Below are 72,089 nucleotides of genomic sequence, written 5' to 3' on the forward strand. Positions count from 1 at the left end.
ACCACACCCTAAAATGTGTATATGTAGTATGATAATAGAGGATCAATAAAGCACTGCTGGTATTAACCCCTAGCAAGATTAATATAGACTTAAAGACCACCCTTGTTTAGATAATTCCAATCTGAACAGTATTTTACTTTTAAGAATAGATTTTCACACCTCCCAGTGTATATTAGTACTGTATGGCAATATGTTTGTTTGTTTGTAAATAAAATGTGTTTAATTTGAATTTTTTTTCCAAATAAAGTATGTGTTAGATAGGGCAGGGATGGGAGGCTAGGATTTCCTCCCTGCTGAATTTAACTTCATGTGCAACATGTGGCCAGATGTTGATTGGCTAATTATCAATTAACCCTGGTCACATGCCTTTAAAGGGGGACTGAAAAGCCAGTTTCTGCTCTACAAGAATACAAATTGTCTAGGAAGATGAGCTTGGCACGACTGTGTGTGTTGGCCAGGGTGAGAGAAAAAAATGCAAAAGGAATGACTTTGTGTATACCGGTGTCGTAGGGAAAAAGTAGATCATGCAAGTGCAGTAAGGTAAAAGGAAGGCGCGGCAGCTATTTGATTAAAGGGGAAGTTAACTGCACTCAGCATTTTCTGTCTGATCATTTCATTTGCCAGATCTTATGGTAATGTGTTCACACACCACCTTCTTGGTTTTATTTATTTATTTCATGTCTGTAAAATATGTGTGATGCAAAGTTCTGTTATGTCTTTATACTTGGTCTAAAGTGTTAAACGTTTGTCAACTTTTTCTGCCGGTGTGTATTTAAAAATGTCGTTGTTAATCAGATGCAGGCTGTAGTTGATGTGTGATCACAAAGATTTACTTACTGACTTACTATATTAAAAGGCTTTACACGTCAATGTTGTCAATCTTTGTCAATCATGTTTTTGTAATATATTCTGTATATAATGAGAGAGAGAGAGAGAGAGAGAGAGAGAGAGAGAGAGAGAGAGAGAGAGAGAGAGAGAGATCATACTCTTTGTGCAGCTAAAGCTGCAGGTCTTTTATATTGTGGCCCAGGGATTAACTGGGTATTCATTATCTTATCAACCCCTTGGCCATAGTCTGCACAAGTTTAATAATTCTGCGTGACTGTCGGCTAATTCAATAATCAGTAACTGACAGTCACGCATTCTCACGTGAGTACTAAATACAGATAACAGTAATGGTGGACAGCTTTTTGTCCGCCCTGCATTTTAAATAATACAAATACAAAACTAGGTAACAGTACCAAAGACTTTAGGTAAAAATAGTATTCTGCATTATTTCAGAATAACCATGACACCACGTGCACTCTAAGAGGTCAAAGGTCATGGGCAATAGCATTTTTTGATAGAGCATACATGGGTTACTATATGTGTTCCATAGTAACCATGGCTCTATCTCTACTCTATAAGGTGTTAGCCAATTTTGTATGTTGATGATGTCATCCAAAGTGTCTGCCATATTTTTTATTGTAGCAACTTCCTTTTGAAGACAACCACACTATGATCATATATGCCTGTGGCGGAGTGTCCTGCGCCTTTGTTTATTATTGTTTTGTATCATAATTTATGAATTAATGTGACCGGCGAAATCAGTCCGATATTATTATTACAATTATTATGATGATGTATTGTTTGGCCATCCACCAGGATATTTTTATTTTTAAATACCTTGTGAGGATGTGTGACTTATCAGCTACTGATTATTTAACTAGCTGACAGTCACAGAATATGAAAGCTTGCAGCTGTCTGAGCTCAAGGAGTGTGTCAGAGGGGAGACGTAAGTCTGTAGAAGACAGTAGACAATTGCTATATGTGCTGGCTGAAAACCAGCATGATACTTGTTTATTATTTATTTGTTTGTCCAATGTGCCCTTTTGTTTTTGTCTTGTTTTGTTCAAACTGTTTGTTTTATTGTTTTTTTAATAAAACACAGAGTTTCATTGCGCTTCAGTTATGCCCTGCCATTCATTGTTTTGATATCTGTTTCTGGTCTGACGTCACCCCTGCAAAACCACCCTTTCATAGTGCCATTGGGTTTATTTCAGTTGGACTAGCGGTTTGAGAGAAGAGGATCTTTGTAGTTTGTGATTATGACGTCAGTACCGTGCGATTTTGATGTCCTGCAGCATGGCCACCATACCATACAACCAATCAGCTTCTTATAAACACCAGTTAATCTTGGACTATCCCTCAACAACTACACCAACTTTCAGCACTCTGCAATTCGAAAGACAAATTTTTACATTTTGGCAAAATGTTTTTTTTTTCAATCCAATATGGCGGTCAGACCATGTGACTTAAGACATATGTTCATTAGCAGTTTCCATCTTCCCATAAGCATCTACCAACCTATCGAATCTGGTGAGTTTTGGAGCAAGTTTTGCAGGAAGAAAAAAAAAATCCCTAATAATACAAAACATAATATGCACAGGGACAGGGGTGGGATATATTCAATTCCTGTTGTATATTGATATATAATGAAAGATGCAAAATGAGAGGGGAAGAACACATTATGAATGTTGGTAAAAGCCCTGAGGGACCTGTTGAAAGTGGTGTGACATATCAGTGACCTTTTTCATCTTAATATTACTTTGAAGATTCACAGTAGTGTCATGTGCACCAAGCTAGAGACATAACTTTAATCCTAACACTTCTATACCTGGTTTAATATGGTAATTGGAGAAAGGTATAGTAAAGTGTACAGTAATAACATGATATTGTATAGTGTAAAAAATTACCATGGAAAAACACACAAACTTATCAAAGCACATTATGGCAAGTATATCACTGTTAAAGGGATTTGCTGTGTGGTTTTGATAAACAAAAGGTACTCATTCACATCTAGACCACTTTCTCACTGTACTCCATTATCATAGCCATCAATTCCATAAATTTCTCCGTTGTTTGCACTAAAAAGCTGATTTCCACTAAAAAGCTGATTTCCCTCCAGCCATTATAGTTTTGGTATAAATCACACATGACTTAAAAGGAGAAAACAATTTACTCTTCTTGTCTGACTCTGTTTTTCTTCCCTGTATCAGTTTAGTAGAAACTTATTTAATTGCTTATACTATCAGTGTGAAATGTGTATGCCTATATGGTATCTGGTCTAATTTTGGTTTTGTTTTTCTCTTTCTGTAGTGTTTGACTTGCTGGTCTAGAGCTATATCAATGAGTAGTGTCTCGCATACATTCATAAATAATGGAATATTATGAAGTCACTTTTCTGGCTGATTACCTTAACTCAGTTGCCTAGTGTGCTATTCAATCATTCTGTTTCATCATCCAGAATGCTTAAAAAAGTATTCTCTGGGAGTGACTAGCAATTGTACCCCAGGCAGCCATCGTATACCCTTGTGGCAAAGTGGTTTGCAGTGCGCATGTGTAGAGGTGATGCAGTGCTCAGTAATAACAAACACAAGACAATTCCTTTATTTGGCTGAGTTGCATGCTCGCAACTCTTACATTATAATAACTGGTTCTACACACCAATGTGGATAATGTTGCTGTTTTCAGTTGGAAGAGAACAGAATAATGATTGGTAAGTAAATTTTAATGGTTGTTTGCTGATGTAACTACATCAGCTGGGTGAAGTAATTCATTTTCTATAGTGTTCAAAGCTGTAGTAGATTGAAATGAATTTAGATAGTGTGTAAACTGGACCAGATCTAGACCTGCAGGACAATATAAATTGGCAAATACCAGCCATTCTAAGCTCCAACCAGTCGAAGAGCCACACGTCCAAGGGCAGTCTGAGCTGTGGCAGTCTAAGAGCCACACGTCCAAGGGCAGTCTGAGCTATAGAGAGAGGACCTTTTCTAAATCTATCCCAATCACTACTAGAGGCTTCATACCCACTCTGACACCTAATGCCTGGATCCCCTGGACAAAGCGTGCTCACTCTTTCTTCTCTCCTAGAATGAACACTGGTAAGTACTTGCTTCAGATACCGTTACCACTCCCTTTCCACCTGTACTGCCTGCTACAAACTGTAAATTCTCCTTCCTAGATTGCCAGTGACTAACAAATCTGCTTCTCAGCAAACTTATAACTGATACAAATCTTGATCTACTCTGTCTAGCAGAAACCTGGCACTCTGTAAATGATAACACTCACTACAGCTATCCACCACAAATGGCTACTTCCCTGATATACCTTCAGTAATGCCCCCTTCGGTAGCGAGTGCAGCCACGTATCCTCCAATCCATGACTGATACATCGTCTACCACATTAAGACGATGACTTCTGATGTTGTGACTCCGCCCCCTTTCTGGATGGCCTACTTCTAACTGACCCTGGAATGAACTGCCAAACCATCCAGTTCGGGGCACACTGTTCTTGTTATACCGTGTCCTTACAAGGAGGGAGGGAGATTGTTGACTAGGATTCATTTGCTGTCTTTCACAATCCTTTTTTACCAAATGTTGTTTTCAAGTAAACAACATTTTTAAACTAACATGCCTTCTAAGTTGTCTGCTACAGCCCCAGGTCTTAAATTACAGTAAATGCCTTTGGTATTGCAAAAACTACTCTATACAGCATTTCCATAACTTGACAATTTGTGTCAGAAAACATTATCAGGTAATTTATCTGCTCCATTTCCACAAAGCAATTTTTAAGTTAAATTTATTTATGGAAGCTAAAATTGTTAAAATAGAGCACTGATCAGCAGAAATTTTGACATGCAACCAAAAAAAGTTATTAAAAATAACAAGATGCGACTGTTAGTGTGACAGGTAAAGCGTCAACTAAAATGAGATCAAGCAGTCACGAAGCTGTAGAGAAATGCAAATTGGGAGGCTGAAGAGAAATTAGCAATCAGATCAGACAGAAATGTTTAATAAAACCTATTTCTAAAAGAAAATGATCTGCTTCTGCATTCTTTGCTGATTAAAGTGTCTGTGAAGCACAATTAATATACGTAGCTTACTATAAGAATAACAAATGAGTGAAAAATATTTAAATTTGGTACATGTTTTTTATTACTGTACCACAACCGCAAGCCCATCAATTGTTTGTTGGAAACTCTACAAATACAATGGAATATGATTTATATAGAAGTCAAATATGAAATCCAGTAGGACTGGTAAGCTCTTCTCAGAGGTTTCACCAGGTAACATAATAACACTTGTGACATTATTTCACAGCCAATACCCTCGTCATAATTATGTAAATATTGTGGAAAGAGGTCTGTAAGTTTGAGAGATAAATGGTTTCATGGTCTTAGCCCTTCTCTGAGACAGCCAAGAGTTAATGGCAGAAACGATGTACATGTTAGGGAAGAAAAGTAAAATTATATATATATATATATATATGATGACAAAGCCTCATTTTATCATTTAGCATTGTCATATTGAGAGCCATTCTATCTGATAAAGATGCTGAGATATTGGTTCATGCTTATGTTATTTATCTGCAGCCAGAGTGCTTACAACTTCCTTATTTTCATGATCCTGCCTTAGAAAAGCTGTCAAGGTATTTAATACATGTATTTAGGAAAAGTCAAAACAGACAACCGCAGATCTTTCAGACACGTAGAGTAATTTAAATTTGAAAACCTCAAACTGTCAAAATGACTGCCGTGGAGATTCTAGTGTTAACACCGAAAACCTTAACTTTGAATTATTTTTTCATTTTTTATTTAACGTACAAAGCGTATGCCAAACTACACGCACCACAAAGTCTGTGTGTGTGTGTGTGTGTGTGTGTGTGTTTGTGTGTGTACATATATTATATAACTTGTTAGTCTATTAGTGTAGTTCGGGGGGTGTGAGCTGGGCTCCACCCTATCCTTTCATCTCCTATCATGAGTCAAATCTACTTCCTATTTTAATCATTAGTCACACCCTAATCAGTTGTCTTGTGTTTTTTTATTTCTTTCAACCTAAGTGACTGCAAGACCCCCAGCTATAAAACTTCTCGTGTAAAGAGCAAGAAATAATATCCTGGAATACACCAACTCTCTTCCTCAGATTCTGAGGGTTTCGAGGATAACTTCATGTCCGTATCAGAACATTCTCTGACACCGTTAATCCAAGAGCCAATCATCCCACCACTCTTCCCTCTATCAGGCGCCTCCGCAACACCTGAACAAGTGCCTCCCAAGCAGGATACCTGCCATTCAAGGAGTTAATCCTCGCCGATCCAAGCGGCACGAACTCATTATACCTCTCCTGAGAGAATGTACTGTAAGGACTTGACTTTCAACAAGCTGATAAAGACCTTCCTTAAAAACGGAATTCATCTCAGCAGAACCTATTTTTCCACCCAAGAAAACACCCTAGCCACCTTCAGCTGTTCAGCAGCCCAGGTCAGACAGCAGGCAGACCGTCTCAGAGCAAGCTACTCTCGCAGACAGCATGTTATCATGCCAGCAGGCAGTCGCTCCAGCCAGCGAAACTCAATAGGAACATTCTCGGATTTTGAAAAGCACTCCTGCAACCATTTGCGCCCACCTTAATCTCAGTCAGTACCAATATCAGCAATTTGGATAAATGGGTGTTCACTATCATGCAAAAGAAGCAAGGCTCCGCAGTATTTTCCTCCATTCCTGCAATAAACTCAGCCACAGCTGCAGGTGCTACTGCCAATTCAGGGTTAATAGCAACCCCGGTCCCTACAGTAGAGCAATAGAGCATCCGCTCTACAACCTTGCATCTGCTACAGTATAGGGTTCTGCCACCTCAACCACTGCCTGCCGTCATTCAATATACCTGCAAATTCGGCACAGCATAATTGAAGGTAAGGACGTTAATCTGGTTTCTCCATTGATGGCTACATCCGAGTTTCTGGAACATAGAGTGGTGGATTGCGGAGATTTTTCTATCAAGCTGAAATCCAGAAACCCCAGATTAGTGAAAAATCTAACTCTTGGAGAATTCGTCATTGCCTTCAGTATATACAGAGATGTGCTATATTTAGTATACCCACACTGCAGACAAGAACTGGATTCTTACAAATTCTAAATAGTGGAGCTATCTGTCAGATACGGAGGGACCATGTTTTTTGATTACCACAAATCATTTTCAGCAAAAGCAGCTGCTATTTTGGCAACAGATAGCCACATCATTGACTGGGCACAACCTGATTTAGATCTATTCAACAGGATTTTCAGTGGTCTCAGAGCCAATGCTTGCGGCATCTATGGTTCTACCAGCCACTCACCATCTCAGCCCGAAAGCTGCCATAGCGTCAACCTCCTGTAGATCAGCAACCTGCATCACTCATCCCTGTTTTTCTAACAGAACCTCAATCTCTCACTCCACAAAATCTTTGTCAACTATTTAAATGACAGACTAAAAAACAGGTTTTCAACGGGACTCAGTCAAATCTCTCCCTCCTCCTTTCAAAGAAAAAAACTACCGTTTTGCTATTCAAGAGCCCAAGACAGCTCAGTCTCGTTTTCTAAAAAGAGGTTAAAAAAGGATTTATGGTTGGTCCATTTGCATATCTTCTGCACAATAGTCTATTGCTAGTATGTCTGGAGTGGGGCGACCCTTCCGCCAGGACCATCTAAGGTTTCCCCCTAAAAAAAGGGGGAGTTTTCCTTTTCACTGAGCGGAGGGTCTTCACATCGTTAGTAGGGAGCCAGTCACTAACCACCTTTGTGTTAAATGTTTCTTAGCATTTTAGCATCTCATGATCTATCACTACCCTTACAATCTGAGGAGCTAAGCTTATTCTTGCTAAACCTCGTAACAAGCTCTCTTCCAGTTTTAGGTTCTTTGGGAGTGCATCTCCATCCCAGCTTTGTAAGTCTATAATTCACCTCATCGAGAGCAGCTCTCTGAGCTAGAGACTCCTTTTCTTCCTTGCAATCCCCTTGCTGGAGTCCAAAAAAACATGGACAAATTCCTGTGCACCCTCATTCTCATTTCTCCACATCTCAGCTCCTCTCTGTAGTTTTGGTTCCAGTTTTATAGCAGTCTGTCCACTAAAGCAGAATGGCATGCACCTGCAGCAATTTAAGTCCGGATCCTAGGAAAGGTACGTGACTGATTGTGTTCAATTATTAATTATGGAAACATACAAAAAAATAAACAACATGTACGCATATTCAAAACAATACATTAATGAAAATAAATCGGATGGCAAAATTAAAAGAAATCTCTTAAATAACAATTTATACAAAAGAACACATAACCACACACAATAATTGCAAATTATATACCATGCCACACTCTAAATTAGTCACTTGTGATAAAACTTTAACACCAGTTTAAGAGTACCTTGTTCTGTCGTCTACTTAATGTTTAGGAGTAATAATCTCTTGTCCTGCTACAGTGGCCTCTGTAGGCCATTCACATGATGAGAATGTACACCTGCAGAGTTGACCTTTATCCTCCAGGACCTGGCATCTGCTGTCATGCTTCTGGCTGTTAAGGGATGATTGGCTTGCCGTTGGGATAGGAGAATACCCACTGACCTATAATTCATCTTCTGTTGTGGGGAGTTGCTGTGTTGTGGGAATAATCATGTATTCTGCTTTTTCCACTGTGTTGTACTATTTCAAGTATTATGCACTTTTCACTGTATTTGGTGTACTATTTCATGTATTATGGTACTATCATGTATTATGTACTTTCCACTGCATATCATGTATTATGCATTTCTCTATTTGAATTTGGATTTTCTTGTATGTATTGTATCTTGTAAAGCACTTTGTGATGGTGTTCCACTATGAAAGGTGCTATATAAAATAAAGATTGATTGATTGAACATAGTTGGACATTCTAAACTGTGGAGAAAACCAGGAGTAAAATAATTGGATACTAAGATAAGTTCCCTGTTAGCCTACAGCTTTTAGAAAAGGAAGAGACTTTGCAGATCAAATCATATTGTCATCTTCCTACAAGTCAGGTGTCAATAAAATACATGAGCATTACATGTATGACATTGTTTCTGTTGTATAAATTGGACAGTGGCAATTATAGGACTATTATTTCATCATCATTCAGGCAGATAAAGAACCTTGTAGAACACACAATGCAGTATTTGTATTAATGCTTTTGAATTTATACACAGGAAAAAGGGGACACCAAACAAAGTTTGGTGCAGAATGTGCAGAGTATATATTTAGAATTAGTAGGTTCCATTCATATCTGAGAACAAGTACTTCACATATCCCAATGGGATGGGGTGCCATCCCCTTGGGGATATTTATATATGTGTTCATTTATATTATTATTATTATTGTATGTATTTATGTGCGGGCAGACGAAACTGTCTGTCATTGTTGTTTGAGGCGTAAAATGTGGTTGGCACATGGATAGGGTTGAATCCCCATCCCGAGTAGTGGGAATGTGGCTGAAGTCTTAATAAGGTAGTTGTTTAATGGGTAATTAAGGCTCCAGCCACAGTGTAAAAGACCCACTCCGGACTGAGAGTTTGGAAGAGTTTAGAGGAGTTATAAGCAAAAGTGAATGCAACCAGCTAGCAAACAAAGGTATTTGTTTTTGAGAAAGTATTATTATTGTGTGTGTTATTTTACTTTGGCCAGTGTGCCCTTTATTATGTGTTTTCTTTAAACTGTTTGTTTTTTGTTGTTTAATTAATAAACACACTGAGTGCAGCCATAGTGCTTCAGTTTCACCCCACAGTTACTTGTTTGTTTCATTTCCCTGGTCTGACGTCAACCCTGCAGTCCTCACTGCCACATCCAGTCACAGTGAATTATGCATTTGTGTAGTTTTTCAATGCAGAGGCCAAGCTTTCTCTTTAAAGAAACAGCCAACAGCATGTTGTACCGTGTGACGGTTTCCGAACAGCACATTTTCTGTACTGCTTTTAAATTAAGTAAAAGCGTTGACATTTTTTTTTTTTTTTTTAGTATTTTAAAAAAAAATTATGATTTCCTAATGCTATTTGAAGAGAAATAAATAGGTGAATATGTGGTTGCGACAGAGAGTGAATGAATCCTAGTCAACAATCTCCCTCCCGAACTGTGTGGGTGCTGTTTAACAGGAACAGTGTGCCTCATATTGGTTGTTCTGGCAATTCATTCCAGGTTCAGTCGGAAGCCAGCCAGCCAGGAAGGGGGCGGAGTCACAATGCCCAAAGTAATCTCCCTAAAACGGTATGCAATGTGTGAGACATGGATTGGAGAAGATGTGACTGGACTAGCTATCGCAGGGGGTGTGACTAAGGGTATAATTGGGGATGTGATGATGTAATCTGTTCTTTTTGGTGTGGTTACAACCTATTAGTACTCGTGAGTGAAGTGTTTTGTTTGTTTTGGAACTGTATTTGTCTTTTGGCAGATGACTAATATGAACCTGGGAGATGCCGATTCAAGCCAGCGCTAACCTGGACTGCACTGCACCTATACTTAATACCACTACTGTTAAATCACCGCACCTGCACCTAGAGCACTCACTGTTCAGAGGCGTGTCTGTATCTGTGTTGTGTATTATTATTTCAAGATTGAAACCCCTTGGTTTATACACTGGCAAGGCCCACAGTTGGGCAGAACCAGCATTATTTTTTCAACAGTCAAGCTGACCAAAAGGAAAATAAAAGAATTGTTTGAACCATGAAATTTGTGTCTGTTGTTGTCGTCTGGAGCACTAAATTTGTGCACTGCAATCCATTCATTCACAGTGGTGTTGTTTTGGAAAACTAGACTGGCATTGTTATTTATTTATTTATTTATTTATTTTAACAACAGGTATCAAATGGGTTGTGGCAGGCTGGCGAGTGGATAGAGGCTCAGAGACAGACTGCAGTTCAAAAAATATATACTTTTATTATAAATAGATACAAAAATAAAACAGCACAAGGGCCAAAACAAAGGAATTGAAACAAAAAGAAAGACAAAAAGCAAAATGTACGTGTGATGAGTCAAAGGGGTTTCGGTCTGCAATTCAGCCTCCCAACAGTAGAAGGCATCAAACCAACTCAGGACTTCCCTTACCAAGGTCTTGTGACCATGACAAAAGTCATCTTTTTGAGGGGTGGCACCTTGGTGAGGGGCAGAAGTACGAGTATGTAAATTCCAGCCACTGGAGTCAAGTGAAATTAAGGATACCTGTCAGTTTGGGATTGGTGATCCACTGACTAGCGGGGCGGGGTTTGCATACTAAAGGGAACGTGCTACTGTGTTCGGGGTTGGTCCTAAGGAATAGAGGCGGGGGAAAAAAGGCTGGAGGGAAGTATCTGGGAGTTTGGACTGTGTCACGAACGGAGGCCTTACTAACTTGGCTCTTTTCTGTTTTTATTCCTTTTTGTTTTATTTTTGGATTTAAACAGAGTGCGAAGAGGACTAAGAGGCTTCCGTTCCTTTATTTTTGATTACTCCAGCACTCGCTCCCTCACATCCTTCTTTATTATTTTTCTTTTTTTTCCCATGTAATATTAAATAAAATTTTAATTTTTACACGTAAATCACTGTCTGGAAAATTCATTTTCACTCACACGCCTCACAGTACAAAATAAAGGTTTCCAGGCTGGGCAATGCCTTCACTGGATTTAGAAAATTGAAAAATCACAACCAACAAAACACCAACCTGCTTCCTCAACTCCCTCCTCCAATTGAGAAGCAGAGGCTTCCTTTTATGTCAGGTGGCTGGGCGCTGATTGATCGTTAATTAACCTAATCAACTAATCAACCCCAGCCACCTGAACATAATAAACCCTGGCAGGTAGGGGAAATTAACCCCATCCCTGCCAATTTAAAAAGGACAGAGCTTTGCTCTGCCACATGGGTATTGATAATAATACTGCATTACTGCACTGGAGATGACATGGGCACCCATATTTATGGTACAGTAGAGAGTCAATTATCTGAACTAATTGGGACCAATACTATTTTGCATAATCGATTTGTATGGATAATCAAACAAGTGTTAATAACAATTACTGTACTTTTAATAATGTATAGAATAGTTACCATACACAAGTGCAGATTAACCTGTTTTATATCACCTCGCTTGATCATATATCATACCCCGTTTATTGTCACGATTTTTCAAAAAATACTCGCCATGCACCATAGGTTCTTTGAGAAATTACCTCTCTTAACATCATCTCACAAACCCGCTTACTGTCATGTTTTGTGTAACCTGTCAGATGTTGACCAGGTATGACTGGGCTTTACTAAGTTAACCACAGGATAAAATTAATTTCCAATGCAACTAACAACCAATATCTGACATTTTCTGATAAACTGACATTTTGTGCAGCCTGTCAAATGCTGCGTGGGTGGACTTAACAGGTACAGTTTAGTTACAAAACACCAACGTCAACAAATGTTTCTTCTTTAACATAGTTAGTCTTATACAAATGCACACAAAAAACATCATCAGTTGACAATTCATTCTTTTTTAAAATAATGTCACAAACTGTTTCGTTCCAATGATACAAAACGTATTTGTCCTTGTCACAAAGATGGCTATAGTGGGTGACGTCAGACCAGAACCAGTAACCAACAAATAAACAACAGAGAGGTAGAGTTTGGTGAAGCTGAACGATTGTTTTCGCTCAGCATTCAATAATGAAACAGAAAATAAAAGGTTGTAAAGACAAACAAAACAGAGGACACAGCCCTGGCAGCCAAAACAAAGAGGCAAACAAAATGAACTATACAGACAAACACGGTGAGCTGCTATTATAATTGCTATTACCTCCATCTCCAATCCCGTTCTCCACTCACCGAACACACAACCCTGAGTGAGAGAAAACATGCTGCTTTTATGCAGCTGTACCGAGACTCGATTGCTAATCAATCATTCAATTGGAGTCTCGGTACAGCTGCACGTGAATTAATAAAAGTCCAATTCCACGTGCTCACATATTATTATATGTTACCTGCATGTGAAGTGCTGTGCAATCCTCGTGCCTAAATACAAATTACACTTTATAACACTTGTGCGCATAACCTATATTACATCCCATGTACCAGTAACTGTACACCAACATTAACACGCTACACGTAACATACAACACAGAAATACACAGGGGCAGTAAATTATATGCATTTGTTTAAATGTAAAGAACGACTGATTGTACAGTATTAAAACACTGCTTTTTTGCAGGTTCATCTGTACTTAGTACACAAGTACCTACTGATTATACACAGCTTTAACACATACAGTGAAGGTAATGAAATACTGTAATTAACATACCATATACCAAACTTTGAAAATCAAAGAATACAGTTCAGTACAACTTTGACAAATTACAGAACTTTAGAATCATTCAACTTCAAAAATTCAGTAAAATATTTCTATACTTTGATACTTGCTGTATCTTAGCTGCTGAATAACATAGACAGGATCTCCATGCCTTACTGATGCCCTTAGTAACTGTTTAAATTTGCTTAACTGCAGCAATTAAAGCACACAATGCTCCATCTAAGGTTTTGGTCGTCTGAATAATTCTGTAACTCTTAGTTGCCTCGGTCAGCTGGTCCTTTTTTGGCAGCTAAATCTCATAGCTGTTTTTCAATGCCCTCACAGGTCGGGAGGGAGATTTTAAACCAATAATCATTCTGTCTCTGTCACAGGGGTATATTATAAACATTTTGAAAGGGTTTTTGACAACCCTTTAAGGCTGTGTTAATACATGTAGGCTACCTCAATTTTTTAGTGCTCAAATAAATAAATTTAGCTTTACATTACACATCTTATTTGTAACTATTTTATGGTTTACTTTTTGCACAGGGAGAGAGAGGTCTTAAAGAGCTATGATAGTGTACCCAAAACACATTAGTGTTATTTCAGTGCAATGACTTAGATTTAAAATACATCGAGAAATGTAAATTTAAGTGTGTGTGTGATTTTATTGTATTGTTTTTAAATCCAACCTCCTTATGTCGGATCGGACAAACATGTCCGGTTTAGCGAGGGGCTACTGTATGATTATGAAAGGCTTTTTGGAGGGAAGGTTGGGGCCCCACTATATAATCTGATGGGATTAAACTGCCTTTCATTTTATATATATATATATATATATATATATATATATATATATATATATATATATATATATATATATATATATATATGTTAGCAGTATTAAAATAGGTCAAATGAAGACGCAACAGAATGTATTTTACAGATGACATTTGCAGTTAACAAATACAATGTTATTTTGATTCTTGCACCCTTGCATGTATAGACATTATCCTTTGGGCACTCTATGCTGCAGCAAACCACAACTCAACTGCCACTATTTTATTTGAAATAATGTCACTCAACTCTCGCTAAGGTGATGCAAATAATATTTAACCCTTAGTGATCAATTATTCAGCAATTGTCAGGCATGTCGGGTCCAATTTTTATCCACACGCGCTGTTAATTTTACACGCGCTGTTTAACAGATTTTTTTTTCAAAGTAAATCAGGTTTAAAAGGCACTTCATAGTCGTGCATACTGATAAATCCTCTCCTGATCACTCGTTACATCACCAAACTCCTCAATAATGCGATCCAAGTCATTATTTTATTACTATAACATTTAAAAAAATCTCTGCAAATGTCTGTGATATTCTTTGAGCACTGGAAGCGGAAGCAGCTATCTTCTTTGTTTGTGTCTGTGTTATGTCTGTGGTGCAGGGGCTATGTGTACTGCTCAGATACACCCCTTTTTTTCGGCTTCTCTCAGCTCCTATCGGTCTCACTCGGCCGTTGAAAGGTTTGCTCGGCTTTTTCCAGAGAAAAAACGACTAAAGACCTGTGCTTGGCATCTTTTTGTTGATGTCGGACAAAGTCCGACATCGGACTGGAAAGGAAAAATTGTAATGTCGGACCTGGTCCTGGACCAGGGTTAAATTAGTCTATTGCGGCTCTCTTCATTGACATATTTTTAATTAGTATATATGATAAAATGTGCACTTTGCGAATTGTCTTAACAAAAATGCAAATTGCGTTATGTTTGCGATGCGACTGGCCCATCTTAGTACATCTACCCCTCAGTGTCTTTGGTTGAGTAGCACATGCTGTGTGTAATTGGGTTTCCAAAACATACTTATTTCCAGTCGTTGAGAGGGTGATACATGCATCTTTTTAATGGCATAAATTATTACAAAAAGAACGGTCACAGCACTAATCTTCCTAATTGTAACAATAATGAAGTAAAACACCTTTGTGAGAGGAAACCTGCTGGTACCGAAATCCTTTGCCATCATAAAATTACAAGATGTTCTTAGGGCCTAATCTTTTTATTGTGAGATTAAATCTGCAAATTCCTTAACTCCATCCTGGGGAAAAGTGGCAGCTGATTGCAGTAGCATAGTGTGCCAACATGCCTTCTGGTGCTATCCAAAAATAGGTCTAGAATCTGTCTGCTTGAGTGGTGAAGTGCTGAGGTCAGAAAAACAAGCTATTCAAATTATATAATGCAAATTTAGGTTAATAAATGCTCCTTTTGCTTGCATGTGACTGCACAGCGAAACATATATTGGGTTTGGAAAACAAGCTTCTATTTTAAACATGAATTGCTACAACCAATTTGTTTGCAATATTATCAGAACTTTAGATTAATCTTAAAACATGTCCACAATGAATTATTATAATTCAACAGCTCTTTTTATTTGCTTAGTAGCACCATAAATGCATGGAAGAAAATAACAAAAAAACACATCTGTTTTAGCTGTCAGGAAGCCTATGTTTAGTACTTGATAAGCATTTAGTATTTATCTAGGATTAAGTTTTGGAATAAATAAAATGAGCTAAAATACATGTAAAATATAATAAAAGATAACAATATAATTATGGCTTCAGCATGAAATCCAAATGAAAGCTGCTTCACAGAATTATACAACACCAAAGGCAAAGCAAAATTAGAACAAACTTCTTATAACCGCAGAAATCAGGCATATTTATGTTTTTTTTAAAGTTATTTTTCAGCATGTAAAGATAAGATTAGTTTCATTTGAGATTATCATAAAAACAAATCTCCAGATTCCACTGTCTGTATTAATTAAACATTATGTAGGAATTATTTAAATATTCTGGAAGGTTAACTGCTACATACTGTATAATGAATTTGTACTGTTACTTTCTCCTTTTTCTGTTTCTTAGTGTAAATATCATGCATGTTATTTGTGTCCTCAAGGGTATCTGGAAATGTAGTGATTTCATAAATTAAATACAGTGGTTTGATTTAGTAGCTGGTTAACTAAGGGAAACCAATTAATTTCCTCTGTCCTTGAGTATTATAATATGTGCATTAGATTTGTTAGGTCACATGGTGTCAGCAGGCTTAAAGCAGATATTAAAAGTGTCCAGTAATATAAAATCATACGTCATTATATGTAAATTGGACTCAGTTTTCCATAGTTTTAAAAACAAAAGTAGAGGTAGCAAGCTATGATAGAAGTACTATTATTACAAAAAAAAAAAACATTCAACCCTTTCATTTTATTTATTTTAAGATGGGTTTACAATAAACTTGTTGGTGTCATGCCAATGGTAATGAATACAATGGAAACACAGCTAAGCTTTATCTTAGATTCGTCAACGACATTGTTGGAGTTTCAACTAACTCATGAAGATTTTATACAGTTCATTCAATCTGTAGCATACTTCCACCCAGCTCTGGAATACACATTGAACGATGGGCATCATTTGCTATGCCCACCCCGGACGATCTACAGTATATCTGCTCCATTTTGCCTTTCACTTTTGGACCCCCCCACACACGGTAGGATATAAAATAATCACATATAAAATAATCAAAGTTTTATTCACAAACAAACAAAATACATTTTTCAAAAATCATTCTTTTCTAATCTAACCCATATCCGGAATGAAGTTGGCGATGATTGCTATGTGATGTAATTGCTCACACTCGGTTTCAACAAGACGTCGGGCATTCATTTGTTTTTGATTGATTGTTCATCGTTCTTGTGGCAGTGTCCCGCCTCTTTGTGTTTATTCATGTTTTATGTTGTATATAGTGTGTTAATGTTGGTGTTTATATATAAAATACATGGGATATAAATATAGGTTATGAGCACAAGTATTATATAGTGTAATTTATGTTTAGGCACGAGTACTGCACAGCAATTCACGTGCAGGTAAAATGTAATAATATGTGAACAAGGGGAATTGCACTTCATTAATTCACGTGCAGTTGTACCGAGACTACAACTGAATGACTGATTAGTGATTGAGTCTCGGTACAGCTACATAAAAGCAGCATGTTTTCACTCACTCATGGTTGTGTGTTCATAAGTGGAGAATGGGTGAGGGAAAGCGGACATTTATTATGTAAGCAATTGCTACAACGTGCTGGAAAGACCAGCACGGTACATGTTTAGTGTTCGTCTACTGTTTGTCTGTCTGTCTGTCTGTCTGTTTGTTTAGCCAGTGCTCTGTTTTGTTTGTGTTTTCTGTTCAAACTATTTATTTTCTGTTTGTTGATTAAACAGCGCAGCAGCGCATTTCATTCACCATTTCACCTCACAGTGCTGTGTGTTCTTCTGGGTCTGATGTCACCACTACAGCCCTCCTTTTGAACTGCAGAAACTAAATGGCAGCGAGACAGGAGGAGAAATTCACTTGTGGAAGAAACTATTACTATTGCTTATGCCCAGGTAAGGTTATTTACACATGTATTCTCTAAAGAAAAGGTACGATAGATTTGACAATTAGATTTAGACTTGTGTGTAAGGCTGTGCTGTGGTTCTTCGGATTTCAATTTGGCCCTATTTCCATTTCAGATTCTATAATTTGTCTGTATATAAATACATTTCTGTTCAAATGTTTGTTTATTTACAATGTTTCGGTTATGTAGATGCTTTATATGACGATCCTGAATAAAACTACGACTTATATTCAGTTGTTTGTCCTTTCATTATAATGTGTTTAATACGCCAGTCCTTCTAGTGTTAAATTCTAGTTTTCTTCAAAATATATACATCGTTCATGTTATACACTGGGTACTTTACAAACCATCTTTTGCTTGATCGGGGTGAATAAAGCATTATTTAAATTATCAATAGTATGATTGATAATTTAAATGCAATGATTGTGCAGTTCTCACAGAATATAATTTAAACATCAAAGAAGTGTGGCAGCACATTGCACTTGTTTTCGAATGGTACCAGAATGGGATTTAAAGTAAGAGGGGGCATAGTTGTTTTATAGTTGTCTTACAGTTGGCCATGGGAGGCAGTGTGGTCCAGTGTTAAAGTCCAGTGCTTGTAACCACAGCGTTATTGGTTCAAATCCCACCTGTGCCACTGATTGATTCGTTGTGTCACCCTCAGTAAGTCACTTAACCTTATCCTGCAGATGAGATATTATGTTATATTGTAAGTGGCTCTGCATATAATAGACAGTTAACAGTCTACCTCTATAAAGCACTTTGAGATGGGGGTCCACTATGAAAGGCACCATACAGTGATTAGAAGCATAACGATAAATTCATTGTTGTCTTTTTCATGGTGGATGGGCAGAAAATGATATTTAAGGTGATATACACTACAGTATTAGATGCATTTTGGTTGAAATGTACTCTTAGGATTATTGTTTATTGTTAACAATTACTGTTAAATACGCATTTCTTTGAAATGAAATGTTTAGGCAATATTATACATGAAAATGAATGGATTTTTTTTTTCTAACACATTTTTGCCGTATGCAAATGTTGATATTAGTTCGGCAAATAAAATGGGTACCAGTATGTTATTTTTAGACATTTCCATCTCAGATTTTTAAGACATTTGTGGCGATGATGAAGGCTTTTTCATCAAAAGTGAGGAAATATGTAGGTTTTTTTTTTTTTTGTGGATGGGTGGGGGGTGGGGGTGGGATTGTGGTCCAGACACGGTCATCACAGAAGCTAAATCATGACTTTCTAATATAAACAAAGGTGCTTTATATGATAACAGTAAACAACATGCAACAAACAGTTTGATTTTCCAACAAAGTAGTTAGTTGATAAAGGGCAGAGATTAAGTGGGAGTCATTATAATTCCCAGCAAACACACCACACTCTGGAGGTTGTGAATCAGGAAAATCAGGTTTTCTTTAAATATAGATTTTATTTACCTTAGTTACACCACTCCCACACACAAACTACCCCCACACTGTCAGTATTTCCTTTCCTATTCTTCACTTGGGGATATTGTTTTTCTTATTTCATCTTAAACAGATGGGAACCCTTGAGCTGGAAGTCTTGATTAGAAACCCATAAAAGCTTATTCATTACCATGAGTTTAATCACTATATGAGAGGCACGGATCTTGAGTTAAGTTTAGATCGTCATTTATTGTCCTGTTCCACTTTTAAAATCTTTAGTAATGATGATGGCTTCCATTAGCTTCAAATTTTGGTTGATTTATTAATGGGTTAATGTTGACCTGGATCACTGTGCATTGTTCACGTAGACATCCTATAAAACTTAACTTAACAATACTGGAAACAGCTGCATTCAATATTTGTAAATGGAACTAGAAGGTCTGAATAGCAATGATTCACCATTATGTTATCTCTGAGATTAATTTAATGTCAACTAAGCCCAAACATAAAAATATTTTAAAGTGTAAGTTTCATCTCAAAATTCCACTGGATCAGTAGGTATGGAAATCCCCCCCCCCCCAAACCTGCCCAACACAGTAAAGAGACAAACATTATTTCCATTTTCCATATGGCCTCTGGAAAATTGCCTTATTTTTTAAAGCTCTGGAAAACTGATAATACTGTGCTTCAGAAAAAAAGACACAGATAATATGCTACTGACTGGTGTTTGGAAACAAATTTAAAAAAAAGCTTTGGAATTATATTTACAATCTATATCTTAAAGTAGTCTCTTGAAAGTGTTGTATCATATTTGCGTAACATTTACTATGTTTTTCACTCTCAGCTTAATGTTTTCCATTTACTTGTAAAGCCTGGTGTTGGCAATCAGTAATAAGAAAGCATCTTAAATCCTAAATCTTATCCTTGGTGAATATATTTCAATTGTATTTCTGGAGATAAACAGTTGCAGACAAAAGTATTTGGGCAGTTAAAAAGAAATGAGAAAGAAACACAAATAAAGTGATTTCTATCAATTCTGATTGTTTTATTGAAAGATATAAATTAAAGTAGAGATTCAGCTTTATAATAAAACAAAATTATTACATAACATGCATAAATGAAAAATAACAGGCAAAAACTAATTTCATATTTTGACTAAAGTATTTGGGCACCTTTACATTAGTATTTGTGTGCTCATCCTTTGCTTCCTTTGTAGCTTGCAGTCTTTTTTTTGTATTTTGAAACCAGTTCCTGGGATCTTTAAGGAGATATTTTTGCCCATTCTTCAATATATACAGCTTTGAGTTCTGCAGTTGACTTTGGTTTCCTTTTTGAAACAGAAGCCTTCAAGTCAATCTACAATATCTCGATGGGATTCAAGTCTTGGGACTGAGGTAGCTAATCCAAAACTGTAATCTTCCTTTTTTTCAGAAATTCCTTTGTAGACTTCGCAGAATGCATATGGTCATTGCCCTGCTGGAATACAAATGTCTGTCTAATAAGTCTTCTAGCACTGGGTAACAAATGAGAGTGCAAAATTTCTTGATATTTTGCAGCATTCATTGACCTTTTTACAATATAATGGTCTCCAATGCCCGAGGAAGAAAAACAAGCCCATACCATCTCAACCTCCACCATGTTTCACACTGGGCATGATGAACTTTTCTTTAAATTCTTCTCCTCTATTCGTCCAAACATATTGTTGCTTTCTTGGCGAAAAAAGTTATTTTGGATACCATAAAATTTGGTTGAAGAAAACATCAGGCTTCATCAAATATTCAATGGAAACCTCCAATCCCTTCCTGTTGTCTATTGTTTTTAACAAAGGTTTGCAACTTTGTTTTTGCCCATGGATATTCATCTTGTTAAGGTATTGTTGAATTGTTTAATCATGAATTTCCTGATCATCCTCTCTTAATTCTTGTGTGAAATCTTTTGCAGTAGTCTGAGGATTTTACCGGGCTGCTCGAACAATTCTTCGCCCAGATTTTGCAGAAATTTTTCTTGGTCTTCAGCACCTGGTGCTAGTTGCAGTAGTTCCTGTTCTCCTGTGTTTGTCAACAATAGCCCACACAGTGCTTTTCGGTGAACTGAGTCTTATTGCTATTTTTCTGGTAGTTTCTCCTTTTTCGTTCAGTTGCATCACTGCCATTTTGAGAAGGTTTAGTGTTAACCATTTTTTTTTTGCTTTTTTGAATCACAAATTTTCAATTTATTTCAGCACTTAATAATTATGTATTCTATAATTATCTTCAGGTATTGGTATTCAATCATGATAATTGTCAATAATTAGTAACAAATGGGTTTCATATGAAATATGCTGATTTCCTAAATACTTTTGTCAAAGTATGAAATTAGTTTTTGCAGTTTTTTCATTGTATGCATGTTATGTAATAATGTGTTTTATTATAAAGCTGAATCTCTACTATAAGGTATATCTTTCAATAGAACAATTAGAAATTATAGAAATCACTTTCTTTGTGGTTTGTCTTTTTTTTTTTAAACTGCCCAAATACTTTTGTCTTTGACTAAGTAGGTTTCCTGTCTTGTTTTTTAAAGAGAGGTATATGTATGATAGGATTTGCTCTAGCAGCCAGCTGCTCAACTTTTCTCAAGGAATGTGTTTGAAAACAAACAGTGCAGGTACTAATATGCTTTTGAGGGCATGCATCAATATTATCAGTTGCTTTACTTTTACACAATACCTATTCTTATTTTATAATCAGTCACCTAATAAAAATGTAATCTCCTTCCCATCAAATCTATTGATCAAAATATATACTTTCAACATTTGATTATTGTATTAAAACGAGGTTATTCCGTATTGTAAGGTACTGTTTTGTTTTTTTTTTTTTTTTTTTTAATTAAAAGGCACTATTTTTTAGCCGCTGTAAGTTTGACTTCCAACAGTGTAGTCATTCAATAAAGCCGAGATTAAGTGGGAGTCATTATAATTCCCAATAAAGATATTGTTTTTCTCATTTCATCTTAAGCAGATGGGAGCCGTTGAGCTCTGGAAGTCTTGATTAGAAACCCATAAAAGCTTATTTGTTACCATGACTTTAATCACTATATGAGATGCACAGATGTTGAGTTAAGTTTAGATCCTCATTTATTTTCACATTGTACTTTTAAAATCTTTCAGTAGTTCGGGACAAAACACCAATCACAAAATAATTTGACTTAAACTATTTATTGAAGGAATGCTGGGTATGCAATAGCTGTTGAAGAGATAACAATACATGACTTACGTAGATACATTAATTTGGCATCAAACCTAACTTGGTTTGAGGACTCACTCCTGGCCATGAGGATGAGGCAGAGATCCACAATAAGAGATTAATCTATTAATAGGACATTAAGAGGTGGAAATGGGGGAAGTGTTGGGTTACAAATGAATCGAAATGCATACGAGGGGTAAGTGGAGAGGTTATTTATAATGCATACAGTTATTAATTGCTGATGTGTAAATTGAATGATTCAGTTAGTGCCGTGGAGGTGCATGCTCCTCCTCCCTCCTCTGTATTTAGTGTACACTGAGGCCAAGTTATCATTGTATCAGTAAGTTTCCAGCTAAACAATTATTTTAATGCAAACAACATTCATGACCTACACTTATAGTAATGCAGCTGAATAATTCATAGCAAGATTGGCCAATTCTGCAGCAGAACACATCCCAGCAGGATTTCCTCTTACCTGTTATCCGTAGCCAAGCTGTTTCTATAATGAAAGCTGATTTAATAAAGAAAACCTGTTCCTAAGAGATTAGGATGATGACTGGGTGAAATTTACTGTCTACACAAAGATGACATAGGTCACAAAAAGCCCTAACACTAGAAAAATGTTTGGGGAAGATATTTTCTACTCTCATTACTATTGTAGTGAGCTGGATGAGCAAACTGGACATGTCTGGAGAAATACAAATTTTATAGGGCACAATTTATTTGAAATATATAAATAATTCCGCAGAAATAACATCAATATGTTCTCTGTGCACATTCCTTTATGTAAAAAAGATAAATTTGAAACAAAGCTGAAGCGTCTCGTCTCCCAGAGAAAGCGGCAGCTCCACTTGCAGCAAAAAAGTAAATACATTCGGAGAGATAATAGGCCACGTAATAGGCCTAATATTTATTTAGTTATAAAGACTGTGAAGTTGTTTACAGTTTTGAACAACACCAGTACTGTATTTACTGTAGAAATATTGAATGAATCACTAGTATAGGGAATTGGGGGACATGCTGTAGGAGCGTTATATGCAAGGCGTATTATAACCAAGAGCCTTATAGCGAGGGGGCACTGCATTCATTGTCGTCCATATCATGCATTTTGAACCACTGGAGTCCTTCATTATTTCTGAAAGCTTCTTGCCCTTTTCCAACCATTCGACTGCAGTTAGTTTAAACTCTGTTGAGCATAATTTAATATGCCCTCTTTTAATCATCTTAATTTTAACAATTTAGTAGGCTACTTGTATGTGTTCTTCTGTCTATTTTAATCCTGTCTAAGAGACACACGCTGTGTCTGGCATATACAATCATATGGCATAACGTTGTCTCTATTAGTAAGGGACTACTGTACTATAAAAATATTACAGGCATTTAATAATATTATTTGGTTACTTTTGTAAACTACTATACAATGCTACAGTAAATGCTACAGACTTACTACAGCCTTCTATATTATTGTAACGACCCAGCGATTTGTATCGTCACAGGACTTTTTGTCTGTCCCATTTGTTTGTCTTGCATGTTTTATGTCACTGTGTTGCATCACGTCATGTTTTGCTGTGCCATGCCACTAGCTATCATGCACAACATTGGTGAAGGCGAGTGGAGGGGGCAGGTTAATGCAAAGGGATAAATAGGAGTGCATGCCTGAGTGTTAAAAGAGTTGGAGAGGGAGTTGTGAGAAGACAAACCAAATAAAGAGCGTGACTGAACGAGAGAGAGAGAGAGAGAGAGAGAGAGAGAGAGAGAGAGAGAGAGAGAGAGAGAGAGAGAGAGAATAGTTAATTGTGTATTCACGATAGTATTTTATTATTTTGCTGTGATACACGTCCCACAGCGCATTTGAGAACTGAGACACCTTAGCAGGGATTTAGAAGTGTACCACAGAACTCTGCCTGCTAAACTTGTCAAAACAGATGGCAAAATATTTCCAGAAACAGATTTATCCCCAGAAAGATTCTGTAGGTTTTAAAACACATTTTAAAACACGTGAGTTATTAGATCTGATTTATAAAATAAAAATGTCTGAAATCTAAAAGGTAGGAAGGAAATCTGAAATTGTGAAAACGGATCTAGGCATTCTTTTTTGCTATTGCAATAATGTGTGCACCTGCCACTCCACCTGAGGAAAAGGGGCTGTGCATCGGCCATTGAAAATTTTAGTTGCTGGTTGTGTTGTGTTACAGAATTGACAGGGATTTGCAGAAACACCACCTGTCAGTTTCCCAGTTCTGATGAGAAGATTCCCCTCCTAAACTTCATTCTTCCAGGTCTAACAAGCCTGCCAGATTTATTGTATGGACTTGTGATTAATAATAAACCTATACTGCTCTTTCATCTGGCCTTTCCTCTGTTTGATTAATGGCTTTTAACTGTGTTAATGTTAACACATGTAAAAAGCAATATGGCACAACATATATTTAAATTATATCCTACTGTATATTACAGCATCTTATTTTGTATGTAGGAAAGAGTCACTCATTTCACCAGGAGTCAACCAGCAAGACAGAAAAGGAGCAGAGAGGTTTCCCCTGCTGGAGGAAAGTAGATCCTAATTACTTAATTAAATTTCCATGTACACTGAATTTTCAAAAGCAACTATTGAATTGAAACAAATATTGAATTATCTAGGTAGTCTTGTATCGTCAGCGCCACAGCCAAGGTCTGTTAAATTTCTGTTTCAAGGTGAGTCTTTCATTAATTAAAACCCTCCTTTTCCAAGTGCAAATTAACTCCTGATAAATGATGACAATTAACACAGATTTTCTTTTAAACAAAAGAAATAGTCGCAAGAAGCACTGCTCGTTAAGATATTCACATTACTTCGTAAATCAACATAATTTTGGAAATCACGTTAGCATGATTATTTAATAACGAGCTTGGCATACAGACCCCTTGGAAATGCCAAAATCAATGCTACATAACAATTTGTTGATTAACACTGGAGTTATCATTTACAAACTTTTGAAAATCTTGCCCGTTGCCTGTCCCGTTTGTTTGTCTTGCATGTTTTATGTCACTGTGTTACATCACATCATGGCCACAGCCCACAGTGGTTCTCATTATTTTGTGATACAATAAACCGTGCCTTTGAGAACTGAGACACCTGTCTGTGTGTGACCTCTTCTTAACCTTGACACTACCCTAAGTATTATTGTACACTACTATACAGGCATGCGAATGTTGTAGACTCTTATAGGTCCATAGCACACATTTTTGTAAGGGTTGTCTAACATGCAGGATTTAGCAGTGTACCACACAAATACAGAAAGAAAATGGAAGCCAGTGCAGTTATTTAAGGACTGGGGAGATAAAGTATTTTGTAACAAACAGTGATTTTAAAAGTGAAGATCTAGGTAGCAAACCATTACAGTAATCAGTAAGGGACATGCTGAACATTGTTAAGACTTCTGTTAAGACAGTAATGATACCATTACTTTATAACTTTTCCAGAATTTCAGAAAATTGTCATTTTTCTACTTGCTGACATCAGGCAGCAGACATCAGATCTGCAGAAGCGTATGACATGCTTGGAGGACGGTGATGACAGAAGTGTACACCACTGGAATAGGTGGCAGCTCTAGAGGATACACTGAGAAGTGAAGGAATTAGGAAACAACTGATAAGTCAAACTAAATGAAATAAATAAGGTGACTGTAATGTTCTTTTTCAATATATGATATGTGTCATTTTAGTTAATAGAATGTCTGCACATTTTGCTGGAACTGAATAGCAATATGCTTAATGCACATTAGTAATGATTCCAAATGTTTTTTTTTGTTTTGTTTTTGTTTTTTTTTTCAATACTATATACAGTATAGGCTTTATTTGTTTGGTATAAAAACAACATTTATATTTTTAGGTTTCAAAGCTGTCCACAGCAGGTGGCTCATCGGTGTGACAAAACGTAACGAGTTATGGACAGGTACATATTATTATTTTTTAACAGTGCTCTGGCAATTTCTTTAACTTAACACCTTGTTTGAAAATTTAAGTATACTTTACATGTATCTTATGGTAATATTTTTGATATAATTCATTTTTGTACAATAGGTTGATGACAAATGAGCTGATATCCAAGTTCAACATGAAGGGGAAGAGAGAAAAGAAGGCCTTTGAAGGGACCTCTGTGTGCCAAATTGTAATTGGTAAGTAAGCATCACTTTAAACAGTGTTCCAATACTAGTGTCTGCAATTTTATATATCAAAAAAGAATAATAATTCATTATATGTGTAGGGCTACTCCTCATTGCTGCATTACTCATTCTGTACTTGACATTATATTCTTTCATTGTATTACATTATTATTTGTTTATTTAGCAGACACCTTTATCCAAGGTGACTTACAGAGACTAAGGTATGTGAACTATAAATTAGCTGCAGAGTCACTTACAACAACTTCTCACCTGAAGCACAAGAAGGTTAAGTGACTTGCTGAGGTCACACAATGAGTCAGGGAGTGAGCCAGGATTTGAACCAGGGACCTCCTGGTTACAAGCCCTTTTTTTAATCATGGGACCACACAGCATCATGTATAAAGGTGTTTTTGTCACAGATAATAGTTTTAACTTATTACCTCAATTATTAATATAGTATTAGGGTGAAGAAAATCCAGAGGCACAGAACTGGACAGCCAATCTGGCTAAAGTCCTAAAGTATGCTCCAGACAGGAGAAATGGAAGAGGAAGGCCAAAACTCAAAAATAATTAATTAGTCAAGTAACATTTAAAAAATATAGAATGTCATTTTTATTCTTGTTAAACTTACATAGTTTTTTTTTTTTTTTTTTTTTTACATAAAGCTTGAAAGTTCCTTCCATTCTTCCATTTACAACGTTAGTCCGACCAACATACAACATCAGAATGGGACGTCAACACAACATCACCGCAACCAACCTTGCCCACTGGGAACAGTCTTTTAGCCATGGCAAGAAAAGAGCATTTTTGTGAAAAAGTTACAAAGCTAAAATTTTGGTTTCCCCCTTGATAACGTTGAACAGTCTTTGAAAAAAAAACAAAAAAACAATCAGAATTGTATGTCCTTGTAAACCACCAGACCATGGAAATGGGTATCAGATGCCTGGGGCTGAAAACGGAATGCCATAAGGAGGCTTGATCTGTTCCACATCATTGCTGTGGCACTGCAAAAGGTATGTGGAACTCTTCCTTGGAGAGGAAGAGGAGTCACCTAGCACTTGATTTTTTTTTTTCCTATTTCTGAAGTTACCAGGTCTTAAAGTCACAAAGATGTATTTGTAGCACATTCTGGAAAGAAGGTGGTGCTTATGAAACTAAATCAAGTCTTTATAACTCAACCACATCAGTCCCTGACGTTATATTGTATGCTGTGGCTTGAGGTTCTCCAATGTCATTTCAGGAATATTCAAATTAAAAATCAGTGGGGATCTTAATACTATCAACTACAAATGTATTCACCTGCTCTATCTACTGTACTTGTATTGTGTTAAGTGATGTAAAAAACAAAACAAATAAACCCTGCCTGTCGATGTTACATACTTTTATAATGCTTATTTGTTTATAATGTGGATCTGCATCAGCCATGCGAAACTCACCCGTCTACTGATTAAAGGGTGACATCCTAATTGTGTGATTTAAGAGTTTAACCGGCTTTCAATTGAAAGGTACCTTTTCAGTGTGACCTTAAAGGAAAATTATTTGGAGCTGCTGTATTTGTCCCATCCCTAATATATATATATATATATATATATATATATATATATATAGATATATATATAGTGAGATAGCAGGGAGGGGGTTCAAATCCTTCCCTGCTAAGAACCATATGAGAATGCAAACTTGCGTGTTATGGGGTTTCATTGTGGAATTGTTTTATTGTTTAGTTATCCCCTGCACCTGGTGGTAATTGTAAATTAGAGCCAGGTGCAGGGTATTTGAGAGGCAGCCAGTCTGTTCCAGGGCTACTGAGGGAAGAGCCCGACTGTGTGAGTGAGCAGTCATATCAAGGTATTGTGTGAGGGTGTGTTTTTGAATGTTTGTGGCAGGTAAACGGTTTAGCCATCCTGCGTGATAGTTAGGTTCCTGTTTATGTTTATTTAGTGCTCCAAATAGGAGCTAGGTGTTTGTTTTGTGTTTATTTCATTTTGTGTTTATTAAAAGTGCGCGTGAGCACTGATCAGTACAATCCTGTGTGTTGGGTCGTGATTTAGAAGGGAGAAGAACACGTGAGAGCCTGTGAGATGAGCAAAAAGGTGAAATATATATATATATATATATATATATATATATATATATATATATATATATATATATATACACACACACACAAGTAGCTTTCAAGTTAAGGTGAGAGAAAGCAATATATTCTATATACCCCATTCCAGATAACAGTTAACTAATTTTTGTAATTATATGTGATGAAAGCATAATGCTAGAACTCATATTTCACTTCACTGAATGTAACAAGTTATTTCACCAAACTTTCTTTGTAGCAATATTATGAAGTAAATTATAAATATTGTATGTAATTTTATTTCCTGAAATCCCATCTCTTTTTTTCTGTTAAGACAGGTAATGTTTAAAAATGTAAAAGAGAACTAAGGTTTTAGAGGAAAAAAAGTGAAAACTATACCAGCTAGAGATACCTTCACTGAACTGTACAGAGCTGGGTATGCAGAGAAGTGTGCCACAACAACTGCATTTATATTGAAGTCCCAAAACTCCTTCCCTGAAAGAAGACGCTACAGTAAGAGGATGCCTTGTGTGCCATCTATTCAAAGTGCAAAAAATTATAAAGGGAAAGTGCAATGTGCAATATCCAGTTTAAGGTTAGTATTCTACAGGTAGCTGTCTGATTTCGATATTTCTAGTATTCTGACACAGCAGATGACTTAAGATTTTCAAAGCCTGGTTGGGTGATCATCGTGTATCAAGCAAGCCTTGATTTCAATTAAATATTGGATTGCTTAAAAAATGACAATTCCATAGATTTGGACCTGCGTCACAGGAAATTGGTCGATCGAGAAATAAGTTGACATTGTCTACACTGTGCATGCACTAATTTCTGAATTTAGATGGAGGGTTCTCTGATTTGCTTTTCTATCAGGGGACTTATTGTCAGCTAGCCTGTGTCGGTTTAAGGATAATCGCTGGTTTTTATTGCTTAGATAAAATCGTAAAAACTATAAAATTGAAGAATGTTGACAGGATGAGCATTGGGTGTAAGCTTTTTATGTGAAATAACTGTACTGTACGACATCAAGATGCTTCACAAAGTTTGTTTTAATTATAATTAAAACAAACTATTACAGTAAATTATGCCTATACTATACGTTGAATATATCTTTTTTTTTTTTATCTTGTGCTTATGTCATCAGTATAGTTACCTTACCACCTTGCTTGCAAAATACACAAATGGTAAACACTCGCACCACTATGCAAGGCCATGCGGGTCAAAAATGTATTATTTAGTACATGTTTCAAATATTTAGTACACGTTCTAATTTTACTTTACTACATGTTGTAATTCTAATTCACTGAAAATGAAATGAGAACCAGTGAATTAAAATAAAATAGTATGTGTAATTGTGACAGACAGCAAATTAATCAGTGTCAAGTCTCCCTCCCGACCTGTGAGGACACGATATAACAGGAACAGTGTGCCCCGGACTGGATGGTTTGACAGTTCATTCCAGGGTCAGTCAGAAGTCGGCCATCCAGAAAGGGGGCAAAGACACAATACTAGAAGTCAGCCTTACTGTGGTAGGCGATAAGTCAGTCATGGATTTGAGGAGACTTGATTGCACTAGCTACCAAAGGGGGAGTGACTGAAGGTATATCAGGGGATGTGGCCAAGCGATCTGTTCCTTTGTTATGGTTACGGACGGGCCTGTAAAAGGAGTACAGATATAAAATAACCGTGAGTGTTTTGTTTGTTTTTTTGTTCTAACAGATGGCTAACACTAGCCGGGAGCTGTTGCTAAAGGCTAGTACCAAGCCCGGACTACACTGCACCACTGTTTCACAATTGTTGTGTAGCACCACCTGCACAAAGAGCACTCACTGTTTGGATATGTGATCATGTCTGGGTCGTATGTTATTATTACTGTATTATTATTTCGGAACTGAACCCCGTGGTTTAACTGAGTGAAACACATTGGTGTGTAGAGCCAGGTATTATTATTTACCAGCAAATAAAGAGCTGTTTAACAGTGAACTGTATTGTTTCTAGGGCTGCACCAAATCCAGGATTCAGTTTCAGATTCAGCCCAGATACCTACTTTTTGAGCTGGGTTCGGATTCGGATGAATATTTAGGACTCAGTGAACCGAATCTGAATCTTACATCTGCCCAAGCACACATCCATTTTAATACATCCCTCCAATGTCTGCAGTTTTTCGTACAATCATTCAGTTGGAGTCTCGGTACAACTGCACATGAATTAAGTGCAATTTCCCGTGCTCACATATTGCATTTTACCTGCACGTGAAGTGCTGTGCAATCCTCGTGTCTCCATCCATTTGCATTTCTTTCCATCTGATGGTGTAGACATGATTCTGCCTGGTGTTGATGGCTGAAGTGTAATGCTGGCTCCAGGGATCAGCTTATTTTGCCTCCCCAGCGCATCAACACAAACAACGACTGCAATGATGGCTCCAGGGATCAACCACAGTACGGTCTCCCCAGCGCATCAGCCAGACAACCATCTGGATTAAGTTAAGTAGGGTTGGGGTCTTCAAGTGGGCTCATGACTAAATATCACTTGTTTTTTTCTTTATTTTACCTTTCAAATTGAAACAATATTTTATTTATTATGTTTTTTTTTATTATTATTTTGGAAAAAAAAAAAAAAAAACTCAGTATATGACCTTGTAGCTGTAAATGATCTGAATTTATTATATTATTACCCCCCCCCCCTTTAGCAAAAAACACTTTGAAGTGTATGAATAAAAAAAATAATAATAAATCCTGAAATTGAAAAATTATTAAAACTTTTTGCTGCAAAATCATTAATTTCTATAAATGTTATGCTTATAATTCAGGGTATAAAATGGACAAATGAGTCAGGTTAACCCCAATACTAGCATTCCACTTTGATTGTATGTATGCTGGGATTAGCAGCTGCTACTAACATAGCATCCATGTTGAAAGTCAGGGTGATTCGATGTGAAGTGCTGTGACTCTTTTTATTCTGAAAGATATACGTATTGACCATTCTGAAGTAGACGTAAAGCAAACTGATGGAAGTTTAAAGTATCCACCACTTTGGTCTTTGGAAAATTGATCATTATATATTCCACCAAAAAGAAAGCTTCTGAATAATTAATGAACCAAAGGTTTTATTCATTAGGGATTAACAAAACATTTTTGCAAGTCCTGTCCTGAATGCCAAAGAGCCAGCCCCTGTCCACACCTTGGAGCCCCTCTCCAATCAATGCCTATTATAGAGGTACCATTTGAAAGAGTGGCCATGGATTTGATTGGGCCCTTAAACAAATCTGCCAGAGGACATGAGTACATCCTCATTATTTTAGATTATGATACTAGGTATCCCAAAGCCATTCCTTTATGGAACATGGCCTCCAAAACTATTGCTAAGGAGTTACTGCATGTGCTTTCTAGGGTGGGGATTCCAAAGGAGATCCTTACCGATCAATCGACCCCCTTTGTGAGCAAATATATGAAAGAGGTATGTGGATTATTAAAAATTAAACCAATTAGAATGTCTGTTTACCATCCACAGAAGGACGGATTGGTTGAACGTTTTAATAAAACGTTACAATCAATGCTGAGAAAGGTAATTACTAAAGACAGGAAAGACTGGGATTTACTACAACTGCATTTAATATTTGCTGTTCGGGAGCTTCCCAGTCTTCCACAGGGTTCTCCCCATTTGAACTGTTGTACAAACGTCAACCACAAGGGGTTCTACACGTCACCAAAGAAACGTGGGAGGAACAGGATAGAGTAGGTAAGAACGTTATTGATCATGTTGTTCAAATGCAAGATAGGATAAATCAGGTTACCCCAATTGTGGTTAGCCATCTGAAACAGCCACAAGGACGACAGGCTAGGCACTACAACAAATCAGCCAGAGTACGTCACTATAATGCCGGGGATCGGGTTATGATTTTGGTTCCCACCCCTGAAAGTAAACTATTCACTCATTGGCAAGGACCATATGAAGTTAACGAGGCAGTATGATCCATAATTTATAAGGTTAGCCAGCCTGTTAAATGAAAAAAGGAACAAATATATCATTAATCCATTAAAACCATGGGTAGACAGGGAGACATTAATGGTAGAAACAGAACTGAATAGCAGGGACTCGGTGTAACAGGATGGCGTGTGTGGTGACCAAGAAGAAACATTCAGTATGGCCAGGTGAAATGTGAATTGCGCTGTTGCACAGTCTAATCAATAAACAGAAAATAAAAGGTTGAACAAACGAAAAACACTTTGTAAAATAAAACGGCACAGTAGACAAAATGAACAGACAGACAGATGGTGGACATATAAACAATCTTTAAGTTTTTATTGTTAATCTTTTAGTTTTTACCTCCTCTCCACACCCATTCTCCACTGACCAAACACACAACCCAGAGTGAGTGAAAACATGTTGCTTTTATGCAGCTGTACCAAGACTTGATTGCTAATCAATCATTCAATTGGAGTCTCAGTACAACTGCACGTGAATTACTAAAGTGCAATTCCCTGTGCTCACATATTATTACATTTTACCTGCACGAGAAGTGCTGTGCAATCCTCGTGCCTAAATACAAATATACATTTTAAACACTTGTGCACATAACCCTTGGTAAGGTCCAAGGTAGTTAAATACTTAGCTTTTCCTAGTTTTTCAATCAGCTCGTCTACTCTTGGCATCGGGTACGCATCGAATTTGGATACTATGAGACTCTTCGAACACATCTAGGCTTTTCATAAGGTTAATCTCTTCAAATGTCTTCCTTCTTGGCTTCTGGTATTCGGTAGGGTATAATTCCCACCCAAACCCCGGGAGGAGTTATAGTGTCACGTTGAATGACCGTTGTTCTCCCAGGAAGGACCAGAAATACATCTTGATTATGTTTTTCAAATTGGATTATTTCTGTCTTTTGTTCTGTTTATACCAATATTAATTTTCCCTGCTTCTGTTTCCTCAGTCCTAGGTTCTTCTTCTTCCCCTATGGCTGAGTGTGGCAATGTTGCCCCGCCCCTTTGTATTTCTGTGTTATATGTTGCATGTGGTGTGTTAATGTTGATGTATTGTAGTTGGAACACAGGATATAATATGGGATATTGGCAGATACCTTTAACACCAGAGGCAAGAGAGAAAACCGCATTTGCCACTCTCAGGGGTCTATTTCAATACAAAGTGATGCCTTTTGGGCTACAAGGAGCAGCCGCATCCTTTCAGAGGTTAATGGATAAAATCTTAAGGCCCTATATAGATTATGCATTGGCATACATTGACGATATCATTATTTATTCAGAGTCTTGGGAAAGTCATTTGGCGAAGGTAGAAGCTGTAGAAGCAGGAAGCAGGACTTACATCTAACCCTGAAAAGTGCTTTGTAGGATTAAACAAAGCAAAGTATGTGGGCTATGTGGTTGGAGGGGGACTAATTAAACCACAAATGATTAAGATAGATGCCATCAAACATGGCCAACCACACAAAACAAAAAACAAGTCAGAGCGTTTTTAGGTTTAGTGGGGTATTATCGGAGATTTGTGATAGAGTTTTCAACCATTACAGCTCCTTTATCAGATTTGATCAAGAAATCGGCACTGATAAAAGTACAGTGGAATGCAGATACTGAAGCAGCGTTCCAAAAGGTTGCACAGATCCTATGTAAGAAACCTGTGTTGATGGTACCAGATTTTACTCAACAGTTCATTTTACAGACAGACGCATCAGACGTAGCGTTAGGGGCAGTCCTGTCACAAGTAAAAGATGAAGTGGAATGCCCCATATTATATCTAGGCAGAGAAATGTTACCCACGGAAACATGATACACTGTGGTAGAAAAGGAATGTTTGGCAGTGAAATGGGCTACAGAATCCCTGAAATACTACTTGCTAGGTAGGAAGTTCATGCCCCAGTTAAGTGGATGAAGGAGAACAAAGAGCGGACAACCATACAAGTTCGAGATAAAACATAGCAAGGAGAGCCAGAATGCCAATGCAGATGGGTTATCAAGAGTCCACTGTTGGGGTTGTAAGTCATCCGAACCTGTAGGTTAGAGCTGGGAAGGGGGATATGTAATACAGACAAGGGTATAGAAGGAATAAAATCAACAAATGTAGAAATCGACTCAGACCTCATCTGTAGTCAGGAAGTAGTCGACAACATACAGACTGAAAGCATGAACCACAAAAGACAACATATTCCAGAAAGCCTAGCAAAAGTAATCAGCCTCAGTTGAAGACCAGTGGGGGTTTTAAAAAGCTGCCAGAATCAGAGAGAGGGGGCGAGTGATGAAGAAAGACACAGCGATTGAGTGGAGGATATACAAACACATTTGAAACTAGCAACGAGTAGAATGAAGGGTTTGCCACCGAAGCAAAGCAGTTGGATGCACCGTTCGGCCACAGTGAGTACATACATTTGGGGGAAGTTGTTCTCACGGAATTTATGAAGTACAAGACTGTACGAAATACAACAGATGCAGCAAGTGTAAATATGACTGCACAGAGGGTGGTGACCTGTGTGAAAAATACATATAATCTCAGGGAAGGCAACTGGGTTGAAATCAACAGGTTTATTAGCAAGGCAAAGGAATGAGTGCGGATTACAAAAATATCAATAAGGTTTTTTAACTGGTTTATATAAAAGTATTTACCTGTGCAGCAGCGTGCGGTTGTTCTGTTTCAGAGCTTTCTCTGGGACAATCAACAGTGCAGAACCGTAATCAGACAACAGTTGGCAACCAAGGGCACAATAGACATGGACAACAGTCTACTCCTTTACACGGCATAGTGCCATCTGTTGGATGGTCTGGGGTTTGTCTTGACTGGAATCCAGACGACAGCCGAGGGCCAGCCATCATGCGTTTTCAGTGGAACACCTCCCACTGGTAGAATGGTGGACTGTACAGCTATGGATCGGGGAGAAGGGATTTGAACTCGGAAGGGGATCAGGACTGTGTTATTCGAGGAATATGCCAGGACTGCTGTGCTTTGTTTTGGATTGTTTTCATTGTATTTAGAAAAGAAAGAAAATTAAAATTGGATTATTATTTGCACTCTGGTCTTCAGTTTTCCTTTGTGCCCCACCCATCCAACAGCTCACAGAAAATCTATATACTGTGTGTGTATTGTAAAAAAGAAAGGCTGCTTCTCATTCAGTGCAGATAACAATATTTAATCACAGTATGAAAATCACAGATGGTAGGCAATTACACTGTCCAAATGTTACAAATCCTGTCATATCATCCATAGATAGCAAAGCTGGTGTGGTGATGAGACCCTGCCCCATAAAACACAAAATATATAATATATCATTTTACTACACTGACACATATCAGCCAATAGTATTGACATGATAAACAGGTGCAAGAATAGAATGATGTTTAGTGTTATGGTATCAATCCCTGAGGATAACACCATGTACACCTCATTGACATCAGGGACATCCCAGAGCCAATGGAGGCAGAATAATCATTGTCTTACAGTGAAGAGGAGTCAGAAGAATCCTGTGAACCATATCATATATTATTTCAAAGATATTGCGATGGAAATGCAAACGCCCATAATCTTGTCAATTATTATGGGCTTACCTGCTTTTTGTTATGCAGCAACTCTGACCTGGTCAAAACTACCTGAGAATAGTTAACCCAAAGATAGGGCAGGAAATCTAAGATAGGGCAGCATTGGCCCCATCATCCTTTTGTATCTCTAGAATAGTGTATATAATAATTTTTATATAATACTGTGGCAGTGTGATTGCCCTGCACAGTGGTAAATTAGTGTTGGTGTGCTTTATATGTGGGAATGGGTTTATTTTGTGTCGTTTTGGGACTTGATTAGTTTGATTGTATTATTGTTTACAGACGGGCGCTCGATTGAGACTTGCGGCCTACTATGCTTGGTTGAGGGAAGGGCAGCAAGTGATTGGCTGTGCTGGTCCTCAATTAGCATGTGGGCGGGTCTCGACCGAGTGTCCGTCAGTTTAAAAACATCCACAGGAGATAGCTCGGGGCTGCTGCAAGGCCTGCCATTTTCACAGCACCTTTTGAGTTATAGTTTGGGGTATTGTGTTTTATTTTGCACTTTTTGTACAGTTTGCTGTATTTGTCCTCTGTGCGTTACCATCGCTGGTAACGTCACATGACCGCCTTTATTTTACTTTCGTTTTCTGTTTTTGTTAATAAATCCTGCGCGCCTGTGCCGGCGTTTCAACACCACCTCAGTCTCTCTGTATGCTTGAACAGCGGCTACCCACACTTGTGACCCGAGGAAGACCCTGTCACAAATACCTATATAATAAGCAATCTTAACAAGCTGTATATTAATTTTATATGGCAACTGTATAAAGGAGTCATTGGCCTTTAAAGAAGCATCATTCTTTTGTTTAACTAGCAAACATTTTTAAAATTCCATTAACTTTGTTCTTTCCAACCTGCTCAAACAGTGCCTTGCTTCTCCAGTTCACTGATTTAATACACCTATCAGGTGCAATCATTTTTTATTATATTAAGCAGAGCAGCCAAAGGAGGTGGGTGAAGTTATGTTGAAAAGTAATATGTAGAACACGCTTGAATTTATATTCTTTAATATATAGAGAGTTCGAAAAGTAACATTTAATATTGTTAATACCCAATGGTAAACTGCTCTTTGCTGTTTTTGTTTTTTACGCTTTCTTGGCCCTTTACATCATATGTAATGTTTATTTTTTAATATGTGAACTGCAGGTGTTATATTCTGGCTGAGGGATTAACTAGCTAGTAATAATTTTATTACCCCTCGTCTGCACAAGTTTAATATGGATGCATGACTGTCAACTAATTAAATCAGTCACGCATCTTCACAAGGTATCTAAAACAATACAAAACAATAACAATACAGGCTTTTTTGCTGTCATATATTTATAATAATAATAATAATAATAATAATAATAATAATAATAATAATAAAAACAACAAAAATGCACAGAGGGCAACAAAGAGGCTGAACATTTCTGCTTGCTTCTTAAATGTGCCTCAGTGATTTAAAACCCTTTTTGGGGGGTTTGCTGGCTGGTAAGAGCAGGTGTTTTTGTTTTAGTTCAGGTGACATTTAAGACTCATCTGTATTGTAGTGCCCTCTGTAGGATGAGAATGTTATTGCATAATTAGTTGGTGGCAAATTACTTAAAAATCATTAAAAGGATGTCTCGACAAATATTCAGGAATATACAGTATAGTATAAAAAAAAATTTAAAAAACAATTTGAAACACTTGAGGTCCACATTTTAATAAACATCTGTCAGTACCAATTAGAGAACTGCATAGTAAACTTGCATATTACAGCAAAGGAACAACTGTATATACATTAGCAGAGGAAGTTGTACACATTTTAGTCTCAATGTCCAAATTCAGTGTTTAAATATTATTTATATTTTCTTTTCAGCCAAAATGCTTGTGCAGTTTCTACATCATATAATTCAGTTTAATCTGTCTTGCATTTCAATTTAGAGGAGACTTTATTTTCTATATCTTGATTTAGTCCTACAAGATCAGTGACCTTTATTAATGAAAGCTTAAAGACACCTGACAAATATTAAGACATAACACTCCCTGGAAGACAAGTAATTCATCAGAAAATCTGAAGGCTAGTAGCAGAAAGGAATTCTTATTTAAGGGTTATCATCTGCTAGTAGCAGAAAGGAAGGTTATTTAAGGGTTATCAACTAAAATTCAGTGAGTCAGTTTTAAAAAAAATGTAGCGAAGGATACACAAAACAGACCAGACAGGCACATTGCATCGTTTTGCTGAATGTCATTGTAATGTCACTACAATAACCCCAATGGTGTGTAATGAGTAAAGTATGTCATTGAGAAAGGTTACATATTTCTGTTGGCAGTCGCTTCTACATCCACGACTGCATACATTATTTATGTTTTTAGAAAGAACTGTCTCAAAAGTGATAACTTTAGTGGTGACACTGGAGAACAGATTTCCAACCCCAACTTTACAAAAATAACTGTAGGTGATCGTCATTGACAAATGGTCACATATCCCCCTTGAAAAATCATACACATTACAGACAAATCAGTACACCCTTGGGTATCCATGGCGGCCCTAAACACTACTGAAAGTTTTAGGTGTTAGAAACTTAATTTCTTGTTGTGTTGTTTAAATGTGTCTTACATGATGCTCCTTCAAAGTCAAGATGCTCTGTTTTTACAGCATTTTTTCATTTTAGAAAATGTGTAAGTCTGGGTTAAAATTAAGTTCAACAAACTGAATGTTTCATTACAACACACACACACACACACACACACACACACACACACACACACATACATTTTAAATAGCTTTCCAATTATAATACAATGCTGTGGTTTTCTTTCTGCATTTGCAGTTTAGTATGCATCCTGGCAAACACAAAATTAAAAGACTTTTAACAAAAACGCAGAGATACAATAAGTAACCTTTAAATTAGTGGAAACCGATGTGAAAACAATGCTTCATGTTTTATACCATTAACTTTGTAAATACCTTTTATGTATGCAACACTCATTTCCATTGTTGAACACTCGCTGCAGATTCAGTTTTGCCTGCAAGAAGTCCAGCAAAGCATCACGGATACTCTGTACTGGGTTGTCCTTCAGCTTCAGCTTGGAGGATTATGGAGGGCCACTGCTTGTGATTAATGTAACCATGGTATCCAGCAAGTGGTGCAAACGCCAGTATGTGTGTTTCATCATTGGAACTGTACACATGTGGGATGTGGTTTTTCAGGGAGTTTTTATCTGCTGTGCCTTTTCTGCTGAAGGGCACTGTACGTAGGACTGCAGCAAACTCTCCTGAATAGCTCTACAAACAGCACAGATACAGCAGTGAACAGTTGTAATGCTTACTCCGAATTTTCCAACAACTCTGTACTATTTTGATATGGACTCATCTCAGACCCCTTAACTCAATGAAAAAAAAAATGCAAATAATCTGCCAGCCCAGTGGATCAAAAAGAGGATATTGAGCAAAACAGCCACACTTTTACATGTTAGTTTGGAAAAACCGAGTAAAGATTGTGTTTAATCTACCGAACCAAAAGTCGAGTAAAACAAAATAAAACAAAAAGTTAATTAGCTGACCACTAAAACACGGCGGGAGGGCCGGCTTCATAATACATATTTTACTGTTTGGGATTAAGTGTATCTGCGCTGTAATGAAATGCTGAGGATTTTATGGTAGAAGAATATTTTGTGATCATGCGACTCCTCTGCAATAGCCATGCGACCCCCTTTTGGGTCGGGACCCTCAGTTTGAGAAAAGCTGCATTACAGTAATCAGTATGCGATGTTACAAAAGCATTGACCAGAATCCTTCTGTAAAAAGAATTATAACACTGTATAAAAACTTAGTTAGTTAGATAATCAGTCATATACCTTCCCATGTCCTAGAAAATGGACTGCATTATTTATTTTAAGCATTTCCAGTCCCCTAATTCATACTGGACCTCTCACAAACTTATCCACATGCATTTTATTTACATGGTTAGTGTCTCCTAGTTCTGCAGCTACCATTCTATAGACACAGATTGTAGATTATTGTAAAAAATGTAGATTATTGTTTAGCTTATTTACATAGATTCAAGGATAACACCTTGAGCTTCGGGAAGAAAAATCCCATCCACCCATAGGTGTTCTGGTGGTCACAACTTCATGTGAGGGGGTCTCTTAAACACATCAAAAGCATGGGTAGCATCAAATACCTATATTTACCATGTCATCCTTTATGAGAGTAGTACCTGTTTAATTAAAATGTGTACCATTATCTCATTCAACTCATTGGGGTATCCCCCAAGAAAATACATGGTTCACCAATATTTTATTATTGTAATATGTACCACTATGTATTATTTCTAGTGGAACAAGACATCCAGCCGTCCTGCAGTGGATTGATTGTGTCTCAGTTTAGCTTTTCTAGTGTTTCCAGCTGGGTTACACTGTGCACATATTACGCCATTTTCACAATATTGTATTGTATCTTCAGTCAAAGATGGCCACCATCCTACATCCTAGTTTTTCAACAGTGCTCGCTTTATCCGTATGACCACCTGTTGGAATATGCACCATATATAGAAATTAATTTATTAGTTCTGTAGGAATAACCCATTTTAAATCCTCATCATTCTGGGGCATAGAATTTTTAACCACTAGATGTCGTGCGTGTTCTGCATAAGAGCCTTCTATAGTGTTGCCTGTTTCAATTTTATCTATTGCTTGTTTTATTTCTGAGTCCCTAGTTTGTGCTTGCAAGAGGTCTAAAGGGTCTGTAGGACCATAAGAGTATTTAAGGAGTTAAACTGCTGGAAAATTAGATGAGTTTGTAACAGTGTAGCTTGGCAGTCGCTGTACTGTAGAAACCAGGGGCAAGTGTACAGCAAATTGAAATCATTTCATAGTCAGACAGAATGGAAAATCACAAATTACAAAATGAAAAAAAAATAAAATAATGGGTGTTAAGTTTAGGTGCAGTGAATTCTCATATATATATATATATATATATATATATATATATATATATATATATATATATATATAGATATAGATAGATAGATAGATAGATAGATAGATAGATAGATAGATACACACACACACACACACATACACACAGTTGTAGTCTAAATTGTACATACCACAATGGATATTACTTGAAAACAAATAATTGTAGGGAAAATCTTTTGTAGCAAAAGTTTTGCTTTTGTGGGTGAGGGAAAAAAGTTACAAGAAATAGGTTATTACAATTATTTTTTTTTTTTGCAAAACTACAAAAAAACATGCTAATTCAAAAGTCTTCATATCCTGAGAAGGAAAATTAAATTAATAGCTAGTTGAGGCACCTTTAGCAATAATGTTGATAAATGCTTGCCTTTACTTATAATTAACATGTCACATGGAAGTTGAAAAGTTAATTGAATAGTATCTATTGCTAAACTTAATGTACTTATTATTTTGGCACTAATTAACGTTCTTACTGTTGTACCGTATTACTGAACTCACTTTGATAAAATGTATAGACTATATAACCGTGCTGTGTTGTTATTGTTCTACTGGGTTTTACCTTTATGGTAAACAGACCCAGGTATATTGTTTTTCATTTAAAGGGAAAGCAAATTTATATTGACATGCCAACTCTAGAGGAACAGACCAAGAGCGATTTGAAATGTCCAACACTGTGAACCGCTTTGCTGTGGGATCAATTCGTGTCACTATATCGATGGCAAAGGCCACAACGGTGGCGCATGCTGGCGTGGCATTATTTAAAATGTGGTAGTCAATGGTAAGTCGCCATGACTCATCTGGTTTCTTTGCCTGCCAAATAGGGGAATTATTTATAGAGGCACAAGGGCACAACACACCCTGTGTCACTAGGGTATGGATAGTTTCAGCAATGTGGCTTTCAGCTTCTGTAGGAAAGGGGTACTGTTTCTGTGACGGCAGATCATTTCTTAGTATACTGACAGAGACGGGCATCTTAACCACAATCATGATTGTGGGTAGTGAAAGCACTATTATGTTTAAGTATAATATCAGACAGAATCTTTATCTGCCTATACAGATTTCAATGTGTTTAATTTTGTGGAGGAGAGGTAGGGATGCCCCAGTCTACAAAAAATATGCATGAGTGGCCTTCTATCCATGCTGAGACTGTGCCGACCACAGCTGTCTATCCACGGATAGCAATGAACCCTGTAGAGGCCGAAGAGCTTCATTGGTAGGAATGCCCTCGGTGTCCAGACCCTCCAGACCTTTTTGATCTCCTCCCTCTTTTTGGAGGTCCCTTTTGGAGGTCCCTATAAGTGGGCTCGTCGCAGCTTTGCCAGTTACTGTGCCCCCCTTGTTTGGTACCCCATGATTTATAGTTGCCATATTTATTATTATTTACTTCCTCGTCTGCGTCCTGACATGCTGAGGGTTAAATGAAGGCGGGTGGTAACCTTCATTTTTCCAGGTTAATGATTTTTCAGTTTTTTGGTGATTGTTTTTGTGATCTTTATTAAATGTGTAATATACAGCAGCTATTTTGCCTTTGGTGCAATTTAACTCCCATAATTTCTGCATTTTGCATTGCACATCCTCTTATGTATGGGTGACTGGGGCTTTTAAACCCTTTTGGATGTTTGAAGGTGAATTGTCAGTAACTAATGTGCACCATTGTTCTAACAGACTGTCCACAAGCGTCCTCTATGTTGATATTCTCTAGATCTATAAATTTCACGCATATACTTGATTGAATACTAGCCACAACCTGGCTAGAAAATAATACTGGTGCTTGGTTGGCAGTTGCTTACATTCTGCCAGTTTAGGGATTGAATTGCCAGCGTAGCTGCCTGTGACTTCTATAAAGTCCCCCTCGAAGTCCATTTACCTGCTTTAGCAGCATGACTCACATTTTTAGTGAGTGGAGAAGTAGTTTAGATTTTTCCTCCTCATTACAGGTGCTCACTTCAATTGTGCTATGTATTTCCCCTGACTTATATTTGTACAAGGCTGCGATTTCACTCAATTCTTTATTACTGTGTTTGTTTATGGCCTTTACCTGTTGGAGCCATTCTAGTAGTTTCAACTGGTGCTTGCGAGTAGATCACATTACCACCGGCACTTGGACCATTATCATAACCAGAATCATGGCATTCCCACTCTTCTGTTAGCTTTCTCCAATTTCCACCTTAATTGCTTTTAACCTCTGAGTTGCAGCAGCAATCGTGAATCATCGCATGCCTAATTTCTTTTTAAGTTTGCAAATAATGTCCTGACATTTCTCCTGAGTAAACCCCTGGTCTGTCTTTGTTTAGTCATTTGATGTGTTTGATAGACTTGGACTGTATGCAATCTTAAAAGGTGCAATTTGAAAATGTAAATATACATCCATACTCTAAGCTTAAGAAATTGTAATGTTAGGAAAATGTATGATATAAAGTATGAAAGTAATTTTTGACTTTTAGAAATACCTTGCTTTGTTTGTGCTTAACATAGCTTTATCACCAAGGCACAACACCAAGGTAATTAGTAGGACTTAAGAGCAAAATAAACAGTTTTTGTGTGACTTACGGCTTTTACATGTGAGCCAACAGGACAGCGGTCCTCCAACAGTCTGCCCGAAAATCAAAATACTAACCATATTTACAGTATGTTCATTATTTAATCTTTTTTATGCTTGATGTAAAAACATAGCAACCAGGTCTTTAGTAAACCTTTTTTATTCAACCTAAAACAGGATTCATATTATACAGTAGTAAAGCTTTCCCAGCAGTTTCTTAGGAATTAACTTATTCCCAATGCCTTCAGATGCTATACTGTGTCAGTACAGAAAGAACCCACTGCAAAGATAAAATAGCAGAAATGATACAGATCAGTAATGAAGACTTACTCTTTCTGTTGTTAATGATTGTTGCCTCAGGTTTCTGAAAAGTCAGTTTTGTGGGTAGCTGAGCCACAGTGAATTGACGAGCATGTTTCTGTCTGACCTATTTTAGAAATTAAAGCTTCCTGGAAATCACTTAAAAGGTTTTATAGGCAACAAAGGTTTGAAGCATTGTGCACTATCTATTCCGTTTGGTATATCCTTACAGTATCTCTTAAGGTCTATGTGGTCTATTCTGTTGATTTAAACAATGGTAAATCTTATTGCCACTGTAATTCAAATCAATAAAAATAAAAAAATAAAACTACTCCCAGAAGTTGTGAAATTCACTGGGTAAGCCCACTTGCACTGTTAGTGTTTTTAGTTGTCACTGAAGAGTTCAATAGAGTGATTCTATTGCTAGCAATATTAAGAGCCAACACTGTTTAGATAAATTGAATACACCCTTATGTCACAAATGTCACAAATGTTCAAACTGCTTTAATATGCACGGGATGAAGGTGGAGGGGGATGGGATTTAACAGTGGGCGTGTGACGATGTATACACTCCCTCCCGGCTAGATGGCGCTTTAACCTCTCTAGAAGAGTTGGATTCAGATTGTGTCCATTTAGGAAGATCGGGGACTAAACATGCGTCATGTTGGAGAGGCCGGTCACTGTAAAATGATTGGGGGGGGGGGTTGTTACAGCATGATTCAAAAAAGGCTGTTGAGAACCCCTGATCTACAGATTAGCCATTAATCCCAAACAGTTACTTTATATTACTAATACAGCATCTGCATACAGTCTATAAAGTTATGATGAATATCTTATATACTGTCATTATGATAATTTGATGATGCATGACCTTTCCTACCTATTATATTGTATATAAAATTGTTGTAAATACTTTTTGTTTGTTAAAACATACTATAGTAATCAACAAATCTGTGTTCTTGATGGTATGAGCCTATTCAATTGACCTAAACATTGGCAGGTTTAAATAACACCAGACACCTTTCAAATTTACCAAGGTTATGAATAATATATGTGTGTGTGTGTGTGTGTGTGTGTGTGTGTGTGTGTGTGTGTGTGTGTGTGTGTGTGTGTGTGTGTGTGTGTGTAAACTGCTAAAGAGGGCCCAATTTAGAGATTTAAATAACATACTGCACCATTTAGATCAACTGAATAGCCCATTTGAGTCAAATGTAGAACAAGGGGATTTAAACGTCCTTGTTTATTTCAATGTCGGAAACATTGATTGTTATTTTTCAGTATGCGGCTCTGAAATCATTTTTAGCAACTGTAAATTTTTAAAGATGAAGTTAGAAGGTAGAGATTCTACTGAAAGTAACAAGCAATCACTGTCTTTCCTTAGAGTGTTATTCACGTTCCTTTGCTCTTGATTGTATTATTGTTGATTATTTAATTATTTTTGGGACAAGAACTGAGATGGAGGGCTCACAAAAGCACACATGCATCAGAAAAGGGCAGAGACAGATGCCCCTTCTGGCAGCGCTGCAGCTGCTGCATCCACACGCAAGAGGAAACAGTGCCAGGTTGCAAAATGCAATGACAACAAAACTTTGGATATCTGTGCCGGTTGTGGAACGGCAGTGTGCGGTAAATGCTCAGGGAAAGTGAAGAAATGTGTATTGTGTGGGGATTGTACAGGTTACAAAGCTGCCAGGTATGAAGGTTCAATAAATATGATATATAAATAGTTGATTGCATTACAGTTATTTATGTTTTGAAGCATTATATACTATTTTTGAAAATAAAAAAACACCCTTTGATGTTATTCATACAAACAAATAAAATGTTTATACAATTTAGTATATATAGAGACCCATTACAAAATAGTTACTAGTGAAATGTTTATTTATTTGTGTTTTAACTTTTTCTTGTTTTGTATTTCTCCTTTAGTTTTTGTTTTCCAATTAAATATGATGTTTCTGTTTGCAAATGTTTGATCTGATGTTCATAAATAAAACTTTTGTGTTTAATATGATCATTTGTCTTGAATTATCATATTACAGCTGTTTAAAAAGCTACAGGTTACAATGACCGGTTTGGCACTTCAAGGTAGTTAGAAATTACAGCTCTTCCAGTTAAAGTCTGGTTATAACTGATGATGGTTATTTTAAGCTGGTAGTTCTTGCAGTCCTTATAATGTATGTAACAGGAGACAGACAGTTAAGAAAACAGTTACGTTAGTCCCAGTTACAAATAAAACCTCCATAGAGTAATATAAACCAAGATATGTATTATTAAGCCTAATATGAATAATAACTGCATTTATCCAGCATTTTAGAGAATACAGGGAAAGCTGGCCTCTTGCAGGAGGGACTGAATTGATCAGCCTCCAAGGCAGGAGGAAACTTGAATGATAGAGAGAATGTAAGATAGATTTTGCCAGGGGTCCCCTCCTGCTTTTGGAAAACCTTCCTCTCGGAAGTCAAGGCCAGCTTGGGTGGGCCTAAGCTTGGGAAATGAACATCACTTGCCCCATAACAGGACCTCCGGCTCCCCGCATCTACGTCACCAATGCCGTCACCGTCATCTATTATTTCTGTATCTGATGCTGACAGGCTAATGCATGCCTTTGTTTCATTGACAATCGACTATTGTAATGCACTTTTTTTTCTGGGATTCCAAAGTATTTGGTGTCTCACTTGCAGCTTCTTCAGAATGCTGCTGCAAGAATTCTAACTAAAACTAGAAACGATTAACATATTATTCCTGTCTTGGCCTCCTTACAGTGGCTTCTTGTGCAGTTTCAAATTGATTTTAAGATTATTAACTTATAAAGCCTTTAAATGATTAGCACCCAGTTATTTACAAGAGCTATTGATTCTATACATTCCTAAGCAGAATCTTAGATCTTAGGATGCAGAGATCTTGGTTTTTAAATACTAAATACTAATATTATGGGAGGAAGGGCCTTTTCTTATAAGGATCCTACAGTATTGAACGCTCTGCCTTTTTTCTCAGAGAAGCTAGGAGTCTTGCTGTTTTTAAGTCAAGATTGAAGACTTATTTATAATATTAAAAATCTTTATATAGTGCCTTTCATACCACCATTACAAAGCACTTTATAAAATTAGGAGACTACGAACTATGAACGAGACTGTGAACTATCTATCGGCTACAACATCATCTCACCCGAAAGATGGGGCACAAGGAGGTTAAGTGACTTGCTCAGGGTCATACAATGAGTCAGTGGCTGAGCTGGGATTTGAACTGGGAACCTTTTGGTTGCAAGCCTGTTTCTTTAACCACACAGTCTCCTATATAATTGGAAATGTATTTGATTATAAATTAAATGTATTATTGTCACAAAGACAGCTGTAGTGGTTGACGTCAGACCAGAAACCAGGAAATAAACAACAGAGAGGTGGAGTTTTGGGGAAGCTGAGTGCTTGCTTGCGCTCAGCATTTAATGAATGAACAGAACAGTAAATAAAAAGGCTGTAACAAACAAAAACACAGGACATGGCGCTTTCACCAAATTAAAGAGACAAACAAAACTGACTATACAGACAAAACAATGTGAGCTTCTATTTTAACTCTTATTACTATTATTATTATTACAATTACCTCCATCTCCAATCCTGTTCTCCACTCACCGAACCCACAACCCCGAGTGAGTGAAAATATGCTGCTTTTATGCAGCTGTATCGAGACTCAATTGCTAATCAATCATTCAATTGGAGTCTCGGTACAACTGCACGTGAATTAATAGGAAGTATAATTCCTCGTGTTCACATATTATTACTTTTTACTTGCACGTGAAGTGCTGTGCAGTCCTCGTGCCTAAATACAAATATACATTTTAAACACTCGTGTTACACAGACCCGTTTATATCCCGTGTACCAATGACCCCAACATTAACACACAACACAAAATACACACAGGGGCGGGCACTTTGCCACAATTATATATAAATGAAAAAAAGAAAAAGAAAGAAAGAAAGGTTAATAAGAAAATATAGATTCATTACTGACAGGCAACACTACAAATATTTTTTTTTATTATTATTATTATTATTATTAAGGACTAATCCCCTTCATATTGAGGAAACCGCTGGTGGTCCCAGCAGAGAGATGGCCTCATTCCGGGCATACTAGCAATATTCTTTTGGGCTGATTAAATACCAGGGGTAAAATGGCCAGGGGTTTATGGTCTTGTGCTGAAGTATGTATCTGAGTGTCCGGAATGTCAATTAGCTGCCCCTAAGTTAGTTCACCCCACACCTCTGGTCTCACTGCCAATTATTGGAGTACCGTTTGAGAGGATTGGTGTAGATTTAGTAGGCCCTCTGGAGGGAGCAGAGTCAGGATATCGATATATTTTGGTAGTAGTGGACTACGCAACACGATATCCATAAGCTGTTCCCTTATGCTCTATGAGTGCAGAAGTAGTAGCAAATTAATTGGTTAAAATATTTTCTAGGGTGGGAATCCCGAAAGAAATTCTCACTGATCAGGGCACTAATTTTATGTCTGGCTGTATTCAGCAATTATACAAATTATTGAAAATCCGTTCAATTCGAACCTCAGTTTTTCATCCTCAAATGGATGGGCTTGTTGAACGATTTAATCAGACTTTAAAAAGTATGTTGCGCCGCTTTGTAGATCAGGAGAAACGTAATTGGGCTAAACTGCTTCCCTACTTGCACTTTGCAGTTTGTGAGGTACCACAATCCTCAACGGGGTTCTCTCCGTTTGAGCTCTTGTACGGTCGGCTGCCACGGGGTATCTTGGATCTCATAAGAGAAGGCTGGGAAGAACAGTCAAAAGACTCTAAAACTATAGTGAAATATGTATTACAGCTACGCGATCGCTTAGAATTAGTCGGTCGATTGGCACATGACAATCTCAAAGTGGCACAGCAGAAGCAGCAGCAAAGCTACAATAAAAATGCAAGAATTAGGAACTTTCGACCTGGAGACAAAGTGTTGTTGTTGTTGCCCTCATCGGAATCTAAGTTGTTTGCTAAATGGCAGGGTCCCTTTGAGGTCATTCGAGCAATTGGAAAAGTTAATTATGAGATCCGACAGCCTGGGCGTCGGAAGGAAAATCAAATTTATCATGTTAATCTCCTCAAACCGTGGAAAGAATGGGAGGTCCATTTTATATCTCCCGAACAGGAGGGAGAGGACTATGGACCCTCAATTGAGCCAGTATCAGCAGCTGGGGTTCTGATGGGGGAACAATTAACTCCTGATCAACGCAAAGAGGTAAGCAATTTAATCAAAATGTTTGGTGATGTGTTTTCTAACGTGCCTGGAAGAACGCATTTGATTGAACATGCTATTATCACTCCGCCAGGTCTGAGAGTTAGACAGAGACCGTATCGCATTCCAGAAAGTCGGAGAGATTCTGTCCGGAGGGAGGTGGAGTGTGTGTTGAAACTTGGGATAATTGAACCTTCCCGAAGTGAGTGGTGTAGCCCAATTGTACCAATAGACAAACCAGATGGGTCACTACGGTTATGTATAGACTTTAGGAGGGTGAATGCTATCTCTAAGTTTGATGCATATCCCATGCCTCGGGTAGATGAACTCTTAGACAGGCTGGGGCGAGCTCGGTTTATTTCAACTTTGGATCTGACGAAAGGATACTGGCAAATTCCATTAGCAAAAGCCTCTCGTGAGAAAACGGCATTCTCAACCCCAGATGGTCTTTTTCAATTTTGTACTATGCCGTTCGGACTTCATGGAGCTCCCGCAACTTTCCAGAGACTGATGGACTGGGTATTAGAACCTCATCGAGAGTATGCAGCTGCATATATCGATGATGTAGTCATATACAGTTCTTCCTGGAAAGAACATTTGAGTAGATTAAAAGCCGTCCTACAGTCTCTGAGGAAGGCGGGACTCACAGCGAACATGGCAAAGTGCGCTATTGGAAAAGAAGAAACAAAATATTTAGGTTTCATAATGGGTAAGGGTAGAGTGAAACCGTTGGTTTCAAAAGTCCAGGCTTTGTTGGATTCACCGGTACCTACCACGAAAACCCAGGTGAGATCACTGTTAGGGTTGGCTGGTTATTACCGCCGCTTTATTCCACACTTTTCCACTATAGCTGCCCCTCTCACTGATCTCACTAAAAATAACTCTCCAAATAAAATTAAGTGGAGTGCAGAGTGTCAGACAGCCTTTGAATCTATTAAAACTAATTTGAGTCAGGCCCCAGCATTAGTAAGCCCAGATTTCAGCCGAGAGTTCATCCTTCAGACCGATGCATCACAGACTGGTCTGGGGGCGGTTCTGTCCCAGGAAAAAAATGGTATAGAACACCCGATATTATATATTAGTCGGAAGTTACTGACGAAAGAACAAAGGTACTCTGTGGTAGAGAAAGAATGCCTGGCAGTAAAATGGGCGGTGGAGTCCTTAAAATACTATCTTCTGGGACGACCCTTTGTACTCATCACAGATCACGCCCCTTTAAAGTGGTTAGACACAATGAAGGATTCAAACGCTAGGATTACGCGGTGGTACCTGGCGCTCCAACCCTTCGCCTTTCAAATAAGGCATCGTGCAGGTAAGTTACATCAAAACGCTGATTTTTTTTCCCAGGAGGGAGGGAAAAAGGAGGGGTTAGAGGTTTCCAAGTGTTCCTTCGGCTCCACTCTGAGGGGTTTGATATGTGATGAGACAAAGGGGTTTCGGTCTGCAAATCAGCCTCCCAACAGTAGAAGGCATCAAACCAACTCGGGACTTCCCTTACCAAGGTCTTGTGACCATGACAAAAGTTATCTTTTTGAGGGGCGGCACCTTGGTGAGGGGCGGAAGTACGAGTATGTAAATTCCAGCCACTGGAGTCAAGTGAAGTTAAGGATACCTGTCAGTCTGGGATTGGTGATCCACTGACTACTGGGGCGGGGTTTGCATACTAAAGTGAACGTGCTACTGTGTTCGGGGTTGGTCCTGAGGAATAGAGGCAGGGGAAAAAAGGCTGGAGGGAAGTACGTGGGAGTTTGGACTGTGTCACGAACGGAGGCCTTGCTAACTTGGCTCTTTTCTGTTTTTATTCCTTTTTGTTTGATTTTTGGATTTAAGCAGAGCGCGAAGAGGACTAAGAGGCTTCCGTTCCTTTATTTTTGATTACTCCAGCACTCCCTCCCTCACATCCTTCTTTATTATTTTTCTTTTTTTTTCCGTGTAATATTAAATAAAATTTTAATTTTTACACGTAAATCACTGTCTGGAAAATCCATTTTTACTCACACGCCTCACAGTCCTATTTACCATGATAAAAAATGCTTGACATTTTTAAAATGTGTATGCATAACTGCATTTTTTAAATTATATTTTTCCATAATACTAAGTTTAGTATGGAATGTAAACAATGTAAACACATTTTAGCGTGGTTAGTACGTCTTGAGAGTTTGATAAATACCAACATCTTCAAAGGTATTTCATCCTCTTCCTTTTACAGCAAATGTCACTGTTCCATGGAGCAAGTGAAGTGTGGCAGACCAACTTTTTTATCCCCCTCTCTTTAATTTTAAAAGAAGCTCAGGTATAACAATGTGCTGTCATGTTGACGGATTAAAAACTTTATTGGATTAATGAAAGGTTATGCTTAGTAACAAATCCAAGGGACAATGACTGAAAACAAGAGCGATCATAGCTGTCTTAATGTAGGTTTGCTATTACAGAACTGAAATACTATTTTATACTTGGCCTGTATATTACTTGACATTATAATTTAAACTGCATTATTCAGGTTCCCATTACAAATTGGCACACTACTGAACTTGAGAATTTCAATGGCACGAAAAAACAATAGTGACAGCTTCTCTACAATGACTATGTACTGTACATAGATGTCAATGACTGTCAGCAAGAAAAACTTTCTTCTTTAAAATCATTTGCCATTCACATGAGAGAGGAATGTTCATAAGAATGTAAACGTGGGAAGTGTCATGAATTGAGGATTATAGCCTTGGAGTTCCAAATCAGAGTTTAATTCACAATGTAAACATTTGAATTTTTGACACTATAAAATGAGACACCAAGCATATTTTTGGTAATAATGAGGCAGCTGTGCCCACAGGATCAGCATAATAAAGAGGGTGAACATCTGACCACAATGACTCCACTGTTCCATCCACAAGCAATGCATAGTTCAAGCAATGCACAGTTCCGTTTACTATGTGCCAGACCTTCACATTAGAAGCTACATTCATGGCTGCCTACGGCTGTACCAGGACTATCTAGGATCCATACACACTTCTGTGAGGATCTTTCATAGCCAGGGCATATTTGATTCTAGGAGGAGACTCTCCTAAAGTTGTTGTTTTTGTTTTTTTTCTGCTTCCAAAAAAAATCAATCTGTCAGAAAATATGACAAACACAATATCTTCATAAAAATCTTGATAGTGCTTTCAGGAAACAATTACCAGCGATTAATATTGCAATAAGATGTTTCCAAGTTGGAATTTGGTATTCATTCAATTACCTTACCCAGCCCTAGTCCCCTTAGCTATCCCTACAGAAGTGCTAACTATGATTTAAAAAATCTTACACTTGTTAGCACTAGTACAATTATCACTGCTCACTTTTCTTGTGTATCATAGTGCTATTTGGTGTTCTTAAAGTACTAAAAGGATTTTTTTTTTCCTGTTCTCATGTTTTTACATTACATAACTTAATTTCACATTCTTCCACTTGACAAAAATAATTCAGGACTGTTCAGGTTAATATTGGATATGTGGATGTTTTAAATACAAACACATAGATTAAAAAAAAATCCCCCAGGACTAGGTGTTTTTGGCTGCAGATGATTCTTTTACTTACTTTTTCCAGTAGCTTGGAAAGTGTGTCCTTTTTTCAGAACACTATAAAGTACAATATAAAGTACATTATAAAGTACTTCAGAAACCTTACAAACTTTTTTTTTTTTTTTTTAATACTAATTCATTTTTTAGTTTTTTAGTTTTTTTTTAAAGTTAAGTATTTTTTATTACGTATTCTGCTTAGAGATACTTGTATAAAATGTGTTATTCTATGACCTGAAGGACCTTACAATACTTCATGAAAGTTTTGTTGAAAAATATTGATGTTTTGGGCAAATTACAAGACATTGTTTCACCTGAGTAATTGCAATGACATAATTTATTCTCAAGGTCTTTATAAGCAATAATGGACAATACGCTCGATTTATTTTCTCGAAATAAATATTTATAAATAAAATAATAGTTATTCATTCCATTATTATCAGTAATTACGAAAAAAAATTTATTTGGTGTCTTGCTTGCAGCTTCTTCAGAATGCTGCTGCAAGAATTCTAACTAAAACCAGAAACGATTAACATATTATTAATTTAGCCTCTGCCGGGCTGCTGTAAATTGTCTCCACTAAGTGCCTCTCTCAATGATGTCACAAGCAAATAAAAAACCATCAGGAAGTGAACGTCGGTGCTTTCTTCATAGTGTTTTCATGATCGCAGTCCTAGAATCCCACTTTAGTATGATCATGTTAACACAATCCTGGTCCTTAAAGGGTTAGGGGTGCTGGTTTCTTCCTTGGTTCTCTTTTGTCCTGCTTCTCTCTAATCTTTCTTTCTGTTCTTTAGCTCTCTCTTTCATCTCAGCACCTTCTCTCTTTAGTCTCTGCAGAGCCTGTTCATCTCAGCAACCCGCTACCCCACCCCCCCATCCCCCCATCTTGTTCAGGCCACACACCCCTACTCCCCCCACCAGCCATCAATCCCAAGAACACAAGGCTTCCCGTTCTTGATCCCTTGATTTGTTGCAACATCTTATCCCCTGATTTCTGACAACAATGTTGCAAGCAGGTCTCGCTCAAGCAGCAAGCTGAGCTTTTGATTGGTGGCAATTCTCCCGTCCCAGAACACCTACTGCAATTTAATGTTTGACTCTGGCTCACAGAATCTTCCTGAATGTGGTTATATATTACAATATATTTACAGTTGTAGTTAAAACCCCAATGAAAAATGATAATTTCCAGACATTTCTCATAAATAAAGAAGGAAAAAAAACTTTTATATCAAAAGTTTTGCTTTTGTGGATGAAGTTACAAAAAATCGATATTATTTATTTCAGCATATTTTTTGCAATGCTAATTCAAAAGTATTCATAGCCTTTGATGCTATGATAGTATTGTCTACATGGTGCTAGAAATTTCAATATGATAATGCAAAACCTGAATCTAGAAAAGCCTAGAAAATGCTGGATTGTAGGTGAACATTCTTAGAGTATAAAAGGGTTAGGAATAGGAGGATGGCTGTCATTGCCAATAAGTCAAAAAGTAAAGAGCTATCTGAAGACCTTAGGGAGAAAAGTATTTATTGTCATAAAGCTGGAAAAGGATACAAGAAGATGTAAAAGCATTTCTACTACTGTTTCTATTATCAAAAAGTACAACACTCATGGTACTGTCACAATGCTCCCTCAGTCTGGAAGAAAGAAGTAAAAGAATTGTGAAGAAGGTTAATAACAATCCAAGATTGACTGCCAAAGATATTCAAAGTGAATTGGCTGCAAGAGGGACTGGGGTTTCCATTTCAACCATAGGTCAAGTATTGCATGGTAAAGGTCTCAATGGTCGCAAGTCAAGGAAAAAGCCACTCTTAGGAAAACGTCACAAGCACAATCGCTTAAAGTTTGCAAAATGGCATTTGAATGATGGTTGTGAGTTCTGGTCAAAGGTTTTGTGGAGTGATGAAACAAAAATCAAGCTATTTGGTCACGTTGATTGTTGTTACGTTTGGAGAAAGTCTGGTGAGGCATACAAAGAAAAGAACTCCATACCTACAGTGAATCATGGAGCTGGTAATATATTTTTTATGGGACTGTTTTTCTTATAATGGCACAGTAAATATAGTTCCAATACATAGTAAAATGGATTCCATAGCATACCAAAAGATCGGCCAATCATCTGAAACCCTCCACTAGAAAACTTAGTTTAAAGCAAAACTGGATGTTCCAACACAACAACAATCCAAAGCATACATCAAAATCCACTTCAGAATAGTTACAGAAGAATAAAATCAAGGTTCTGGAATGGCCAAATCAAAATTCCCAACTAAATCCAATTGAGAATCTTTGGTATGAGTTGAAGAAGGCTGTGCACAAGAGAGATGGCTGCCAGGAACTGGAGGATCTCCTCGGTGGTCTAGAGGACCAAGGCTGGTGCCTTGCCTGTGGGGAGTTTGGGTACCAGATGGTGCGCTGTCTCTACCAAGAGGGAGAAGAGGAACCAGCCCAGGAGAGGAAGACAAGGAGAAGGGAGGAGAAAAGGAGAGGAGAAAGCAGAGGAGCCAATATGGTGCACCCTGTGCATTGCCTATGGGCATGAGGAAGAGAGCTGCCCAGAGCAGGAGCCAGAGGATGAGGAGCCCAAATGTCATATGCCTGAGTGGGAGGAGCCTGAGCACCCAGCACCCAGAAGGGGGGAGCACAGGCATCTGCCGCCCACAAAGGGTGATTCGGTGTGTCCACATCTCCAGAAGGGGAAGGTAGAGCTTCCACCAGCAGAGGGAGAATGCCTGCTTATTCCACCTCCACCTGCAGAGGAAGAATGCCTGTTATCCCAATCTCCACCAGCAAGGGAAGAATGCCTGCTGGTTTCGCCCCGAGAGTGAGAGAGAGACCGCACCAGTCCCCTGCAAGAGAGGGAAAGTTGCACCAGTTCCCTGAAAGACATGGAGAGCCACACCAGTCCCCTGCAAGTGAGGGAGCGCTGTACCAGTCCCCTGAAACAAGGGTAGACTACACGGCGCTCCCACCTCCATCACCAGGAGACTACACGCAGCTTCCACCTCCATCACCAGGAGACTACATGCCACTCCCACCTCCGTCACCAGGAGGCTACACATTGCCTCTGCCTCTGCCACCTCCACAGGTAGGAGGAGAGCAGCAGGAGCTGCCTCTGCCTCCGTTACCTCCATCGCCAGGAGCAGAGCAGCAGGAGCGCCTCTGTCTCCGCCACCTCCACCAGCAGAGGATGAAAGACTGTTGACAGGTAGTGGTACCCAAAAACCTCTAAGAATCGATACTACGGGCACACCATGGAGCCCCAGGAACTGAACATTTTTTGGGTGACTAATCTAAATTTGTAAGTGTTCATTTTTTAGGAAAATAAAAACTGTTGTTGATTCCGACTCAGGAACTTCACATAAGGACTAGCAACTTTCAAAGGTGCTAGTCCTTGGAACTAGTACCACAGTTTTGTTAGTTTTCTAATCCTGCTGTTACGAATATATTATTAGCAGTGTTAAATGCTGCATCTTTAGCTAAATTTACTTTTCTGCTGTATGGTGGGTCATACAAAAAATGACTTGATCCCAGCTCGCAGACTTATAAAACGTGATATGCTGTACTGCTCTCCATCTTTATTTCTTACGGAACCATAAAATGCCCTAAGGAGACGGTACAACTCATCCTTAGAAATTAAAAAGGGGTCTACCTTTTTCTTGGAGCTAGTTTTGTACAGCCCATATAGAAGCCTTTATTTTTTATTGATTTAGTTCTGGTTATGTTATTTCACTGTGCTGTTTTTCTTTAAAAAAAATAAATAAAAAATTGCTGGTACTTTGTCCGGTTCAGGAAATTCATCTTCATACCATTCTTCAGCAGTTTTTCCATTACAAAGATCACATTTTTGTTCTAAATCTGCTATTTTTTTTAAGTTAGTGGTTATTTGCAGATATTAAATGTTTACATTTAGAATTAGGACAGGTAAGTGGCGGAGGAATTTGAATTAAAGGTGATGAGACTGTTGAAAGTTTGTGTGGTATTAATGTATGGCTAATAGAACTCAGCTAACCAATCAGAGAGCAGGATGTTTCCTAGCAGATTTATAATTATTATTAATCACTGGGCTAATATTTCCTCAATGATGGAGAAGTAGTGGAAATGCCTGTACATAAAATAAGTCCTTCTCCAAGATTCTGATATCCCTCAGGCATTGAGGGTATCAGAATCTTGAAATAAGGACGCTCCGGTATCAGTCTGTCAAAAATGATATATGGCATGTTTAAATAGGATGTAGGTCATGTGAATCTGTTCTAGTTTTAGTGGCAGGGGATGTAGTGTATACTTTAGTGTTTAGCTTGCTGGAAGAAAATGTGCAAGGATTAGTGTTAAAATAACAATTAAAATAACATTTATATCTGTTTACAGAGCAGAGTACTTGCAGTCTAATGTGGACAATCCTTATGGGCAGTACTTCATGAATGGCAAATGTTCTAAGGATTTTGTTTTGTTTTGTTTTGCAGGAGGATGATGACAAACCTGAGGACTGTATACCCGACTCTCCAGGCAATCAAGATGCACAGGAATTTCATGCGCCCACTAAAGGTCTCTGGATGCCCCTTGGCAAAGACGTAAAGGTCATGCAGTGTAAGTACAGTCAACAAAGCGGTGGGGGGGAAAGGGCAGTAGCTACAGTGCACTGGTAATTGGTAGGTAGAAGGTAGTGTTACACAGGATGTGCTCCACAGTGTCACAACCTCCACTGTAGCACATAAGGGTGTGTATGTTCTATGTTGCCTTGTAATGCTCAAGACATCACACTTTTATTTGCATTTGCTTCAGAATTAAATCTTTTTTATATATAGTTAACCAATATTTCTGACATGGCAAGTATTTTGAAAGGCCTTACTTAAGGAATACTTACCTTTAAAAGAACAGTAAATGCTTTTCTTTCTTTAACACTTTCCTTTAATAAACTATACGTGGGACTTCTAGTGCAGCACTGTGCAGAGATGCCATTGGTACTGGTTATGTCATTTGATGCTACTTGCATGTATTTGTAATGAAGACGTGCTCAGTAAGTACAAATTGACCATTGTCGGCTTGGAATTACTAAAACCATACTTCACAACAGCAATGTTTGCTTGGTTTATTAATATATATAATAATAATAATAATAATAATAATAATAATAATAATAATAATAATAATAATAATAATAATAATAGTACATTTTCTATGATGAGACAACATTTGTGGACTATTGCTTCTGACATCGATTAAAGCACAAAATTGTTGTACTGCTTTTAGAATGAATCACTCACTTACAGGTACCAAAACTGACTCTGTATTACTGAATAAATCCAGAGCTTATCTATTCTTGAAAAATTTGTATAATTTTGATTTGTGTTGTTATACAGTTAAATAAACTGTTCATACAAAAGCTTTATTTTTACAGTTGGTTATTAGTTATCAACATTGAAAATTGTCAAACACCTTAAATTAGGTCTTTGAACATTGTCAAAATAGTGCTTGAAAAGTCCTTGAAATTTGTATCAGAAAAAGTGGATGACACTAGCCTTATGTGTAATTTATCAGGTTGATCCACCTGGTAAAATGACAAGTTGCAAGAAGAAATGTCTGAATTTCTTTTTCTACAAAGTCCAGTTAAAGTTTGCTTCTGAAAGTGGTCTAGAGGCTCAGAATGCACCTGAGAGCATGTACAACCCCAGAGCTTTGGGGGCCTAGATGGGCCCCCAGCCAAAACAATGGTTTTGCCCCAGGAGTTTCAGTCAAAAAGATCATTGACAACTTTCTCCCATGCATTTAACAAGTGAGTATCTAACTTGAATTTATTTCAGGCTGGAGGTGTAAACGCTATGGCCATAGGACAGGGGACCGAGAATGTCCATTTTCTATCAAAGGAAATCAAAAATTGGAGCAGTTCCGTGTTGTAAGTATATTTTAACAAACACTTGTATAGCATTCTCAGAATTCACTTTTAATAATACACAATTCTGGCAAAATAATACCTTTTACTAATTTGAGAAAAAAAAAAGCAATCTACTTTTTTCATTCAAAGAGTGCACTGGTGAAACATGTGGGGGATGCATTTCTTTACGAATTGTATTTTAATGTTTGTACAAAAATATTTCACAATTTATATTTTTCTAGGCACACGAAGACTCCATGTATGACCTGCTCAGAGAAAACAGGTGCTTTGAAAAGGAATCAATGTATTTCCTTTACTTTTAACAACTTTTTGTGAAACTAATTTAGGAAATGTATCAAGGTATATTTCTGGGTATTTCTTTTGAAAAAAACTCTGTAGATGACCAAGGCATTTGCAACCCCAATGAAAACAAATAGCACTGTTTGCTATAACATTAAGAGGCTGCTGCAGATAAAACAGTAAATGTACTTCCATATGCTGTATAGGTCTCTTGTGCAGTTTTGAAAGAAACATATATAATACATGTATGTGGTACCTTTTAAAGGTACTCCTGTTACTGTTTCACTTCCTCTGTCATTTCACCCCAGCAGTGTATTTAGGGTCAAATTATGTTACTGTCTGCAAGGTATGTCAGTAGGGGAAGAAATTTGTTTCTCCAGGTGGAATGATCAAAGAAGTGCAAGACTACCTGAAAGTAATGCTTGAGAACAGATATTTCTGTTACTTCTTTTTGTATTATGTAAGATTTGGCAGCTTTACTAACAGGTCCTGTTTGGGTTCATACGTGTATGTAATTGCACTTTTCCTGAAACTCAAATGTAAAGTGCTCTTTGTGAAATGCTGTCCTCTCTTTGCAGGTTACAGCAGTTACAGCAGCTGCTGGATGACACCACCTCAGACTCGAAATGCAGTAGCTTCAGTTCTTCAGACTCTGGCAAACGCAAAAAGAAAAAAAAGAAAAAGAAAAAAGAGAAGAAAAAGAGGAAGAAGAAACAAAAGCACAAGTCCTCCAAATCAAGCAGCGGCTCGGATTCAGACTAAGAGCTAAAAACAGTTCAGCAAGCAAAACGCAAGCAAATTTGTGCTGAGCTCTGAGGTGAGAAGATTCTTCAGATAATGTATGAGCATAATGAAAGCCCTAGGCATCTTTCTCACTGTACGACTCTTCTGTTCACTCTAGTAGCAATGACAGACAGTGCAAGTCCTTTCATCCTTACTGGTGTAATGGGGACAATGCATGTACTTTTCTGACTTCTGTTTCTTACAGAGTGACAGGTTAATTAGCCAGCATTCATTCTGCACCTGGATCTAGACAGGATAATATGTGTTGTATTGGTTGATCAGAATTCTGTATATTATGCCTGTAAGTATATCTATTGACCATCAAAAGTAATGACCATTTCTGGTATATGTTTTTCATTGTTTGCACAAGAGAAAATGGTATTAATCTCAATTATTTTGAAGAAAAATATATCAGTGCTCAGGCAAAATACAATACTCTTATTTAAGCAGTGATCTGTTGTATTACTATGTCTAAAATGAGAACTAATAGTTGTTTGCACAAAAATATGTAAATACATCAGATAATTCAAGTCACAAACATATGCACAGAACAGTATTGTTTTGCATGCTGTTAAATATCAACATCTCCAGCTTACAACACCCATCTTAAGTCTGGTTTCCTAGACTCCAAATTATCTTGAAATACGTAATGCTAGCTTTGGTAAGGTATTCCAAGATTAGTGCTTATCTGGGTCTGTGACTCCAAGCATAAATGTGAGTGTGTGTGTATTACACATGCATGTATGTATGTATAGCTTAAGATGATGTAGCATTTAATAAAACACTTTAACTTTTGTGGCGCCAACATTTTCTTTACAATTTTCAAAGACTGCGTGTTTTTTTCTGATTAATATTACTGTAGATTTGCCATTATGTCTTTAAGCTCATTTGTATATATTATTATTAAGAATTACATTTAATTTCAGCCTCATAAACGTTAAATAGATATGAAAAATAATTCAGCTCGCAGCAGAACCGCGCTCACACTTTGAAAGTCAATGGGTTTTATGATTCTCTCTTCAGCCCTGTGATTGGTTAGTTTGGTTATTTTGGGCAGTGCCTGAGTGCACGTGAAATGTCTTTCATTGGTTGTTCTTGTACCGACGCGGACCCTTGTTCTCCATTCGTCTGCTATTTCGCCCCGTCGGCTGGATTTACGACAAGGACTGGTTCCCGTCTAGGTGTCAAGGTACTCAGAATTGTCTGGAAGTTGCCCTCAGCAAAATACTACTGGCACTGAAATGACTCATTCAGTGTATTCTGCCCTCACAAAAGAGTCCCCTTCTTAAGCTTAACAGATAGATAAACTCTTTCCAGTAACTGTAGTATTGAATGATGCTTTATTGACACCAGTTTGTAGGTACAGTGTTAGGAACTGAGTAAAACTGAAATAAAATACAGAAAACAAACGTAAGTACGGGTATGCTGAATACTATGCTTAATTCTCACTAATAGCACAGCATGTATTTTTAGGTATGGTATAATATTATCATAAACTCAGAAATATGTTGCCGTATGCAAAATAATTCCCCAAACATGGCAAAATCAATTACATAGAACAGATATCTCCGACCATGCAACTATCAAGAAAATACGTAAATCTATCACGCAAACGATCATCCATATAAAATATCATCATGAATTGAAAGGTGAGTATGTTATTATTGATTTTACTTACAGACAATGCTTCTACAAATAATTGCAAGAAGGATGGAGTTCGATGATATCTGCAGCTCCACAGAGCGACTTTCACCGTTGCTAACAAGGATTCTTCTTTACAGGAAATAGGAACTTAAGCAAACAACAGACCTTATCAGTAAACATCGCCATCTAGTGGCCAAATGGAATTGACTTAAAAAATGAACTCAAACCAACTAAAGGGTCCAGAACACTCCCCGTCTGGTATCTGTAAAGATGCCAACATTAACACTAGAACTTAAAGTTACTTATCAGTCTCTGGAGCTGGACGCAGAAAGATCTTGCATGACCCCTGTCTTGCTGTCTTGACTTCAACCTTTCTTACTTTCCCATCTCTGCCAGGAAAGGTCTTCACAACGATGCCCATGGGCCAGTCGTTCCTTTTCACTTGACTGTCTCTCAGCATCACAATGTCTCCCTCCTTAAGGTTGGGTTTCTCTTTCTGCCACTTCCTACGGCTCTGCAGGGTAGGAAGATACTCCTTTCTCCAGCGGTGCCAGAAGGTGTTGGCAAGGCTTTGAACTTGCCTCCACTGCCGGCTGAAGAGGTCTTTCTCGTTGAATTCACCTTGGGGAGGAGGAACTACAGCAACCTTTTGGGTGAGGAGTGTCGCTGGCGTCAAGATGAGGGGGAAGTCTGGATCCGTGGACACAGGAACCAATGGACGAGCATTCACGATGGCTGAGACTTCCGCCATGAAAGTAGTCAGGACTTCGTGAGTAAGCCTGGATGGACCCACCTTCAGCAGCATGGAATCCAGGATGCGCCTCGTAATGCCAATCATTCTCTCCCAGCTGCCTCCCATATGAGATGAGTGTGGTGGGTTGAAGACCCAAGTACACCCTTTGTCACTCAAGTACTCTTGGACCTCCTTGTCACTCTGAACGGCCTCCATCTTCAGCTCTCTGCAGGCCCCGATAAAGTTTGTACCACAGTCGGACCTGATTTGTTTGGCTGGTCCTCTGATGGAAAGAAACCGTCGCAGAGCATTTATGAAACTTGAGGAATCCATCGACTCAATGACTTCAATGTGTATGGCCCTGGTGCTCATACATCTGAACAGCACAGCCCAGCGTTTACTGCTTGCTAGTCCACCCCTGGTGCGACGTGCTGTAACCATCCATGGTCCAAATATATCTAACCCAACAAAAGAGAAGGGAGGGTCAGTGCTGAGGCAATCCACAGGTAAGTCAGACATCTTCTGAGTCTCTATCCTCCCACGTAGTCTTCGGCAGATGACACATTGATAGAGTATGCTGCTGACGCGCCGTTTTCCATCGATGACCCACAGACCAGCTGCTCTCAAGGAACCCTCAGTGAAGTGGCGCCCTTGATGGTGGACCTGCTCGTGGTGGTGACGGATGAGTAGAGTCGCGATGTGGCTCCGTCCAAGCAGGATGAGAGGGTTGATTTCATCTTTACCTAGGCTTGCTTGGGACAGACGTCCTCCAATCCTCAGTAGGCCTGAATCATCAATGTAGGGGCACAGACTGAAGAGTGGGCTCTGCTTAGGAATGGCTTTACCTTCTCTGATGCATTCCAATTCCTCTTGAAAGGCGTCGTGTTGCAGACTGCGGATTATGATATTCTTGGCTTGATCCAGGTCTTCGGTGGAGCAGGGTTTTTTGCAGATGTGCCATCCTTTGCAGCTGCTGCCTACCTTGAAGGAGTGAGCAACATGCACAAGCCTTGCTGTTGCGTGTGTCAGTGCTTGCCAGCTTGAGAACCTTTCGAAGCGCTTGGGGTCTAACTTGTTGCTGGAGACATTGGTGGCGTGACAAGCAACTTGGGGGCGGATCTCTTAGTCAGATCCGGGATCAACCAAGTCGAAAGGTGTGTGAAGGGTTTCTGGCTCTGCTGACCTGAACAAGAAAGCTGGTCCAGTCAACCATGTGCTATGAGTCAGGCTGCCTGCTGGGACTGATCTTGAGGCATGATCAGCAGGGTTCTGGAGTCGACACTCAGATCCAGGTCCTTCAGCCCCTTAGCTAGGTCGTCTGGAGGAAAGGCTCTCATGACCTCTGCCTTGTTAGAGGCGATCTTGTGCAGACGTAAGTTGGAGAGGGCCAAAATCTCTTGAGTGTTCTGAAGAAGAGTGATGGCTTCCTTCTCTGTGGGGAGGGATACGAGACCGTCGTTGACGTAAAAGTTCCTCTCGACGAAGTGCCTTGCCTCTGCTCCGTAATCCCTCTCGCCCTCTAAGGCAGCTCTCCTGAGGCCATACATGGCCACTGCTGGGGATGGGCTATTACCGAAAACATGGACCCGCATCCTGTACTCCACAACTTCGTCATCCAAGTCGTTGTTGTGATACCAGAGGAATCGCAGGTAGTTACGACGGTCTTCACGAACAACGAAGCAATGGAACATCTGCTGCACGTCTGCTGTCATAGCCACTGGTTCCTTTCTGAACCGCAGCAGTACCCCAAGCAGGCTGTTGTTCATGTTGGGACCAGTAAGCAGGACGTCATTCAGAGATACCCCATGGTGCTGGGCACTGGAGTCGAATACCACTCTTATCTGTCCAGGTTTTTGTGGATGATACACCCCGAAGATCGGACGATACCAGCACTCTTCTTCTGCTTGTAGGGGTAGAGCGATTTCAGCGTGCCCATTCTCAAAGATTTTTCACATGAACTCAATGAAGTGGTCCTTCATCTCTGGACGTTTCTTGAGCGTGCGTGTGAGTGAGGCGAGGCGATTGCTGGCCTGATCGCGGTTCTTGGGGAGACGTTGCAGTGGGCTACGGAAAGGGAGCGGAGCAACCCAGCTGTATGATGCATCCTGATGGAACTCTTTTTCCATCATCTTCAGGAAGGTGAGTTCCTCCATTGAAGGAGCTGGTTTGTCATCATCCTTAGTGTAGCAGAAGACAGATTCGCCCATGAGGCTTGCCGCGTCGGCTGGCGTGCATCTCTGCTTCAGGGACATGGTGCCAGAACTTCGAGGCTGGTGTGTGTGGCTGAAGTTCTCCTTAACATGGAAGCTGCTGAGACAAGGACTCATGAAGCTGGGGCATCCGTTCTCCAGAATGTTTGTCTTGAAGGCGTTAACTGGTGAAGGTTTGTGTGCCCCTCCGAGACAGACATCTCCCACTATCACCCAGCCGAGGGCTAGGTGCTGTGCGAAGGGAGCGTGCAGGGGCCCGTTGCGCTGCTCTAGCACCTTGTGCACCTGGATGATGTCTCTCCCTAGAAGTAGCAGTATCTCTGCTTGGGGGTTCAGAGGAGGTATCTTGGTGACTAAGAACTTGAGGTGAGGGTGGTACCTTGTTACATCTGGTGTAGGGATTTCGGTCCTATTGTCTGGGAGCTCGTTGCACTCGATGAGCGTGGGAAGAGGTAAACAGGTCTTTTCATCAGCTGATTCCACAATGAAGCCTCTTGCACGCCGGCCTACAGTCTCCGAGATACCTGAGCACGTCTTGAGGGTGTAGGGTGAGGCATCATTGGCTACGTTGAATATCTTGAAGAAGGCTGACCTAGCCAAAGACTTGTTACTTTGGTCATCCAGAATGGCGTATGTTCTCATCTTCTTCTCAGGATGACCTTCTGGGTAAACATTAACAAGACAGATCTTGGAGCAAGACTTCCCCGGGGGACTGTCTCCACAGACCTCAGTACAGGTGGACGTGGCAACTGGAGAGGAGGGAGACTTGTCTTCCTCCCCGCCATGCTGTGTGGAGGAGCTGACGGCATCTTTGTGAGACCAAGGGGCAGGACCGGCGTGAAGAGCTGCAATATGCTTGTCGCTTTCGCACTCAGAGCACTGGATGACAGCTTTACAGTTCTTCGCCTGGTGTGCTGTTGAGGAGACACACCTAAAACATATAGAGTTCTCTCTAAGGTAGGTTTTTCTCTCTTCTAGGGGTTTCTCCCTAAAGCCTCTACACTTTCGCAGGGGGTGCGGCTTTTTGTGGATAGAGCATTGTTTGTTAGGGTCCTCCTTCTTGGATTCATCTTTCTGGATGGCGTTGTCCACTTCTGTCTTGTGCACTGTGATAGGGGCTCTCGCCGTTCTCGTTGAGAATTTCTCTCCTTTAGGCGGCGCTGCGTTGGAAGTGGATGTGATGAAGCTTGGGTCATTCCTCATTTTTGCTTCTGCACGAATTAAACCGGAGAAGAACGAGAAGGGTGGGAAGCTGACACCATGCACCTGTTAGTATCTGGTCCCCTGTGACATCCACTTGTCCTGCATGCTGAAGGGGAGCTTCTCCAGAATAGGCTTGATGCCTCTTGCAGTGTCCAGGTAGGACAGGCCAGGTAAGTAACCTTCAGCTTTGGCTGCCTCCAACTCGAGGAGAAGGTCACCCAGCTCTCTCAGACTTTGGGGGTCTTTATTGGAGATCTTCGGGAAGCGTTCAAGCTTGTTGAAGAGGGCTGTCTCCATAGCTTCAGCAGACCCATAGCACTCCTCTAGCCGTTGCCAGACCACACTGAGGGCTGCAGCAGGATGATTGACATGGACGGACCTCATTCTTCTCACATGCTCAGCTGATTCTGGCCCAAGCCACTTGATTAGTAGGTCGAGTTCCTCACTGGGCTTTAGGTCGAGGCCTTCAATGGCGTTGGAGAATGTTGACTTCCAAGCCCAGTAGTTCTCTGGCTTGTCGTTGAACTTGGTGAGTCCAGCTGTGAGGAGGTCGCGGCGTGCTAGGAACTTCGCCAGATCTGCAACATTGGCACGATCAGAATGGGTCCCACTGGACTCATGACGTTCTACACCAGGTGGCTGGCCGTCATCACCTGCGTAGCACCTGGGAGACTGTGAGGTGTGGAGCCTGTAGGTGGGGTTAGGCAGGTTCACCACATGCTCTCTGATAAGATGAGTCGTTGGGTGTTTTGAGGTGGCTGGCACTCCAGTATAAGTGGGGGCGCGAGAGAGAGGATGTAGTCGTGGTTGCAGGTGATCAACTGGGGGAGGCGATTCAACCTTGACATCTGGCTGTGAGACTTCCTTGTATGCTGACGGCTGATGGTAGTTCACATAGGCTTGCTGGTCTTGTACATACTTCTCAGCCCTCTCGAGAGAATGGTAGGTTGAGCCTTGTTTGTTGTCATCAACCCCAGCCAGCTGTGGCACATCAGCTGCATCCATCGCTGTCTCAAATACATTAGCCTCAGCTAAGGCGGCCTCCTCCTCTTTCTCCTGCTGAAGAGCCTCTAATGTGGCTTCCAGGCGGGTCTCCTCCACTTTAAGCTGGGCCTTCTTCACTTTCACTTCTATTTCTCTCTGTGTATATGATGCTCTTGCTAGTGCTGCTTCAGCCTTGGCACGAGCTTCTAATGCAGCCAAGCTTGCTGCAGATTTGCTGGAGCGTCTTGATGACTTAGATGAACGTGAGCACTCTGACCTGGTTGCAAGGTTCATATGTTCTGAAGCTGACATCTTGCATTGGATGTGTACAGAGGAGTAGAGCAGACTGGATATCTTGTCCACCGGAGGTTGCAATTACCGTTGAGAAATAGAAATGAACATTGCTAAGGGAGCTAAAACCAATTCCAAAATGTTTTTCCAATATTACAACAGCAAGAGAACATTCAAAGAGGAGATTAAATGTTTAAGAGATACAAATGGCAAAATCGTAGAGGAAGAAAAAAAAATAGCAAATATGTTAAATGATTACTTTTCACAAGTTTTTACAAAGGAAGATACTGACAACATGCCCCACATGTCATCCAGTTCCTATCCAGTTTTAAATAACTTTAGCATAACTGAGGCAGAAGTGTTAAAGGGACTAGGAGCTCTTAAAATAAACAAATCCCCTGGGCCGGACGAGATCCTCCCAGTAGTACTCAAAGAAATGAAAGAAGTAATTTACAAACCGCTAACCAAGATCATGCAGCAGTCTCTTGACACAGGGGTGGTACCGACAGACTGGAAAATTGCAAACGTAATACCAATCCACAAAAAGGGAAACAAAACTGAACCAGGTAACTACAGACCAGTAAGCCTGACTTCTATTATATACAAGCTTATGGAAACTATAATAAGATCCAAAATGGAAAATTACCTATATGGTAACAGGGTACTGGGAGACAGTCAACATGGTTTTAGGAAAGGGAGATCGTGCATAACTAACTTGCTTGATTTTTTTGAGGATGCAACATCGATAATGGATAATTGCAAAGCATATGACATGGTTTATTTAGATTTCCAGAAAGCTTTTGACAAAGTCCCGCACAAAAGATTAATTCTCAAACTGAACGCAGTTGGGATTCAAGGAAACACATGTACATGGATTAGGGAGTGGTTAACATGTAGAAAACAGAAAGTACTGATTAGAGGAAAAACCTCAGAATGGAGTGTGGTAACCAGCGGTGTACCACAGGGATCAGTATTAGGTCCTCTGCTATTCCTAATCTACATTAATGATTTAGATTCTGGTATAGTAAGCAAACTTGTTAAATTTGCAGACGACACAAAAGTAGGAGGAGTGGCAAACACTGTTGCAGCAGCAAAGGTCATTCAAAATGATCTAGACAAGATTCAGAACTGGGCAGACACATGGCAAATGACATTTAATAGAGAAAAGTGTAAGGTACTGCACGCAGGAAATAAAAATGTACATTATAAATATCATATGGGAGATATTGAAATTGGAGAAGGAATCTATGAAAAAGACCTAGGAGTTTTTGTTGACTCAGAAATGTCTTCATCTAGGCAATGTGGGGAAGCTATAAAAAAGGCTAACAAGATGCTCGGATACATTGTGAAAAGTGTTGAATTTAAATCAAGGGAAGTAATGTTCAAACTGTACAATGCACTTGTAAGACCTCATCTTGAATATTGTGTGCAGTTCTGGTCACCTCGCTATAAAAAAGATATTGCTGCTCTAGAAAGAGTGCAAAGAAGAGCGACCAGAATTATTCCGGGCTTAAAAGGCATGTCATATGCAGACAGGCTAAAAGAATTGAATCTGTTCAGTCTTGAACAAAGAAGACTACGTGGCGACCTAATTCAAGCATTCAAAATTCTAAAAGGTATGGACAGTGTCGACGCAAGGGACTTTTTCAGCCTGAAAAAAGAAACAAGGACCAGGGGTCACAAATGGAGTTTAGAAAAAGGGGCATTCAGAACAGAAAATAGGAGACACTTTTTTACACAGAGAATTGTGAGGGTCTGGAATCAACTCCCCAGTAATGTTGTTGAAGCTGACACCCTGGGATCCTTCAAGAAGCTGCTTGATGAGATTTTGGGATCAATAAGCTACTAACAACCAAACGAGCAAGATGGGCCGAATGGCCTCCTCTCGTTTGTAAACTTTCTTATGTTCTTATGAGAATGTCTTTTTACTATTCTGCCCTCGCAAAAGAGTCCCCTTCTTAAGCTTAACAGATAGATAAACTCTTTCCAGTAACTGTAGTATTGAATGATGCTTTATTGACACCAGTTTGTAGGTACAGTGTTAGGAACTGAGTAAAACTGAAATAAACTACAGAAAACAAACGTAAGTACGGGTATGCTGAATACTATGCTTAATTCTCACTAATAGCACAGCATGTATTTTTAGGTATGGTATAATATTATCATAAACTCAGAAATATGCTGCCGTATGCAAAATAATTCTCCAAACATGGCAAAATCAATTACATAGAACAGATATCTCCGACCATGCAACTATCAAGAAAATACGTAAATCTATCACGCAAACGATCATCCATATAAAATATCATCATGAATTGAAAGGTGAGTATGTTATTATTGATTTTACTTACAGACAATGCTTCTACAAATAATTGCAAGAAGGATGGAGTTCGATGATATCTGCAGCTCCACAGAGCGACTTTCACCGTTGCTAACAAGGATTCTTCGTTACAGGAAATAGGAACTTAAGTAAACAACAGACCTTATCAGTAAACAGCGCCATCTAGTGGCCAAATGGAATTGACTTAAAAAATGAACTCAAACCAACTAAAGGGTCCAGAACACAGTGATAGGTAGAGATAAAAACACTTGTCCAGCGGTTAGTTTACGACTATTTCTAAAAACATTCTTTGTCAGTGGGGGAGTTTGTAACCAGACCAAGAAGACACAGACAAAAGTTTAAGATCCCCTCTGTATATTCTAATTATGTTACTTTCATGCACAGAATGATATGATGACCCCCCTTCTGACGCTACAACATCAAATTTGAAAAAAAAAAAAAACCTAAATACCTCTTATACACAATGAAATATAAGTCGTCAAACTAAGGTAAAATTGTTATTCTCCTACTTCCTCTTCCGTTTACTTTTTTAAGAGTGTGTAACAACTTTTCAAACAGAAAAGCTAAATAACTGGACATCTACCAATCACGTGATTCCACATGTTGGTCAACATCAAAATAAAACAGTGAACGTCAGCAGTTTGATATCCACAACATTTATATAAAACTGTTTATTTAAGTTTTAAAAACATCGCACAAATAACAATAATATATATATATATATATAATATATATATATATATATATATATATATATTGTTGATATTATTATATTGCTACAGGAATGATGTCCTTGAAGTGCACACAGCCTTAGCCTGCTGTGCCACTGCGATGTTGTTGAAATGCGTTAATTTGTTAAGTTTACTTCCATGCCTGACCAGCTTTCGCTGAAAACCTGAAGGTTCTGCTCTATACCATGTTTAAAAATAAATAAAGGAATAATTTATTAGGTAGAAATAAAATAAATAAAAAATGCATAGAGGAATAAATATATTTAGAAATAAATATTTTTAAATAAATAAATGTAGAAATTAATGTTTATATTATAACTGTATAAATAAATAAATAAATAGCAAGCCAGAACAATATATCATATTAATTGATTTGGCTGATGCTTTTATCCAGGGCAATTGACATTTGTACACATACACAAAAAGTACATTTCATGTAAAATAAATAAATAAATAAATAAATTGTTGAATAACGAGACATTAGTGCTTCTTCACTTGTAGCATACAGTGCCATGAAAAAGTATTTGCCCCTGACTGATTTTCTGAATTTATGCCACTGAATGTTATCAGATCTTCAACCGAAGTCTAAAATTAGATAAAAGAGAACCTGAGTGAACAAATAACACAACATTTTGATACTTATTTCATTTATTTTTTAAATAAAGTTATGCAACACCCAATGCCCCCGTGTGAAAAAGTAATCGCCCCCCTTAGACTCAATAACCTTTAGTAGCAATACTGCAACCAAACGCTTCCTGTTGTTCTCTTACCCCCATTGGAGGAATTTTGGCCCATTCTTTCATGCAGAATTGCTTCAACTCAGTGACATTTGTGGGTTTTCGAGTATAAACTGCATGTTTCAATTCCTGCCACAACATCTCAATGGGGTTTAGGTCTGGACTTTGAACAGGCCATTCCAAAACTTTAAACTTGCTTGTTTGTTTTGGATCATTGTCTTGGTGCATGACCCAGCTATGCTTCAGCTTCAGCTCACAGATGGATGGCCTGCCATTCTCCTGTAGAATTCATTGTTACAGAGCAGAATTCATGGTTCCTTCAATGATGGTGTGACAGGATGACAGAGTGTTGAGGCTCAGAGACAGAGTAAAGGCAAAAAATAAAGTTCTTTATTATACAAAAATAGTCAAACAAACAGGCTCAAGGGCCAACAAAAAGAGGTTCAAAATAAATAATCAAAATTAACTTACAAAATAAACAGTCAGGTTCCAGGTCTTTAAACAAAATACTTCTTTATTTTTAAAACACAAAACTCACCAACACAAAAGAACACACCCTCAAACAGAAAACACATACCTTCCAGCCAGGACCTCTCCCCTGGCTTTTATCCCCTGTGGCTGGAGCCCAATTAACCAATAATTATTCAATTAGAGCTCCAGCCACATTCTCACATGTTTTTCTGGCAGGGAAAAATTTAACCCCCTCCCTGCCAGTTCCAAATTCATATAGACGGGGAGTTCCCCGTCACAGATGGCAAGTCGTCCAGGTCCTGATGCAGCAAAGCATCCCCAAATCATGACACTACCACCACCATGTTTGACCATTGGTATGAGGTTCTTACTGTGGAATGCAGTGTTTAGTTTTCGCCAGACATAACAGGGCCCATGTTGACCAAAAAAGTTCCACTTTTGACCCATCTGTCCATAGAACATTGTTCCAGAACTCTTGAGGATCATCCAGGTGCTTTTTGGCAAACTTGAGATGAGCATTCATGTTCTTCTTAGTAAGCAGTGATTTCTGCTTTGCTACTCTACCATGAATCCCATTTTTGTCCAGTGACTTTTTGATGGTGGAGTCATGAACACTGACCTTAGCCGAGGCGAGAGAGATCTGCAGATTCCTGGATGTTGTTCTAGGGTTCTTTGTGAATTCCTGGGCGATTTTTCGCAAGACAGACACTCCTGGGAAGATTCGCTACTGTAACAAAATTTCTCCATTTGGACAATATGGCTCTGACTTTGGTTTGGTGGAGCCCCAGAGCCTTAGAAATGGCTTTGTAAGCCTTTCCATACTAATAGGCATCAACAACTTTTTTTTTTTTTTTTTCCTGAGGTCTACAGCAATTTCTTTTAACCATGGCATGATGTGTCTCTAGAACCTGTGTGCTGACAACTTCACTCTGACGGTAAGGGCCAAAGTTAATCAGATTTATATTGGGCAGGGCTGGCCCAAATCAGGCCTGATTGTTAACCATAGTATTCAAACAGTTGACCCTAATTATCCCTTTAATTGGGTTGAGTTAACTGGGGGGGAGGGGGGCAATAACTTTTTCACACCTGAAGATTGCATGTTTGATTACCTTGCACACCAAACAAATGAAAGAAGCACCAGACTTTGGTGTCATTTTTTTTTTCTCAGACTCCCTCTCGATACTGCTACAATCCCCAAAAAGATCTGATCAAATGCAATGTGAAAAATGTGCAAAAATGCAGAAAATCAGACAGGGGGCAAATACTTTTTCAC

The 72,089-nt window shown here is 38.5% G+C and overlaps 1 protein-coding gene and 1 long non-coding RNA gene across 2 annotated transcripts; both read left to right on the forward strand.

Annotated features, from left to right (window-relative positions):
* The first annotated feature begins 17,472 nt into the window (after positions 1-17,472).
* On the forward strand, positions 17,473-27,880 carry LOC121313854. Its single transcript, XR_005950054.1, has 5 exons — positions 17,473-17,532; positions 25,685-25,841; positions 26,054-26,116; positions 26,245-26,339; positions 26,993-27,880. It is a non-coding gene; the product is annotated as an uncharacterized LOC121313854 (long non-coding RNA).
* A 28,947-nt stretch (positions 27,881-56,827) lies between these two features.
* Positions 56,828-60,211, forward strand: LOC121313855 (retinitis pigmentosa 9 protein-like). Its single transcript, XM_041246641.1, has 4 exons — positions 56,828-57,103; positions 58,318-58,409; positions 58,631-58,671; positions 59,267-60,211. The coding sequence occupies exons 1-4, from the start codon at positions 56,938-56,940 to the stop codon at positions 59,448-59,450; spliced, it is 483 nt and encodes a 160-aa protein (XP_041102575.1). The 5' UTR covers positions 56,828-56,937; the 3' UTR covers positions 59,451-60,211.
* The last annotated feature ends 11,878 nt before the right edge of the window (positions 60,212-72,089 follow it).

Source organism: Polyodon spathula, chromosome 4 (assembly GCF_017654505.1).
Source record: "Polyodon spathula isolate WHYD16114869_AA chromosome 4, ASM1765450v1, whole genome shotgun sequence".
Classification (NCBI taxonomy): domain Eukaryota; kingdom Metazoa; phylum Chordata; class Actinopteri; order Acipenseriformes; family Polyodontidae; genus Polyodon; species Polyodon spathula.

Coding starts and splice junctions, on each gene's coding strand:
- LOC121313855 (XM_041246641.1), top strand. CDS start 56,938: ATGGCAAATGTTCTAAGGATTTTGTTTTGTTTTGTTTTGCAGGAGGAT. Junction 58,410..58,630: donor AATTGGAGCAGTTCCGTGTT/GTAAGTATATTT, acceptor ATATTTTTCTAG/GCACACGAAGACTCCATGTA. Junction 58,672..59,266: donor GACCTGCTCAGAGAAAACAG/GTGCTTTGAAAA, acceptor CTCTCTTTGCAG/GTTACAGCAGTTACAGCAGC.